At 35.5% G+C, this 72,089-nt stretch overlaps 2 protein-coding genes across 2 annotated transcripts; both read left to right on the forward strand.

The window, feature by feature from the left end:
* Positions 1 to 14,351: 14,351 nt before the first annotated feature.
* LOC142235703 (uncharacterized) lies at positions 14,352 to 17,858 on the forward strand. The gene has a single exon (XM_075306963.1). It carries the CDS (start codon positions 14,352 to 14,354, stop codon positions 17,856 to 17,858), a length of 3,507 nt encoding a protein of 1,168 aa, XP_075163078.1.
* Positions 17,859 to 17,946: 88 nt separating this feature from the next.
* On the forward strand, positions 17,947 to 19,606 carry LOC142235704 (uncharacterized). Its single transcript, XM_075306964.1, has 2 exons — positions 17,947 to 19,068; positions 19,130 to 19,606. The coding sequence occupies exons 1-2, from the start codon at positions 17,947 to 17,949 to the stop codon at positions 19,604 to 19,606; spliced, it is 1,599 nt and encodes a 532-aa protein (XP_075163079.1).
* Positions 19,607 to 72,089: the final 52,483 nt, after the last annotated feature.

Genomic DNA, 72,089 nt, shown 5'->3' on the forward strand with positions numbered 1-72,089 from the left:
ATATATAGTCCCAATATAAACCGATCCCCAGATTTGGCTTGCGGAGTCTAACAGAGAAGCAAATTTCATCCGATCCGCCTGAAATTTGGTACATGGTGTTGGTATATGGTCTCTAACAACCATGCAAAAATTGGTCCACATCGGTCCATAATTATATATAGCACCAATATAAACCGATCCCCAGATTTGGCTTGCGGAGCCTAAAAGAGAAGCAAATTTCATCCGATCCGCCTGAAATTTGGTACATGGTGTTGGTATATGGTCTCTAACAACCATGCAAAAATTGGTCCTTAATTATATATAGCCCCCATATAAACCGATCCCCAGATTTGGCTTGTGGAGCCTCTAAGAGAAGCATATTGCATCCGATCCGGCTGAAAAGATGTACATGGTGTTGGTATATGGTCTTTAACAATGATGCAGAAATTGGTCCACATCGGTCCATAATTATATATAGCCCCCATATAAACCGATCCCCAGATTTGGCTTTCGAAGCCTCAAAGAGAAGCAAATTGCATCCGATCCGGCTGAAATTTGGTACAGGGTATTAGTATATGGTATCTAACAACCGCGCAAAAATTGGTCTACATCGGTTCATAATTATATATAGCGCCCATATAAACCGATCCCCAAATTTGGGTTGCGGAGCCTCAAAGAGAAACAAATTTCATCCGATCCGCCTGAAATTTGGTACATGATGTTGGTATATGGTCTCTAACAACCATGCAAAAATTGGTCCACATCGGTCCATAATTATATATAGCCCCCATATAAACCGATCCCCAGATTTGGGTTGCGGAGCCTCAAAGAGAAACAAATTTCGTCCGATCCGCCTGAAATTTGGTACATGATGTTGGTATATGGTTTCTACCAACCATGCAAAAATTGGTCCACATCGGTTCATAATTATATATAGCCCCCATATAAACCGATCCCCAGATTTGGCTTGCAAAGTCTCCAAGAGGAGAAAATTTCATCCAATCTGGTTGTAATTTGGAACATGGTGTTAGTATATGATCTTAACCACCCGTGCCACAATTGGTCCATATCGGTCCATAATTATATATAGCCCCCATATAAAACGTTCTCCAGATTTGACCTCCGGAGCCTCTTGGAGGAGCAAAATTCATCCGATCCGGTTCAAATTAGGAACGTGGTGTTAGTATATGGTCGCTAACAACCATACCAAAATTGGTCCAATCACACAAGAATTGGTCCATATCTGTTCATAATCATGGTTGCCACTAGAGCCAAAAATAATCTACCAAAATTTTATTTCTATAGAAAATTTTGTCAAAATTTTATTTCTATAGAAAGTTTTGCCAAAATTTTATTTCTAGAGAAAATTTTGTTAAAATTTTTATCGGTTCATAATAAAATTTTCATCATTGTCAAAATTTTATTTCTACAGAAAATTTTGTCAAAATTTTATTTCTATAGAAAATTTTGTTCAAATTTTATTCGGTTCATAATCATGGTTGCCACTCGAGCCAAAAATAATCTACCAAAATTTTATTTCTATAGAAAATATTGTCAAAAGTTTATTTCTATAGAAAATTTTGTTAAAATTTTATTTCTGTAGAAATTTTTGTCAAAATTTGCCTTCTATAGAAAATTTTGTCAAAATTTTTATTTCAATAGAAAATTTTGTGAAAATTTTATTTCTATAGAAAATTTTGTTAAAATTTTATTTTTGTAGAAAATTTTGTCAAAATTGTATGTCTACTTTGTCAAACTGAATTATATACGTATTGGATCGATCTTTTTTGATTTAATATATACCACGTATGGACTTACATACAATTTAGAAGATGGTGTTAGGAGGTTTTAAGATACCTTGCCATCGGCAAGCGTTACCGCAACTTAAGTAATTCGATTGTGGATGGCAGTGTTTAGAAGAAGTTTCTACGCAATCCATGATGGAGGGTACATAAGCTTCGGCCTGGCCGAACTTACGGCCGTATATACTTGTTTTTTTTTTTTTTTTTTTTTTTGATGTAAAGTACTTTGAGAGCACATGATGAAAAAAAACTACACTCATAGAAAAATCATGCACGGCGATTCGTTCATGAAATGAATCAACACACATGTGGTGTCGAACTGTGAACAGGCGGTGTCAATCTGACAACGATAAAATGACACCATGCGTTATCAAAACAACAACCAGCGTTAATGATCTGAAAACGTTATGGGTACGACTTTATAAACAAAATTAAAAAAAGCGTGTTTCGAACCTGTGTTTTCTGCACCATACGCGTTAACATTCGCCTAAGCACACTGCACCACCGAGGGAGTTGCCATAATAACGCATGACAATTATTTTAATACTTTTCATGGCCAAAGAAAAACGAATGCCGTTCATGAAATCGTGAACGCCCGTGGACGAAATTGTAAACATTCCGTTTTGATTTTTTGTGAACATTTCCGTTTCATTTCGTCACCGTCCGTTCACGACTATGGAACTTATTTTTTCTATTAGTGTATAAAAACGAATAAATTAAAATTTGTTTCTTAGAATAAAGTACGCAAAACACAAATTGAAAGGAGAATTGTTGCTTAATGTTATCCTTACTTAAATTTTCCGCTTCGTTGTCTCGGAATCAATACCAACATCATTAGCATAAAGACAAACTCTTTGGAACCGGTCATGCTTTCTTTCAGTGTACCCGTATATTGTAAAATATTTTTGGATATGTTTTAGGAAACACTTCTCTCAGCCCAGCTTTCCAAAATATCTTCCACTTTTTTTATTATTTATGCCAAGTTAGACAGGCGCCTACCAATAACGAAAAACAATTTTCTTAGACGTAATTAAATTCCCTGTGGCAAACTGTAGCGTCCCCACAATAAATGGATCTAAAAATCTCACCGTTTCCTGTAATGCCATTTTTCGTGGCAGTGAAAAGCTGATGGAAAAATTCCCACCACAATGAATGTCATTTAATGAAATGTTTCATTTTATGTTTAAACTGTCCGTATCTAAAGCTTCCGTGTTTAATGGAGCTCTCTCTCTCTCTCTCGCTCTTCTGTGCCATTTCTCTCTGTATCTTTATATGGTCGAAGTGAAAGAATGCTTGGGGAGAGCTGAATCATGATTGTCATCATGAATATTACCATGATAAGTTATGACATGTTAATGAGTAAAACGATGCAAATACTACAAACGACTCATGACGCACAGGATAATGCTAATAATAACAAGGACTATGTTGATGGTGATGAGGATAATGCCATTCAGCATCATAATTTTGTTGCCGCAGTTGGCAAACACATTGGTTAAAACTCATGGCTAAATATTGCATGGAAATGTGTGGTCACAACACCTTCTGTTCAACAAGCAACGGCAATGATTATGCAAATTTGTTTTAAACTTGAAAAAAAAGAGGAAAATAACTCACCAGGTAAAATACCTGCTTAAAATGGCTTTTTGTTTCCTTTTATGCTTCATGTAAATGAGTTAACTGTCAATTTACCAACTAATCCAAATAATTAAAAAGTAATTATAAAATTGAAAAATTAACAAATTTATATGTATTAAAAAGTCCTGGATCCGATATGGCATAAACATAACACAGGAATGAGTACAAATATGCTGAACTTTATAATGAAACAACTAGCATTGAAAACGTGTTTTCGAATAAAGCATTGTAGGTGCTTCCGATTTCATAGCTCCAATCGAGTACAGTAGATTGCGGATATAAGAAAGTCAGAAAAAAACTACAACAGTTTTTTATAGGGAATTTTGCTTATAAGAAAAACATATGGATACTGTTTCTTATAGAAATGTATTAAATAAAAATTTGATTTGGTATAAAATTTGATATTTGATCACAATTTTAATAAATGTGATTTCGGAAATTCGAAGAAAAATTGTTCTTTACCAAATTTTTAACACTGGAATATATTAACATAAACCGCTCGTGAAGTTCTCAGAACTAATTTCTACTAAAGGTTGTCACCAACAATCGAATTACTTGGGTCGTGGTAACACTTGCCGCTGGGAAGATGTCTTAAAATTTAGTTAGTCCATATGGAGTCTACTTTGGACAAAACACGGCAGATTAAATACCTAAATTTGTTGGATTTTTTTTTTTTTTTGTAAACCGTTTAACATTTTTATATCCTAAACCACTAAGTGGTCAAGATATAATAACTTTGATTTGCCAAAAAATGTGACCACCAGAAATATTGATTTTAGACCCCATAAAATATATACCGATCGACTCAGAATCACCTCCTGAGTCGATCTACCGCTTGATGTCCGTCCGTCTGTCCATGTAGTTGTTGTTCACAGGATTCCGGTCGCAATTATTAACCGATTTGGATGAAATTTGGTACAGCGAGTTTTCTGGATACAAGGACGAACGCTATTGAATTGGGATTCGGATCACATTTAGATATAATTCCCATATATATGTATCGCCCAATTTCGACAAATGGGGTCACGTTGCGCTTTTTACAAACGGATCGTCACCAAAAAGTAATCTTCTTCATAACCATTCAAGTCTGCAAAATGTCATCCAAATCGGTTCAGATTTAGATATAGCTCTCATATATATGAATCGCCCGATTTTCAAAAATTTTGGTCATAAAATCCTTATTTACCAACCGATCTTACTCAAAGTTGGCTAACTATAATATTCTATAGTACTAACATTATTTGCAAAAAAGCGTCGAAATCGCTTCAAATTTAGCTATAGCTCCCCTACTCGTGGTTAAATTGTAAGGGCCGATGTTGAATGTGAACCACACCTAAACGCCAAGTTTTTTTATACCCTCCATCATAGAATGGAGGGTATATTACTTTGTCATTCCGTTTGTAACACATCGAAATATTGCTCTAAGACCCCATAAAGTATATATATTCTTGGTCGTGGTGGTCTGAGTCGATCTGAGCATGTCCGTCCGTCTGTTGAAATCACGCTAACTTCCGAACGAAAGAAGCTATCGACTTGAAACTTGGCGCAAGTAGTTGTTATTGCTGTAGGTCGGATGGTATTGAAAATGGGCCATATCGGTCCACCATATAAACGAACCCCCAAATTTGGCTTGCAGGCCCTCTAAGAGGAGCAAATTTCATCCGATCCAGCTGAAATTTGGTACAAGGTGTTAGTATATGATCTCTAACAACCATGCAAAAATTGGTCCACATCGGTCCATAATTATATATAGCCCCCATATAAACCGATCCCCAGATTTGGTTTGCGAAGCCTCTAAGAGAAGAAAATTTCATCCGATCCGGCTGAAATTTGGTACATGGTGTTAGTATATGGTCTCTAACAACTATGCAAAAATTGGTCCACATCGGTTCATAATTATATATAGCCCCCATATAAACCGATCCCCCGATTTGGCTTGCCGAGCCTCTAAGAGAAGCAAATTTCATCCGACCCGGCTGACATTTGGTACATGGTGTTGGTATATGGTCTCTAACAACCATGCAAAAATTGGTCCACATCGGTCCATAATTATATATAGCCCCCCTATAAACCGATCCCCCGATTTGGCTTGCGAAGCCTCTAAGAAGAAAATTTCATCCGATCCGGCTGAAATTTGGTACATGGTGTTAGTACATGATATTTAACAACCATGCCAAAAGTGGTCCATATCAGTCCATAATCATATATAGCCCCCATATAAACCGATCCCGTGCAAAAGTTCATATTGATTCGTAATTATTTGTAGACTTACCTATACATACCTGTTTATGCCAAATAAACACCAATCTTTTCCCCATTTTTCGTTAACGCCCTAACATTGAATTCCCTATTGGGATTTCTAAAATCTCTATTTACTTAAAAGATACAGCTAAAAATAAATCGATAACAATACAAAATGACAACTAAACTTAACGATACTGTCAAGCAATGTCGAAGAACAACTTCCGTAAAAATCATAAAATCATTCTTTCTGTTTGAAATCAACATCCATACTGGTAAGAAGTCCAATGAAAAGAAATAAATCCAATTTTGTACAACCCATCTAAAATCAAACCTTTTGTGTTTTCTTTCGTTCCACTGTACTAATATTGGATCGTTTCCTACCATCTGGAGTACAAAGTCAACTATTACTCCAAATAGATTTGACTTTATTTCGGCTCACGAGATTCCACTTCTAACAGGTTGATCTTACTCCCGCACACATACATTTTTTGGTCCACTTCGAAACGGATTCCATCAACTCTGTGGCAAGCGCTCTCTGAGAATTCAACTCCACGTATTGGTCTACTCATCATCATCGTCATCATTGAAAACAGGTTAGTTGACGTTTTCTGTTTTTCTATATTTCATTGTGCAAGTAGAACTCTGTGTGATAACAACATACGCGGAATAATCGAGTTATATTTGAATTAAAAAGGAAAAATAGAACAGAATTATATTCTTGAATTTCGGAAATATTGCTGATTGCGAAGCTAATTTAAATTTCTGCCAGTTTGCGCTAAAAAATTTTTTGGATTACGACATGAAAGCCAGGTGAAAATTGCTACAGATTTAATGAGTTGGAAGAAATAATTGCCGGGGAAAGAAATCGAATTTGGACGATTCGAGCCGGTTATCATCAAAGGCTGCCATTATTCGTAATATACGTGAAACTTTTCATATTCTTGGTTGCTTGGTGAGTCGCAAAATTTTCTGAAAGAAAAATAAAAATTCCCTATACCCTCCTGTCCACGTGCTTTCAGTCCTCTTTTGTATGACACATTATGTATGCCCATAACAGAGGCCTGCTTTAATGGTTAACATGGCTCTGTTATGAAGTCATGCTTATGTTATTTTTTCCCCTTTACAGCTCCATATATCCATAATACTCATAGTTATAACATTTCCATGCTCTCCATTTGCACTCTCCTTTATTCATTTTCCCCTTACCTCTAAACAAGAAACCCGTAAGCGCCTTTACCCCTCCTATTGCACTTGCAACAAAACATTTTTTTAAGCCGCGGTATTCAACGTTTCCCCTTCACATATCACGTTCCCTCCTATCTACCCCCAAATCCCCACTACAGTGCAACCTCATCCACTAATATAAATACTGATATTCTCCAAATCGTATTTTTTATACCCTTCACCACTACTGTGGTACAGGGTATAATAAGTTTGTGCATTTGTATGTAACGCCAAGAAGGAAAAGTCTGAGACCCATCGTTTAGTATACCGATCGTCTTAGAATTAAATTCTGAGTCGATTTAGCGATGTCTGTCTGTCTGTCTGTCTGTCTGTCTGTCTGTCTGTCTGTCTGTCTGTCTGTCTGTCTGTCTGTCTGTTGATGTATTTTTGTGTGCAAAGTACAGCTCGCAGTTTTAGTCCGATTGTCCTAAAATTTGGTATAGGGTCCTGCTTCGGCTCAAAGACGATCCCTATTGATTTTGGAAAAAATCGGTTCAGATTTAGATATAGCTGCCATATATATTTTTCACCGATCTGGTCATAATTGGCGTGTATATCAACCGATCTTCCTCAAATTCCGTACATCCGAATATTTTATGAGTCTTGAAAAACATGCAAAATATCAGCCAAATCGGTTCAGATTTAGATATAGCTCCCATATATAGCTTTCGCCCGATTTACACTCATTTGCCCACAGAGGCCAATTTTTTGCTCCGATTTAGTTGAAATTTTGCACAGGGAGTAGAATTATCATTGTAGCTATGCGTGTGAAATTTGGTTGAAATCGGTTCAGATTTAGATATAGCTCCCATATATAGCTTTCGCCCGATTTACACTCAAATGACCACAGAGGCCAATTTTTTGCTCCGATTTAGTTGAAATTTTGCACAGGGAGTATAATTAGCATTGTAGCTATGCGTGCGAAATTTGGTTGAAATCGGTTCAGATTTAGATATAGCTCCCATATATAGCTTTCGCCCGATTTACACTCATATGACCGTAGAAGCCAATTTTTAACTCCGATTTAATTGAAATTTGGCACAGGGAGTAGAATTAGCATTGTAGCTATGCGTGTCAAATTTGGTTGAAATCGGTTCAGATTTAGATATATCTCCCATATATAGCTTTCGCCCGATTTACACTCATATGACCGTAGAAGCCAATTTTTAACTCCGATTTAGTTGAAATTTGGCACAGGGAGTAGAATTAGCATTGTAGCTATGCGTGTCAAATTTGGTTGAAATCGGTTCAGATTTAGATATAGCTCCCATATATATGTTTTTCTGATTTCGACAAAAATGGTCAAAATACCAACATTTTCCTTGTAAAATCGCCACTGCTTAGTCGAAAAGTTGTAAAAATGACTCTAATTTTCCTAAACTTCTAGTGCATATATATGGCGCGATAAATCATAAATAAACTTTTGCGAAGTTTTCTTAAAATTGCTCCAGATTTAAATGTTTCCCATATTTATACCCTTCACCACTACTGTGGTACAGGGTATAATAAGTTTGTGCATTTGTATGTAACGCCAAGAAGGAGTGATCATAGACCAACCTTTTAGTATACGGATCGGCTTAGAATTAAATTCTGAGTCGATTTAGCGATGTCCGTCTGTCTGTCTGTCCGTCTGTCTGTCCGTCTGTCTGTCCGTCTGTCTGTCTGTCTGTCTGTCTGTCTGTTGATGTATTTTTGTGTGCAAAGTACAGCTCGCAGTTTTAGTCCGATTGTCCTAAAATTTGGTATAGGGTCCTGTTTCGGCTCAAAGACGATCCCTATTGATTTTGGAAAAAATCGGTTCAGATTTAGATATAGCCGCCATATATATTTTTCACCGATCTGGTCATAATTGGCGTGTATATCAACCGATCTTCCTCAAATTCCGTACATCCGAATATTTTATGAGACTCGAAAAACTTGCAAAATATCAGCAAAATCGGTTCAGATTTGGATATAGCTCCCATATATAGCTTTCGCCGATTTACACTCATTTGCCCACAGAGGCCAATTTTTATCTTCGATTTAGTTGAAATTTTGCACAGGGAGTAGAATTAGCATTGTAAATATGCGTGCCAAATTTGGTTGAAATCGGTTCAGATTTGGATATATCTCCCATATAAAGCTTTCGCCCGATTTACACTCATATGACCACAGAGGCCAATTTTTAACTCCGATTTAGTTGAAATTTTGCACAGGGAGTAGAATTAGCATTGTAGCTATGCGTGCCAAATTTGGTTGAAATCGGTTCAGATTTAGATATAGCTCCCATATATATGTTTTTCTGATTTCGACAAAAATGGTCAAAATACCAACATTTTCCTTGTAAAATCGCCACTGCTTAGTCGAAAAGTTGTAAAAATGACTCTAATTTTCCTAAACTTCTAATACATATATATCGAGCGATAAATCATATATAAACTTTTTCGAAGTTTCCTTAAAATTGCTTCAGATTTAAACGTTTCCCATATTTTTATACCCTTCACCACTACTGTGGTACAGGGTATAATAAGTTTGTGCATTTGTATGTAACGCCAAGAAGGAGTGATCATAGACCAACCTTTTAGTATACGGATCGGCTTAGAATTAAATTCTGAGTCGATTTAGCGATGTCCGTCTGTCTGTCTGTCCGTCTGTCTGTCCGTCTGTCTGTCTGTCTGTCTGTCTGTCTGTCTGTCTGTCTGTCTGTTGATGTATTTTTGTGTGCAAAGTACAGCTCGCAGTTTTAGTCCGATTGTCCTAAAATTTGGTATAGGGTCCTGTTTCGGCTCAAAGACGATCCCTATTGATTTTGGAAAAAATCGGTTCAGATTTAGATATAGCCGCCATATATATTTTTCACCGATCTGGTCATAATTGGCGTGTATATGAACCGATCTTCCTCAAATTCCGTACATCCGAATATTTTATGAGACTCGAAAAACTTGCAAAATATCAGCAAAATCGGTTCAGATTTGGATATAGCTCCCATATATAGCTTTCGCCGATTTACACTCATTTGCCCACAGAGGCCAATTTTTATCTTCGATTTAGTTGAAATTTTGCACAGGGAGTAGAATTAGCATTGTAAATATGCGTGCCAAATTTGGTTGAAATCGGTTCAGATTTGGATATATCTCCCATATAAAGCTTTCGCCCGATTTACACTCATATGACCACAGAGGCCAATTTTTAACTCCGATTTAGTTGAAATTTTGCACAGGGAGTAGAATTAGCATTGTAGCTATGCGTGCCAAATTTGGTTGAAATCGGTTCAGATTTAGATATAGCTCCCATATATATGTTTTTCTGATTTCGACAAAAATGGTCAAAATACCAACATTTTCCTTGTAAAATCGCCACTGCTTAGTCGAAAAGTTGTAAAAATGACTCTAATTTTCCTAAACTTCTAATACATATATATCGAGCGATAAATCATAAATAAACTTTTTCGAAGTTTCCTTAAAATTGCTTCAGATTTAAACGTTTCCCATATTTATACCCTTCACCACTACTGTGGTACAGGGTATAATAAGTTTGTGCATTTGTATGTAACGCCAAGAAGGAGTGATCATAGACCAACCTTTTAGTATACGGATCGGCTTAGAATTAAATTCTGAGTCGATTTAGCGATGTCCGTCTGTCTGTCTGTCCGTCTGTCTGTCCGTCTGTCTGTCTGTCTGTCTGTCTGTCTGTCTGTCTGTCTGTCTGTTGATGTATTTTTGTGTGCAAAGTACAGCTCGCAGTTTTAGTCCGATTGTCCTAAAATTTGGTATAGGGTCCTGTTTCGGCTCAAAGACGATCCCTATTGATTTTGGAAAAAATCGGTTCAGATTTAGATATAGCCGCCATATATATTTTTCACCGATCTGGTCATAATTGGCGTGTATATCAACCGATCTTCCTCAAATTCCGTACATCCGAATATTTTATGAGTCTCGAAAAACTTACAAAATATCAGCAAAATCGGTTCAGATTTGGATATAGCTCCCATATATAGCTTTCGCCGATTTACACTCATTTGCCCACAGAGGCCAATTTTTATCTTCGATTTAGTTGAAATTTTGCACAGGGAGTAGAATTAGCATTGTAAATATGCGTGCCAAATTTGGTTGAAATCGGTTCAGATTTGGATATATCTCCCATATAAAGCTTTCGCCCGATTTACACTCATATGACCACAGAGGCCAATTTTTAACTCCGATTTAGTTGAAATTTTGCACAGGGAGTAGAATTAGCATTGTAGCTATGCGTGCCAAATTTGGTTGAAATCGGTTCAGATTTAGATATAGCTCCCATATATATGTTTTTCTGATTTCGACAAAAATGGTCAAAATACCAACATTTTCCTTGTAAAATCGCCACTGCTTAGTCGAAAAGTTGTAAAAATGACTCTAATTTTCCTAAACTTCTAATACATATATATCGAGCGATAAATCATAAATAAACTTTTTCGAAGTTTCCTTAAAATTGCTTCAGATTTAAACGTTTCCCATATTTATACCCTTCACCACTACTGTGGTACAGGGTATAATAAGTTTGTGCATTTGTATGTAACGCCAAGAAGGAGTGATCATAGGCCAACCTTTTAGTATACGGATCGGCTTAGAATTAAATTCTGAGTCGATTTAGCGATGTCCGTCTGTCTGTCTGTCCGTCTGTCTGTCCGTCTGTCTGTCCGTCTGTCTGTCTGTTGATGTATTTTTGTGTGCAAAGTACAGCTCGCAGTTTTAGTCCGATTGTCCTAAAATTTGGTATAGGGTCCTGTTTCGGCTCAAAGACGATCCCTATTGATTTTGGAAAAAATCGGTTCAGATTTAGATATAGCCGCCATATATATTTTTCACCGATCTGGTCATAATTGGCGTGTATATCAACCGATCTTCCTCAAATTCCGTACATCCGAATATTTTATGAGTCTCGAAAAACTTGCAAAATATCAGCAAAATCGGTTCAGATTTGGATATAGCTCCCATATATAGCTTTCGCCGATTTACACTCATTTGCCCACAGAGGCCAATTTTTATCTTCGATTTAGTTGAAATTTTGCACAGGGAGTAGAATTAGCATTGTAAATATGCGTGCCAAATTTGGTTGAAATCTGTTCAGATTTGGATATATCTCCCATATAAAGCTTTCGCCCGATTTATACTCATATGACCACAGAGCCAATTTTTAACTCCGATTTAGTTGAAATTTTGCACAGGGAGTAGAATTAGCATTGTAGCTATGCGTGCCAAATTTGGTTGAAATCGGTTCAGATTTAGATATAGCTCCCATATATATGTTTTTCTGATTTCGACAAAAATGGTCAAAATACCAACATTTTCCTTGTAAAATCGCCACTGCTTAGTCGAAAAGTTGTAAAAATGACTCTAATTTTCCTAAACTTCTAATACATATATATCGAGCGATAAATCATAAATAAACTTTTTCGAAGTTTCCTTAAAATTGCTTCAGATTTAAACGTTTCCCATATTTATACCCTTCACCACTACTGTGGTACAGGGTATAATTTTTTACTAACATTGTGTTCCACCCTAGTGCATTAGCCACTTAAATTTTGAGTCTATAGATTTTGTAGAAGTCTATCAAATTCTTCCAGATCGAGTGATATTTAAATTTATGTATTTGGGACAAACCTTTATATATAGCCCCAACACATTTGACGGATGTGATATGGTATCGAAAATTTAGATCAACAAAGTGGTGCAGGGTATAATATAGTCGGCCCCGCCCGACTTTAGACTTTCCTTACTGGTTTTTTACTAACATTGTGTTCCACCCTAGTGCATTAGCCACTTAAATTTTGAGTCTATAGATTTTGTAGAAGTCTATCAAATTCTTCCAGATCGAGTGATATTTAAATTTATGTATTTGGGACAAACCTTATATATAGCCCCAACACATTTGACGGATGTGATATGGTATCGAAAATTTAGATCAACAAAGTGGTGCAGGGTATAATATAGTCGGCCCCGCCCGACTTTAGACTTTCCTTACTGGTTTTAGTATCAAGTTCTACAATTATTTTTATTATTATTTTTTTTTTTTGAAACTCTTTACTCTTATTCTGTAGAATTTATTTCATATTTAGTATTTTCCTTTTGTGAGACTTATTTGGTATTTTATATTTTTATTCTGTGGGATTTATTTGATATACATATGAGTTTTCATTCAGGGGAAATTAAATTCGAGTTATATTTTTCTGTGTTTTTTTTTTCGATGATTTCATGCTTTTGGATCGTTGAGGTGTGCATTTTTGGTGTTGCTGTAGGCAAAATTCTGAATGCATGCGTTTAGTACAATTTATTATTTTCTCTGCAAATGATTTTTAACATACACGTATTTGTAGAGATCGCTCAGTAGATCTTTGCAAAATTTGGAACCAGTTTTTTTTTTTGTTCGAACACACCTTCGCTAGCTCACGTTTGCTCTGGGATTCTCTCAAGCATTCAACTACATTTGCATATAGCTTCTCCAACACTCACTGAGTATTCTCCTTTGTCAGCAGAATACATTTTTTAATCTCCCGTTCTCTTACTCTCTCCATCACAGACACTCACACTATCACATAGTGTGGGCACAGAGAGACTCGTCTCTCTTCCATTCTCTTAGCATCCATTGTTTTTTTTTTCCTTCTTGTGGAACCCATTTTAGTTTTTTTTTTTGTTTTGATCACTTTGATATTCCATATTATTCAAGGTCGATGCCCTTTACTTTCACTCCGTTTTCTTTTACTTTCGAAACAGCTGATCTGAGGCAAAACTAGGTCGTTGGGTTTTCTATCTATTGAATGCTAAGTATCTTTTTGTTGAATGAAAGTCGATTAGGATTGTCGGAACGGATTTTTTTTTGTCTTTTGTCAAACGAGGGGACAGAATATTAATTCGATTTTTTGTTGTATTATGTCCCTTAGGACTACTCACTCCTGGAGAAAATACATCTGGGTTTCATTTCTTTATAGTGAGATCTCATTATAATTCTGGTTAATGCATTTAGATTTGCTTTTAATCCTACAGTTTTAATACCGCCCTGTTTCTGAACAAAAAGTTTGTTTTATACCCAATATACATCATTGCATACGGAAAAGTATTACCAAATATCTTTCAATTTAAATTTTGATTGGATTTCAGAAAGGGAATAGGAAGGTGCCAGTTTAATTGATCAACGCAGGTTTTTTATTGTGATACAAAGTCAATCCCGAGATTTAGTTGTGTCACTCAACTATTTAATTGTGTCGATTATTTTTTTTTAATTGACATTGGTGAGTGATACTATCATTTCTGTAATTGAGAAAATTTCAATTGAGAATTGGTTGGCTCGCCTCATTCCGTGACTGAAGACGCGAATTATTAATTTTCTGTATGATCATAGCTGTTTTCGTGTCGTTTAATTGAAGTTTCGTTCGATCTTGGGGATCAGGGTTTTATTAAACTGTGTTATACAAGTCTGTTCTCTCTTTTTCGTTATTTGATTTGCTTTACCATGTCCCTTAATCGATTTATCCGTATTTCGGACAGGTTGGTGGAATTTGAAGCCAACCTTAATGATAAGAATGCCCCTTTGTCGTCATCTCTCCTCCTCGAGGCACATCTGGAGGAATTGAAAGGATTGTGGGGAGAAGTCAAACTCTCCTACGATAAATGCCTCCAAGATATCGAGGCCGAAGGTGAGGAGGAGGATGAGGACAAAGATGGCGACAAAGGATTTCCGTCCGAATTGGAAACTGTTAAGGGTAAATTCCAAAGTGCCTATATATCGTATTGTCGGTGTAAAGTACGATTATGTGAGCTTTTATCCGATTTCTCTTCTCCAAGGGCGAATCCAAGCCAGCAGCCTATCTCGCCAAATGTGATTGAAAACATTCCGATACCAGGGGCTCCGTCCGGTTTTAAATTACCGCCATGTGAAATCCCAAATTTCAAGGGCGACTTTTCAACATGGCCCACGTTTAGGGATATATTCACAGCAGTTTGCTTGAATAATCCCAGGTTGAGCTCCGTTGAGAAATTGTTCCATCTCAACCAGCGGACACAAGGGGAGCCTCATGATATTGTTGGCAAATTCCCCCTTACTAATGGTAACCTTGAGATAGCATGGAAAAGTTTTTCTACGCGTTACGAAAACAAGCGGGTTCTTGTGAACATTCAACTTAAGAGATTGTTTGGTCTCCCAGCCATTGCAACAGAATCTGGCGCTGCCCTAAAACGACTCCAAAGGGATATGAATACCATTATCTCACTTCTGAAGCAGTATGACATACAGGTCGACACATGGGACCCTATCTTTACATTTATATGTTCAAACTGTCTTCCAGATTCTACTCTCACCTTGTGGGAGCAAACCCTTTCCGATAAGACGGTTATTCCTAAGTGGTCCGATTTGGATTCATTCCTGACAAATCGTCATAAGACTCTAGAGTCTGTGTTTGAAATCAGGAAACAGGATCCAAACTTCACAAACAAATCCAAGCATCCAACTGGGAAATCTGGTCCATCGAATGTCAAATCATTCCAAACCAACGTCTCGGAACCGAAGTGCATTCTGTGCCCGAAAGAGTTCCATATAATTAGGAAATGTCCAAGATTCTTGAACATGGATCATACCCAAAGATTTTCCGAAATTAAAAAGAGCAATATGTGCATAAATTGTTTCTCGAAAGTCCACACAGTCAGGACTTGTAATAGTAAATACTCCTGTCGTGTTTGTGGGAAAAAACACAACACACTGCTTCATAATCCACAAAGTACCAACAGTGCCAATACTAATTCGAATGTTACAACAATTCCTTCTACTTCTAAATCCATACAGTCCACGAATTCATCTAGAAGTGAGGTTGTGCATTCATGTTTTGCGGCCGGTTCTCAAGGGGTTCTGTTAGGTACCGCATTGGTAAAAGTTTGTCATCGTGGTTTGGTTTATATCGCCCGAGCTTTGGTTGACTCGGGTTCGGAGGGCACTTTTGTGTCCCAAAAGCTGTTCAATATCCTTCAGCTGCCTTTCAGGCGTACCAACGCGAAGATATCAGGGTTAAATAACACCATCTCCGCAGCTGTTCAAAAGGAGTGCTCGCTTGTACTTGGGTCTAATGTTGACGAAAATATCCAGTTGCCAGCGACGGCACTTGTTGTTCCACGGCTCTCAGGAAAACTTCCGTCCAGCACCATCAATAGTAATTTCATTTCGTCACTTCCCAATCTTCCATTCGCGGATCCTAAGTTTTATGAGAAGTCGACAATCGATATCCTCTTAGGAGGTGATATCCTCCCATCCATAATGCTTCCTGGACTTGAGCGCCAGATCTGTGGTTCCTTAATGGCACAGGAAACCGTATTTGGATGGATTTTAACCGGGCCTATTCCAGATACTTCCACAAATCCATCTCCAACTATAGTATCGCATTTCTGTGAAATCTCACTAGATAAGGAGATTTCACGTTTTTGGGAGATAGAAGATCTTCCTAGGAAGAAATTCTCTTCATCTTCGGACAATTTTTGCGAAGAATTGTTTGTTCGCACAACGAAAAGAAGTAGCGAAGGGAGATACATTGTGTCTCTCCCATTTAAGGAATCATATCCAAATGAGATCACCATGGGCCAATCACGAATGATTGCAATGGCCCAGTATTTTCGAAATGAGGCTCGGTTGATCCGTAATCCATCTTTTAAGGACGAATATGACGGCGTCCTGGAAGAGTATGTCACTCTTGATCATATGAATCGAGTTTCTCCTCCTCCGGATGCTAGTAGTTTCGTAAGTTATTATCTCCCACATCATGCCGTAATAAGGCCCGAAAGTTCTACTACCAAAGTCCGTGTAGTGTTTAATGCTTCGGCTCCTACATCCAATGGGGTAAGCTTAAACGATGTTCTTCATACAGGCCCAATCTTGCAGAATGAGCTCATAATACTCATTCTGAATTGGCGACTATTCCGATATGTATTCAACGGTGATATAACCAAAATGTATCGCCAAATCTTAGTAAATCCAAATCAAAGGTCCTTTCAGCGTGTCCTTTTTAGGAACAACCCGCAAAGTCCTTTGGAGGATTTTGAATTGAAAACAGTCACTTTTGGAGTAAATTGTGCGCCTTATTTGGCAATTCGCACCATGCTCCAATTGGCTGACGATGTCCAATCTAAATTTCCCAAGGCTAGTGAAATTCTTAGAAACTTCATGTATGTTGACGATGCTTTGGCAGGTTCTCATACTATCTCTGAAGCAATTGAGTCCAGAAATCAGCTTATCTCCGCCTTGAACTCCGCTGGTTTCGAAATGAGAAAGTGGACATCTAATTCCAAGTTAATTTTATGCGATATCCCACTATCCGATTTGTTAAATGCAGAATTCTTAGATTTCGACCACTCTAGTACTGCTAAGGCCTTAGGTATACGTTGGAATGCCTTATCTGATTCATTCTTCTTTGCGATCCAAAATTTTCCGACCTCGTCCACGTATACTAAAAGGGAAGTACTGTCACAGATTGCCAAATTGTTTGATCCAGCGGGGTGGTTGGCACCTTGCATAATTGTTGCTAAAATTATAATGCAGCAAATATGGATTGATGGTACAGGGTGGGACGAAAGGATAACGGCGGAGTCCTTAAGAAAATGGACATCTTTCCAAGCCAATTATCCTTTTGTTAACTCTATAAAAATTCCAAGATGGTTTAACTATTGTCCTGATAGTGAGGTGGGATTCCATGGTTTCTGTGATGCCTCGGAAAAGGCATACGCTGCTGCTTTGTATATCCGCATAAAAACTAAAAAGTCCATATCCACTCATTTAGTTGTTTCTAAGACTAAGGTTGCCCCAATAAAAACTCTGTCAATTCCAAGACTGGAGTTATGTGGCGCAACATTATTAGCGGAAATGATCGACCATATTATTCCACAGCTACGAATAAAGGACTTTACGATAAATTGCTGGACTGATTCCACAATTGTGCTCTCCTGGCTCTCCGTGCTTCTGGGCTACTTTTGCAGCCAATAGAGTATCAAAAATCACGCAAATTGTACCGCCACAGAGATGGCACCATGTAGTGTCTGAACTCAATCCATCTGACTTGGCAAGCCGCGGTATGCACCCGCAAGATTTGATAGACAATGAGCTTTGGTGGCAAGGGCCACCATTCCTTAAGAATCCTGTGGCTAATTGGCCAATTTTCGATTTTGCCAGCGAGGCAACTCTGGATTTGGAAAGAAGGCCAGTCAAAGTAAACTTTTCCTACTTCAATGATTTTGAGGACGTTTTGGACAGGTTCTCATCACTTCCAAGAGCAATCCGAGTGATAGCTTATATGTTTCGTTTCTTTTATCGAACTCATCCAAAATATAAATCCAATTTCTCCAGACCTGTCAAAGATATATCCACATTTGAAGTTCTTTCAGTCCATATTAGACTTCAAATCATATGTCAAAAGTCCCATTATCCTACAGAGTATCATTCACTTTCCTGTAAGAAACGAATTTCGTCTTCCAGTTCTCTATTAAGCTTGAATCCATTTGTGGATGATGAAGGAATAATGCGTATCTGTGGGCGTCTCTCAGCTTCGCCAGCTTTAAGATACAATGAGAGGCATCCTATTATCATCCCTTACAACTGTCAGTATGCACGGTTACTCGTTAGATTTATTCATGAAGTTTGCCTTCATGGTGGAAACCAGTTGGTCTTACGACTAATCCGAGCGCAATACTGGATACCGAAAGTAAAAAATCTTATAAAGACAACAATAAATAAGTGCAAGCCGTGCATACTTTACAAACATAAATGTCAGACTCAATTGATGTCTGCTTTACCTCCTCAAAGATCCGAATTTTCTCGTCCATTCACTCACACAGGTCTTGATTTCGCTGGCCCCTTTGACATCAAGTCCTATTCTGGTCGATCATGTCGTATTTCTAAGGGATACACTTGTGTCTTTGTTTGTTTTTCTACTAAGGCGATCCATTTGGAAGCCACATCCGAGCTATCCACATCTGCTTTTTTAGCAGCCTTTAGTAGATTCGTTTCACGTCGTGGCTGCCCATTGCATCTCAACTCCGACAATGGGACGAATTTTATTGGTGCATCTAGGACACTAGCAAAAGAGTTCTTACAAACATCCAATCAATTAATTGCTTCCAATTGTGCCCATCAAAATGTGACGTGGCACTTTATTCCTCCAGGTGCACCACATATGGGCGGTCTTTGGGAGGCAGGGGTGAAGAGTTTTAAGGCTCATTTTAAAAAGGTAGCAGCAAATTTTAAACACACGTTTGAAGAATTCCAAACGCTTCTTACGAGCATGCCTAAATTCGCGACCTCTTTCCCCTTGCTCCCAAGAACCATCCGACCTTTCCGCTCTCACTCCTGGGCACTTTTTAATAGGGTCTCCAATTCTGGTTCCCATTGATCCTTCGGTGCAAGAAAATCCCATTTCCATTGTCAACCGTTGGCAAAGACTTAAGGCAATCCACCAGCACTTTTGTAATCGTTGGAAGGAGGAATACCTTAAGGAATTACACAAGCGTCATAAATGGCAACGACCCACCGACAACTTGCAAGAAAATACTATGGTAGTTATTAAGGAGGAAAACTTGCCCCCAAACTGTTGGCGCCTTGGGAGAATCAAGAAAGTTCATGCTGGAGCTGACAATCGTGTTCGTGTTGCAGAGCTTATTACACAAAAGGGGACTATAACGAGACCGATTACGAAACTCGTCGTTCTCCCATTTGAAAATTCTGATAATTCAAAATAAAAAAATAAAAAAAAACGTTTTCAGACTTCCAATCAACCCTTCTTCTTTTGTAGTTCAAAAATGCGTGCCAACAATCGTCATCGTGGACAATCGACCAAACAGTCATATATTTGCCGGCTATGCAGAAAACCTCATCCTTTGCGGAAGTGTAAGCGATTCTTGAACTTAAACACCTTGAAACGGCAGGAGATTGTTCAAAAGTACGGCTACTGCCCTAACTGTCTGGCGCATGAGCATTCTGGAAACTCATGTTTCACGACAACCGGATGCCGATATTGCAAACAGCCCCATCACACATTGCTGCACGCTCATAGACGCCTGGATAAGAATGCCAGCAACAAAAAACGGAATTCTAGTAAATCTGCGAAATCACCTTCTTCATCTGCGAAACCACCATCTTCCACCAAGTCGAAATCCTCTTCCATCGCCGCAAGCGCTGCAACATCGTTTAATTCGCCGAACACGACACTTTCGGCTATACTGAAGCAAAATGCTGTCACTTTGCTGCCCACTGTTGTAGTCTCAGTTGCTACTAAACACGGAAACCGCACTTTAAGATGCCTCCTGGACTCCGGATCTAAATCCAGTTCTATCTCATCTACAGTCGCAGATAAGCTTGATCTGACCACGCTTACTTTAGAAGAGGAAACTATCTGTCCACTTACGTTAACGTCCACGCACAACGCCGATATTTATATCGAAACTGTTTTAAAGGTTAACAATCGGATATCCATTCATACTCCAAGCAAATCACTTCCGCGGTCATATGGCCAACATTTTTCCAATATGCTACTCGCCGATAAGGAATTTTACAAATCTGCTCCTATATGCATTATTTTAGGGGTTGACGTGTATTCACGAATAATAAGCGAAGGTTTCTTTAATAGAGCTGGCTTGCCAACAGCTCAAAACACAATCTTTGGTTGGTCTCTTTATGGCACTTGCTCTAATTCATGAACCTCTTATGTCGTATCAAAAATTCTTTCCTGAAATTTTATATCACACACAAAAACAAAGCACAGAAATATTGAAATGAAAACGTGAACTACCTAGGTTGATATATTTATCTATATATCCATTACCATTTAACTTTATTTCTTCTATGAATTGAAATTTCTTCTATTAATTCTAAATACTGAACTTAAAATATTAGAGATAGAAATAATGTAATGAACTAATACTGTACCTAAATAGGAAAATGGAATTCTTACTGCCTATGAATCGCTATTAAATATTAATTGAAATTTTTCCTAAGGACATTGTTTGACAGCTACAATTTTATTGACTCACTTTGTTGCAGGCGCACTGCAAGGGGGGCGCAAATGTTTATGCCAAATAAACACCAATCTTTTCCCCATTTTTCGTTAACGCCCTAACATTGAATTCCCTATTGGGATTTCTAAAATCTCTATTTACTTAAAAGATACAGCTAAAAATAAATCGATAACAATACAAAATGACAACTAAACTTAACGATACTGTCAAGCAATGTCGAAGAACAACTTCCGTAAAAATCATAAAATCATTCTTTCTGTTTGAAATCAACATCCATACTGGTAAGAAGTCCAATGAAAAGAAATAAATCCAATTTTGTACAACCCATCTAAAATCAAACCTTTTGTGTTTTCTTTCGTTCCACTGTACTAATATTGGATCGTTTCCTACCATCTGGAGTACAAAGTCAACTATTACTCCAAATAGATTTGACTTTATTTCGGCTCACGAGATTCCACTTCTAACAGGTTGATCTTACTCCCGCACACATACAATACCTTTTTTGTCTAATATATAACACGTATGGACTTACTCACAATTTAGAAAACGATGTTGAGAATTTTTAAGACACCACAACCCAATTAATTCGATTGTGGATGACAGTCTTTCGTAGAAGTTTCTACGCAATCAATGGTGGATGGTACATAAGATTCGGCCTGGCCGAACTTACGGCCGTATATACTTGTTATACCCTCCACCATAGGATGGGGGTATATTAACTTTGTCATTCCGTTTGTAACACATCGAAATATTGCTCTAAGACCCCATAAAGTATATACATACTGGGTCGTGGTGAAATTCTGAGTCGATCTGAGCATGTCCGTCCGTCCGGCTAGTGAAATCACGCTAACTTCCGAACGAAACAAGCTATCGACTTGAAACTTGGCACAAGTAGTTGTTATTGATGTAGGTCGGATGGTATTGCAAATGGGCTATATCGGTCCACTTTTACGTATAGCCCCCATATAAACGGACCCCCAAATTTGGCTTGCGTTTGCTCTAAGAGAAGCAAATTTCATCCGATCCGGCTGAAATTTGGTACATGGTGTTAGTATATGGTTTCTAACAACCATGCAAAAATTGGTCCACATCGGTCCACTTTTCCGTATAGCCCCCATATAAACGGACCCCCAAATTTGGCTTGCGATTGCTCATCCGATCAGGCTGAAATTTGGTACATGGTGTTAGTAAATGGTCTCTAACAACCGTGCAAAAATTGGTCCACATCGGTCCATAATTATATATAGCCCCCATATAAACCGATCCCCCGATTTGGCTTGTGGAGCCTCTAAGAGAAGCAAATTTCCTCCGATCCGGCGGAAATTTTGTACATGGTTTTGTAAATTGGTCCACATCGACCCATAATTACCCAGCAAAAACTCTCATTACCCGGTAATCTTGTGGGTAAGCCGTTTTAAAAAATAATAACCACTTATTAATTGGCATCGCTGCGGATTACATTTACATACGCATGTCCTAGGAGGAAAGTACTTCTCCCCAGGCATACTTTCGGCCATGAAATAAGTAGTGCTTTTAAAGCATATAATAACCTAATATGTAATCACTTATTCGTAGATACACCAAAGCTTGTAAAATATCCACTTATTGTCTCAGGCAATCAAATTCGAAAATATTGATTTCTATCGCCGATTACAATGTATCAAAATATGGCGTGTAATGCTGTAATAGGAGCACTACACCCACAAAAAAGTGCCTTCGAAACTAAAGGAAAAAATATTCATCAATTTAGATTAGCCATTTTATTTGCATTAAGTTAAATTACAATAGTTTACACTGAAAATGTACACTTGATGAGAGTCGACTTTTTTATGTATTTTGATCTGCTGAATTCGAAAAAAATGTTTAAAAATTTTCTATGGAACAGTTTTTGAGATATCCTGTTATTTTTATTTTTTCGCTTTTTTCTCTCTAAACAAATTATATCTCGAGTTAAAAATGTCCGATTATATCGTTGGTACTTAAATGAAAGGTATTAAGATGACGAATAATCGTGTATAATCGGATCTGTGATAAGTTAAGTGGTTCAAAAATTTTCGATGCGAAAAGCCAAATTTTCAAAAAATTTACGAAGGACCTTTTCCGCCAGAAAAGTATACACCATCGAAAAAACGTCTGGAAGAGAAGTTCATGATCGTATAGGTGATACTCTAACGTAAGTAATAAGATCAATTAGAAGAAAAACGACCGAAAAATGTCGTTCCATAAAAAAAATATTTTTTTTTCGAATTCAGCAGATCAAAATACATAAGAAAAGTTGCCTTTCATTAAGTGTACATTCATTATTTATTTTTTTGTAAACTAGTGTTATTGTGTGAAATAATAAAATTTACTTGCTTCAGTAAAAAAATCCTAAACTGAAAGCAGTTAGGAATAGTTCATTAACTAGAATAAGGCATGGCATTTTACTAATACTGTTTTCTTCGCGGGGTATACGAATTTACTACTGAACAAGAAAATTTTATTCACTGAACAAAACACACCGAACAAAAACTAAAACCAAATTTAGTAAAATTTCTTATAAAATGATAACTCTGACTTTCTTTATTATAGAAAGCTTATCATACATACGAATAACACTTAGCATAGCAAAAAATATTTCAGTTCATTCGTACTAAGAAGTATTCAATCCTTTCAATTCTATTTTATTAAGCCAACTGCCTAAAAAACTGAGAATAACAATTCGAAAATTATTAGGCATTATATTTATTTTTATCATTACAAGTTTGTCATTATAACTCACCGCAATGTAATGCAACGTGTAATGACAGCTTTACTCCTGGTAATGCCAATTGTAATGAGATGTGGTTACCTAGTTTTTGCTGGGTATATATAGCCCCCATATAAGCCGATCCCCAGATTTGACCTCCGGAGCCTCTTAGAGGAGCAAAATTCATCCGATCCGGTTGAAATTTGGTACGTGGTGTTAGTATATGGTCTCTAACAACCATGCGAGAATTTGTCCATATCGGTCCATAATTATATATAGCCCCCATATAAACCGATCCCCCGATTTGGCTTGCGGAGCCTCTAAGAGAAGCAAATTTCATCCGATCCGGCTGAAATTTGGTACATGGTGTTAGTATACGGTCTCTAACAACCATGCAAAAATTGGTCCACATCGGCCCATAATTATATATAGCCCCCCTTATAAACCGATCCCCAGATTTGACCTCCGGAGCCTCTTAGAGGAGCAAAAGTCATCAGATCCGATTGAAATTTGGTCCGTGGTGTTAGTATATTGTCCCTAATAACCACGCCAAAATTGGTCCATATCGGTCCATAATTATATATAGCCCCCATATAAATCGACCCCCAGATTTGTCCTCCGGAGTCTCTTGGAGGAGCAAAATTCATCCGATCCGGTTGAAATTTGCAACGTGGTGTTAGTATAAGGCCGCTAACAACCATGCCAAAATTTGTCCATATCGGTCTATAGTTATATATAGCCGATCCCCAATCACACAAAAATTTGTCCATACGGTTCATAATCATGGTTGCCACTCGAGCCAAAAATAATCTACCAAAATTTTATTTTTATAGAAAACATTGTCAAAATGTTATTTCTATAGAAAATTTTGTCAAAATTTTATTTCTATAGAAAATTTTGTCAAAATTTTATTTCTATAGAAAATTTTCACAAAATTTAATTTCTATAGAAAATTTTGACAAAATTTTATTTCTATAGAAAATTTTGTCAAAATTTTATTTCTATAGAAAAATTTTTCCAAATTTTATTTCTATAGAAAATTTTTTCCAAATTTTATTTCTATAGAAAATTTTGTCAAAATTTTACTTCTATAGAAAATGTTGTCAACATTTTATTTCTATAGAAACTTTAAACTTAATTATATACGTATTTAATCGGCATTTTTAAGTTTAATATATACCACGTATGGACTATGTGGCATATATTACGGTGTTAGGAAGTTGTAAGATACCTTGCCATCGGCTTCAGTAGAAGTTTCTACGCAATTCATGGTGGAGGGTACATAAGCTTCGGCCTGGCCGAACTTACGGCCGTATATACTTGTTTTTATTTGACATTTCTCTATTTCGGACTTACTCAATTTGAAGCGTGGAGAGATACTCAATCCAGCAACGTGTTGAAGTTATCCAGATTTATTATGAAAATGGGCGTTCAAATCAAAATGCATATTGTGCACTTCGTGATTTTTTTGGTCAATCTGATCGTCCAAATGTGCGTACAATCGCAAAAATCGTGGAAAAAATCGAGCAAACCGGGTCTGTAGAAGATGTGAGAACACCAGTGCATGCTCGTACAGCTCGTACTGCAGAAAATATTGCTGCTGTTCGCGATAGTGTGGCTGAAGAGCCGTCCACCTCAACTCGTCATCGTGCCCAACAATTGCACCTCTCACGCTCGTCGATGATGAACATTATGCATAAAGACTTGCATTTACACGCTTACAAGGTGCAATTGGCTCAAGAACTAAAGCCTCTTGACCATTCCAAACGTCGTGAATGGGCAGAATGGTTCCAAGAAATGGCAACAGTGGATGACCAATTTTCGAAGAATCTTCAGTGATGAGGCACATTTTCACCTCAGTGGATTCGTCGATAAACAGAATTGCCGCATTTGGGCGAATGAGAATCCAAGAGTGATTGTCGAAAAAACCAATGCACCCACGAAGAGTGACTGTTTGGTGCGGTTTATGGGCTGGCGGCATCATCGGGCCGTATTTTTTCCAAAATGAGGCCGGTCAGGCAGTTACTGTGAATGGTGTTCGCTATCGTGAGATGATAACGAACTTTTTATGGCCCGAATTGGAAGATATGGATGTGGACGATATGTGGTTTCAGCAGGACGCTGCCACTTACCACACAGTTAACGAAACAATGGCTCTTTTGCGCAACAAATTCAATGGCCGTGTTATCTCACGTAATGGCGATGTCAATTGGCCGCCAAGATCATGTGATTTGACACCGTTGGACTTTTTTCTTTGGGGTAATTTGAAAGAAAAGGTGTACGTCGATAAGCCAGCAACAATTCAAGAGCTAAAGGATGAGATAATTCGGCACATTAACGGCATATAACCTCCATTATGCCTCAGTGTCATAGAAAATTTGGACCATCGGATGGAGGTGTACCACCGTTTGTGTTTTATTCAAAAGCAACATCGGCCCTTGAAATTTAACCATTGAAATTTATGTACCAACCGATTTTTCTAAATTTGGCTATAAAACCCTTATTTATCAACCGATAGTACTCAAAGTTTACCAAATTTAATCTTCTATAGCACTAACCATATGTGCAAAATTTCATCGAAATCGGTTAAGATTTAGACATAGCTCCCAAATAGAGTGAGTGCAGCAAATGTGGTACAGGCTGGTAATGTGATAAAGTAGTTTTTTTCTCTATCTAACAACATACGAATAACTAAATCGAGCTGAATAGATTGTGGCTGCCAGAGAATGAACCAATCAAATATCAGTTTGATTTTTGCAACTCTTTCTTTGTGCCAGTTGAAAAAAATCACATTTACCTGTGCTCGAATGTTTTTTTTTTTTTTTTTTGCACTGAAAAAAATATTGTCGTGAGGTCAAAGATTTCATGTCTTTAAAATACGAATGCAAATTTTGCTTAGCATAGAAGACACATTTCTCTAGTATAAAGTTTTTTTCCTTGACCAAAGGTCGATAAACTTTTCAATGAAGTCGTATTGTCCTTATAATTAAGTGATTTGATTTAAAAATGGATATCATAACATGAAAGAAAAAATGTTTGGGCTAAGGTCAACTTGACTTTAATAATTTAGAAAAAATCTTCAAATTTAATGAAATTGTCTTTAAATTTGTTGTCTTTTTGCATCTTGACTACAAAGCAAAAAATCGTTCAAATATAGGACATGTTTTTCAAAAATTTATTTTAAAGACGTTTTGTACTTGAAACACAGCATAATTTCTACTAGAAGTCGAGTCTTAATTTGGAAAATAAAGTCGTCGTTAACTTGTTTTTAAAGGACTTTGGTAGCATATGAAGAAAAAAAAGCTAAAAAAGCGAAAAATTAAAATTTGCTTCCTAGAACCAAGTACACAAAACCCGATTTTAAAAGAGAATCGTGTCTTAAAAATATCCTTACTCGTATTCTCCGCTTCTTTGGCTCGGAATCAATACCAAATTTTTTAAAGTAAAGACAAAATCTTTGGAACCGGGTATGTTTTTTTTTTCAGTGTGGTTATTAATCATTTCGTTTGGTGTGAAGGTATATTTTCAATTTATTAATTTTGGGATGTAAATAACTGACCAGTACTAAATAAGCATAAAATATATGCAATTGTGATATGTTGAAGTTATTTTTTTTTACAAAAAATCTACATTGTGCTTAATTTGTTTTTTAATAAATTCGCAAATATATCCGAAATTATGGGTTTCGTATTTTTCGCTCATAGTTGCGTGGATGGCTAACACTAGTAAAATGAATGTGGTAAAATCTTAGCCTCGTCGGAGAAAAAAATGGCTATCGAATTATTTATTAACCGATCTTACTCAAAGTTGGGTAGATCCAGTCCTCTATAGTACTAACGGTATGTGCAAAATTTCATCGAAATCGGTTCAGATGTAGATATAGCTCCCATATATATGTATCGCCCGATTTTGAACAATTTGCCCCTAATTACCTTATGTTTGACCATAGAGGCCTCATTTCTTAACTGATCTTACTCAAATATTGCAAAAGCTAACCTTCCGTGGTATCAATCAAACACGTAAAATATTATGCAAATAGATATAGCTTCCATGATTGAAATCCATGTGCATGCACGACCATGTGTATGCAAGGCGGGCATGCTAACCATTGCACCACGGTGGCTCCCGTTTATCACAAAAATTATATACTTTTCTCCCAAAAAGAAATGGGAAACGACATTAGTTTGTCTACAATTTCGGTTGGGAGGAAAGAATAATTATTATTAATTCTTAGAATTAATAAAATGGTAAAAATTCTTCAAATTTTGTCGGAAAAAATGCTAAATCCATTCTAGCCAGTTAGAAACTTAACTGATGAACGTTTTTCAGATAATTTTAACCGCACTGACAAAAGTATTGCCGTGAGGTCAAAGATTTGATGTCTTTTAAACACGAATGCATAGCATAGAAGACGCACTTCTCTAATATAAAGTTTTTTTCCTTGTCCAAAAGTCGATAAACTTTTCAATGAAGTCGTATTGTCCTTATAATAAAGTGATTTCACTTAAAAATGGGTATCATAACATAAAAGAAAAAATGTTTGGGCTAAGGTCAACTTGACTTTAATAATTCAGAAATTTTTTTTTTAATTTAATGAAATTGTCTTTAAATTTGTTGTCTTTTTGCATCTTGACTACAAAGCAAAAAATCGTTCAAATTTAGGACATGTTTTTCAACACTTTATTTTAAAGACGTTTTTTACTTGAAACATAGCATAATTTCTACTCGAAGTCGAGTCTTAATTTGGAAAATAAAGTTGTCGTTAACTCGTTTCCTAAAGGACTTTAATAGCACATGAAGAAAAAAAAGCTGAAAAGGCGAAAATTAAAATTTTCTTCCAAAAATCATGTACAAAACCGGAATTTAAAAGAGAATTGTGTCTTAAAAGTATCCTTACTTGTATGGTCCGCTTCTTTGGCTCGGAATCAATACCAAAATGTTTAAAGTAAAGACAAAATCTTTGGAACCGGGCATGTTTTTTTTTTTCAATGCGGAGATAAGATATTACGAATTTACTTTCTGTTAACTGGCAGTTAAAACCTTACGGACACTGAAAAAACAGTGAACCCTTTTCCATTGCAAAATGAACTAAACTGTAGTAATATTGACCATGGTTTAGCCCTTAAGATTTTTTCAACTTGTCTAGTTTATAATTCTCTTAAATTTTAGTTCATCTATAACATTGTATTTTAGTTCATTTTTACAACACCATAAGATTTATATACGCCTACCAAGTTAAAAAGTCAGTATTATTTTGCTTTACGTGCTTATTTTGTGGGAAACTCGATAATAAAAATTGGTCAACAGTCTCTTTAAAATGTCGACGAGTAAACTATTTTTAAATCAATCATTCCACAGTACATAGAAATTAAATAATTAAAGGAACAACAAACCGTTTTAGTATTATGACAATGTTCATACATTAAAATTAAACTTTCTTTAAGCAAAAGTACTTTATTATAAAAACTTATGATGAAAGTTCTTAATACAATGTTTTTTGTGAATAAAAATTATGACCACGTGGAACAGAGAGTAGTTCATTTGAACTCGCTGTTTGGACATTTTGACTTATCCTTTTTTATTCATCGTAGGTAATTTTTCACATATCTTGCTGGAAAAAAATGGAAGCAATAATGAAAATGGTTAAAAATTAACACCATGTAATGAAATATAATATTTTAATTCTTCATTTTAGCTTGTAACTTACCATATTTAGAGGCATTTTATCAAATGGTATAGGGAATTCAACTTTTCTTTGGAAAACGTATCTCATAAAATTTGTACCTGAAACAATTAGAGAAATAATGAAGTATTCTATATACACTCATAAAAGTGTGTTGTTATCGATGTGAAGGATATAATAAAATAAATATTCTAGTTGATAGAAAGCCAACATTTTAATATAAAACTTACCAATTCTCTATTAAATTATACGCTGAGGGAAAATATAAAAAGCTGTCCAAATTTATTTGAGTTACTCTGAAATTAAATATTTAGTTTTTACATTAAATAAAATTATTAAATAGGTTTTCAAAAAATCTAATGAAAAAAATAATAATATGCATAAAAACCAAATATTCTTGATAACCCTAGACAGTCATCATTCCTCAAAATGACGACACGTAATTTCATTTTCGATTTAAAATGCATTTTAGTCTATTGGGAAATGGTAAATTTAAGTTATACTAATTCGACCGTTTTATGAATTTTTGTTTTATACTACTTAAAACCAAATTGAATAAGAAAATAAATTCAAGTTTGGTTCACTTTTTCGCTCACGATGAAAATTATAGCGTCTTGAAATCAGCCGTCGTCAAAATGACGAAGGGTGACTTTAATGTACAAAAAATAAGGATAACTGTCCAGGGTTAAAAGAAAGTTAAAGAATCCTTACCAATTCACTATTAAATTACAGGCAAAGGAGTACTAAAAATGTATCCAAATTTTAAGGGGGTATTGTGAAATTAAATACTAGTTTTTACATTAAAAATATTACATTGGTTTCCAAAAAAATTGATTAAAGAAATACTAAAATAAGGTATTAAAAACCTGTAATTTTGATGCTAAAAAGGTCAGAAAAACGTAAATATTCCAGTTGAAATAAAGCCAATTTTTAAAAGAAAACTTACCAATTCTCTATTTTTTAAATTTGTTCGAATCCATCCGGAGTTGCTCTGAAATTAAATATTGTTTTTACAACAAAGAAAAACATTAAACTGGTTTCCAAAAAAATTAATTAACAAATAATAGTATACATAAAAAGTATTCTCTTTAAAAGAAAGTCATATTAAAAGAATACTTACCAATTTATGAATAAACTATACGCTGAGATATAACAAAAATTTTCCAAATTCATCTGGAATTGAATATTAATTTTTTACATAGAATAATAAAAATTTCAATACACTTTCAATTTCAACATATTTTCCTAAATATTCTTAATAACTTTTTTCTAAACTACCGATAAAATATTAATAACTTTCATTTAAAAGGTTTAATAAACAAACACCAATATATGTCTCAAAAATCCAAAATATTCCATGCCTTTATATTCCCTTGTTGCATACCTACTTAAAAGATGCAACAGCCCACGCCAACGCCAACTATACAACTGAAGCATGCCAAACAAAACCAAGCAAAGCCAAAACATTCCTACAACAACAAAAACACATGTGCCTTTATTGAAAACAACACCTCATCCAGCAACAACAACGCACACACAAACCATTAAATGAACAAAAATGAAAACAATCCCACGCTCATGTATACACAACAAAACTCAAGTAACATCATCTCTGCATTAATCACATTTCACTATGCCGATAAAGATCTCTGTACTATGCATTAGTTCATCGCATCTGCTGACAATTTACTCTAAGAATAATATTCGTAAAGACACACCAATTTATGAACGATAAAACGTTTAACTTAAAATTTGCAAATTTTTCATGAAATGTTATCTACCATTTTTGACGAAAATGTCTATAAATTTAATTACATGTGAACTAAAAATATTTCATTGGGTAATTTTCTACCAACAATTATTAACTATAGGAATTGTCAGTAAGAAATTGCTATCCACTTTCAAGTTCATTTTTCGTAAAAAAATATTTTCTCATACAAAAAAATCTTATAGTAAATTGCACTTATTATTTAGAAAGTACTTTACATTTCACAAGTAGTTTTATACCATGACAAACGAATTTTTAACTAGCAGTTAAGAAATTTTTTAAGGAAATTTCCATCGTATTTTGTAGGCCATGAACTAAACGATTGCTACTTAGAATTTGTAAAATTTCCTTTCGAGAAGTTAATTTTCGTTGAAGATACGAAAAATGAACTAAAATTCTGGAAAATTCTTGTAATAAATTATTGTAAAAATCTTCTTAAATTTACGAGGCACTTTTTTTCTGTGTGGAGCTATGTGAAAATGGCCGTAAAATAATAATGGCTTTAATAACTCTGAAACATTTTTCGAAATTAATAAAATCGTCCTTAAACTTCTTGACTTTTTGTGTGGGTCAAAACTTAAAAGAGAATTTGGTTTTAAATGTATCCTTAATTCAACAATCTGTGGCTCAGTATCAATACCAAAATCATTAGTGTAAAGATAAAATCTTTGGACCAAGCCCAGCTCTTTTTTATACCCACCACCATAGAATGGGGACGGGGGTATACTAAGTTTGTCATTCCGTTTGTAACACATCGAAATATCGATTTCCGACTATATAAAGTATATATATTCTTGATCAGGGAGAAATTCTAAAACGATATAACGATGTCCGTCTGTCTGTTGTAATCACGCTACAGTCTTCAATAATGAAGCAATCGTGCTGAAATTTTGCACAAACTCGTCTTTTGTCTGCAGACAGGTCAAGTTCGAAGATGGGCTATATCGGTCCAGGTTTTGATAAACCGTCCTCCCGATTTGGGGAATTGGGCTTATATAAATCGTAGTTTTTATCCAATTTGCCTGAAATTTTAAATCTAGAGGTATTTTATGACCATAAAGAGGTGTGCCAAAAATGGTGAGTATCGGTCCATGTTTTGGTATAGCCCCCATATAGACCGATATCCCGATTTTACTTCTTGGGCTTATAGAAACCGCAGTTTTTATCCAATTTACTTGAAATTGGAAATCAAGAGGTACTGTATGAAATTGGAAATCTAGAAGTATTTTAGGACCGTAAAGAGGTGTACCGAAAATGGTGAGTATCGACCCATGTTTTGGAATAGACCCCATATAGACCGATTTCACGATTTTACTTCTTGGGCTTCTAGAATCCAGTTTGCCTGAAATTGGAAATCTAGAGGTATTTTCGGGCCATAAAGAGGTGTGCCGAAAACGGTGAGTATCGGTCCATATTTTAGTATAGCCCCCATAAGAACGATCTCCCGATTTAACTCCTTGGGTTTCTAGAAACCGTAGTTTTTATCCGATTTGCCTGAAATTCTAAATATTCTGGTATTCTAGGCTCACAAAAACGTGTATCGGATTAAGTTTTTATCGGTCCATTTGGTAATGCCTCCATATAGACCGACTTCACTTCTTGAGGGTTTAGAAGGCGCACTGATCATGAAAATTGCTTGAAACTCAATGTAAAATTTCCAGATTTTACTTCTCGGGTGAAAATCTACAGATTTAAGATTTCAAATCAAGACGTTATTATACCCACCACCATAGAATGGTGATGGGGGTATAATAAGTTTGTCATTCCGTTTGTAACACATCGAAATATCGATTTCCGACTATATAAAGTATATATATTCTTGATCAGGGAGAAATTCTAAGACGATATAACGATGTCCGTCTGTCCGTCTGTCTGTCTGTCTGTCTGTTGTAATCACGCTACAGTCTTCAATAATGAAGCAATCGTGCTGAAATTTTGCACAAACTCGTCTTTTGTCTGCAGGCAGGTCAAGTTCGAAGATGGGCTATATCGGTCCATGTTTTGGTATGGTCCCCATATAAAACGACCTCCCGATTTGGGGTCTTGGGCTTATAGAAATCGTAGTTTTTATCCAATTTGTCTGAAATTTGAAATCTAGAGGTATTTTATGACCATAAAGAGGTGTGCTAAAAATTGTGAGTATCTGTCCATATTTTGGTATAGCCCCCATATAGACCTATCTCCCGATTTTACTTCTTTGGCTTATAGAAACCGCAGTTTTTATTCAATTTACCTGAAATTGGAAATCTAGAGGTATTGTAGGACCGCAAATACGTGTGCCAAAAATTGTGAGTATCGGTCCATGTTTTGGTATAGCCCCCATATAAAATGACCTCCCGATTTTGGGTCTTGGGCTTATAGAAACCGTAGTTTCTATCCAATTTGTCTGAAATTGGATATCTAGAGGTATTTTAGGACCATAAAGAGGTGTGCCGAAAATGGTGAGTATCGGTCCATATTTTGGTATAGCCCCCATGTAGACCGATTTCCCGATTTTACTTCTTGGGCTTCTAGAATCCGAAGTTTTTATCCTATTTGCCTGAAATTGGAAATCTAGAGGTATTTTCGGGTCATAAAGAGGTGTGCCGAAAACGGTGAGTATCGGTCCATATTTTAGTATAGCCCCCATAAGAACGATCTCCCGATTTATCTCCTTGGGTTTCTAGAAACCGTAGTTGTTATTTGATTTGCCTGAATTTGTAAATATACTGATATTTTAGGCTCACAAAAACGTCTATCGGATTAAGTTTTTATGGGTCCATTTGATAATGCCTCCATATAGACCGACTTCACTTCTTGACGGTGTAGAAGGCGCACTGATCATGAAAATTGCTTGAAACTCAATGTAAAATTTTCAGATTTTACTTCCACAGATTTAAGATTTCAAATTAAGACGTTATTTTATAATTTTCTTGCACATTTACAAGAGATGTTAATGATTCCTCTAAAACTCAAACAAAAATGGTTCTTATAAATCCAGAATCTGATATAGTCGTCATAGTGAAATCTTTAAATTTATCTTCGGGAAGTGTCCTCAAGTCCTCAAGCCCTCCTGAAATTTCAAAGGAAACCCTAATATTTGGTTCATGGTGGTGGGTATTTAAAATTCGGCCCGGCCGAACTTAGTGTTGTATATACTTGTTTTATAATTTTCTTGCACACTTACAAGAGATGTTAATGATTCATCTAAAACTCAAACAAAAATAGTTCTTATAAATCCAGAATCTGATATAGTCCTCATAGGTGAAATCTCTAAATATATCTTCGGGAAGTGTCCTCAAGTCCTCAAAGCCATCCTGAAATTTCAAAAGAAACCTTAATATTTGGTTCATGGTGGTGGGTATTTGAGATTCGGCCCGGCCGAACTTACTGCTATATATACTTGTTCAGTGCAGCATTTGTTTATTGGCTTTGTTACTATTTTATTTTAAATTCGAAAGTAACAGTTGAAATTCCGTTGTTGATATATTGTCTCTCCCATTACACTAAACATGGTTTTGCACTTTTAAGAGACTGTGTTGTTTTCTTTTTTGGCTTTCATTCTAATAAAAACATTTCTTTGGTTCATCAGACTAAAATAATAGGAAGAGGATTTTGGCATTAATGTAAAAGCTTTTTGTATAAATGACGTTTAGTAAACGATGACAGGTTGATTGGATGAAAATCTCTTTTTTACTCACATTTATATTCTTCTTCATAAGCAGAAACTTTTACTTTATGACAGGGTATTACAAGTTAGTACATATATTTGCAACACCCAGAAGTAGACGAGATTGATGCAATAATACACAGGGCCGGTTCTTGAGTCGATTTAGCGTTGTCCGTCTGACCGTCTATCTGAGAACACATTCTTTTATACCCTCCACCATAGGATGGGGGGTATATTAACTTTGTCATTCCGTTTGTAACACATCGAAATATTGGTCTACGATCCCAAAAATTATATATAGTCTGGGTCGTTGTTAAATTCTGAGTCGATCTAGCTATGTCCGTCCTTTCGTCTGTCCGTCCGTCTGTGGAAACCACGATAACTTCTCAACGAGCCACCGTGGTGCAATGGTTAGCATGCCCGCCTTGCATACACAAGGTCGTGGGTTCGATTCCTGCTTCGACCGAACACCAAAAATTTTTCAGCGGTGGATTATCCCACCTCAGTAATGCTGGTGACATTTCTGAGGGTTTCAAAGCTTCTCTAAGTGGTTTCACTGCAATGTGGAACGCCGTTCGGACTCGGCTATAAAAAGGAGGTCCCTTGTCATTGAGCTTAACATGGAATCGGGCAGCACTCAGTGATAAGAGAGAAGTTCCCAATGTGGTATCACAACGGACTGAATAGTCTAAGTGAGTCTGATACATCGGGCTGCCACCTAACCTAACCTAACCTTCCCAACGAAAGAAGCTATCGACTTGAAACTAGAGGTGTGCACGTGACACGAAATTGTCGTGACTCACGAAAATTTTCGTGACTCACGCGTGAGTCGTGAGTCACGCTCATGGCAACGGCGTGAGTGTGCGTGAGCGTGATTAACAAACCAAAATGTCGTGCGTGAGCGTGAGTCACGTAAATATTATTTTCGTGAGTGTGCGTGAGTAAAGATTTACGCTCACGAAAATATTGCCGCTCACCAACATAAAACGCTTAAGAGTTAAATTCATTTACAATTTTAGTGACACCTGGGATGTTAAGAGTGTAATAACGCTCTCGATTTTAATAGTGTTCATGTTTTCAGACACGTCGCTAAGGTAAATTACTCAAAAAGTTTTTCGTGAGTCACGACATTTTTCGTGAGTCACGATATTTTTCGTGAGTCACGGTATTTTTCGTGAGTCACGACATTTTTGTGCGTGAGTGTGCGTGAGTACAAATTTTCTTTTCGTGAGTGTGCGTGAGTCCTACCAAACAATATCGTGCGTGAGTGTGCGTGAGTAAGATTTTTCCGTCGTGAGTGTGCGTGAGCGTGAGTAAAATATTACTCACGTGCACACCTCTACTTGAAACTTGGCACAAGTAGTTGTTATTGATGTAAGTCAGATGGTATTGCAAATGGGCCAAATCGGTTGAAATTTAGTACGTGGTGTTAGTATATGGTCTCTAAAAACCATGTAAAAATTGGTCCATATCGGTCCATAAATATATATAGCTTCCACACTGATAAAAATATTGTCGTGAGGTCAAAGATTTCATGTCTTTAAAATACGAATTCAAATTTTGCTTAGTATAGAAGACGCATTTCTCTAATATAAAGTTTTTTTTTTTCCTTTTCCAAAAGTCGATAAACTTTTCAATGAAGTCGTATTATCCTTATCATTAATTTCACTTAAAAATTGGTACCATAACATGAAAGAAAAAATGTTTGTGCTAAGCTCAACTTGACTTTAATAATTCAGAAAAATTCTGTAAATTTAATAAAATTGTTTTTAATTTTTTTGTCTTTTTGCATCTTGACTACAAAGCAAAAAATCGTTCACAAATAGGATATGTTTTTCAACACTTTATTTTAAAGACTTTTTTACATAACATAACATAGCATAATTTCTACTGGAAGTCGAGTCTGAATTTGGAAAATAAAATTGTCGTTAACTCCTTTTTAAAGGACTTTGATGGCATATGAAGAAAAAAAGCTTAAAAAGCGATAAATTAAAATTTGCTTCCTAGAAGCATGTACACAAAACCTAAATTTAAAAGAGAATTGTGTTTTAAAAATATCCTTACTTGTATTCTCCGCTTCTTTGGCTCGGAATCAATACCAAAATTTTTAAAGTAAAGACAAAATCTTTGGAAGCAGGCATCCTTTTTTTCAGTGCATATAAACCGATCCCCAGATTTGACCTCCGGAGCCTCTTGAAGGAGCACATTGCATCCGATCCGGTTGAAATTTGCTACATGGTATTAGTATATGGTCCATAAATATATATAGCACCCATATAAACCGATCCCCAGATTTGACCTCCGGAGCCTCTTGAAAGAGCAAATTGCATCCGATCCGATTGAAATTTTCTACATGGTGTTAGTATATGGTCTCTAATAACCATGCAAAAATTAGTCCATATCGGTTCATAAATATAAAGAGCCCCCATATAAACCGATCGCGATATCGGTTCATTATTGTATATAGCCATATTAAATTCTGGCTCTCTAATTACCACGCAAAAGTTCATATCGTATAATTATTTGTAGACCTCCCTAGGCAAGAATTGAATTATATACGTATTTAATCTGTTTTTTTTTTTTGTCTAATATATAACACGTATTAACTAACATACAATTTAGAAGGCGATGTTAAAATATTTGAAGATTCCCTGCTATCGACAAGTATTACCACAATCGAAGTAATTCGATTGTGAATGACAGTCTGTAGTAGAAGAAAATAATCATCAAAAAATCATACGTTTCCGTTATGTTACGGCTACGTTACATTTTTAGATGTATAACCAGGTCTTTAGTCTGCTTAGCGACTAATAATATTATTGATTTGTTAAGAAAAAAATCAATAAATTTAAATCCGAAATGTATTGAATTAAAAATTTACTTCGAAATACACTCAAAAAAAAGTGAACTCTCTATTTCACTAAAGCCAATTTAACTTTCGTTTAGTTCATGGAATTATTATGTTTGGAGAAGGTTTCCTCTACTCTAATATTTTTATACCCACCACCATAGAATGGTGATAGGGGTATAATAAGTTTGTCATTCCGTTTGTAACACATCGAAATATCGATTTCCGACTATATAAAGTATATATATTCTTGATCAGGGAGAAATTCTAAGACGATATAACGATGTCCGTCTGTCCGTCTGTCTGTCTGTCTGTCTGTCTGTTGTAATCACGCTACAGTCTTCAATAATAAAGCAATCGTGCTGAAATTTTGCACAACCTCGTCTTTTGTCTGCAGGCAGGTCAAGTTCGAAGATGGGTTATATCGGTCCAGGTTTTGATATAGTCCCCATATAAACCGACCTCCCGATTTGGGGTCTTGGGCTTATAGAAATCGTAGTTTTTATCCAATTTGCCTGAAATTTGAAATCTGGAGGTATTTTATGACCATAAAGAGGTGTGCCAAAAAATGGTGAGTATCGGTCCATGTTTTGGTATAGCCCCCATATAGACCGATCTCCCGATTTTACTTCTTGGGCTTATAGAAACCGCAGTTTTTATTCAATTTACCTGAAATTGGAAATCGAGAGGTATTGTAGGACCACAAATACGTGTGCCAAAAATTGTAAGTATCGGTCCATATTTTGGTATAGCCCCCATATAGACCGATATCCCGATTTTACTTCTTGGGCTTATAGAAACCGCAGTTTTTATTCAATTTACCTGAAATTGGAAATCTAGAGGTATTGTAGGACCACAAATACGTGTGCCAAAGTTGTGAGTATCGGTCCATGTTTTGGTATGGTCCCCATATAAAACGACCTCCCGATTTGGGATCTTGGGCTTATAGAAAGCGTAGTTTTTATCCAATTTGTCTGAAATTGGAAATCTAGGGGTATTTTCGGACCATACAGAGGTGTGCTGAAAATGGTGAGTATCGGTCCATATTTTGGTATAGCCCCCATATAGACCGATTTCCCGATTTTACTTCTTGGGCTTCTAGAATCCGAAGTTTTTATCCTATTTGCCTGAAATTGGGAATCTAGAGGTATTTTCGGGTCATAAGAGGTGTGCCGGAAACGGTGAGTATCGGTCCATGTTTTAGTATAGCCCCCATAAGAACGATCTCCCGATTTAACTCCTTGGGTTTCTAAAAACCGTAATTTTTATCTGATTTGCCTGAAATTGTAAATATTCTGGTATTTTAGGCTCGGTCCATTTGGTAATACCACCATATAGACCGACTTCACTTGAATTGCGTGAAACTCAATGTAAAATTTCCAGATTTTACTTCTACAGATTTAAGATTTCAAATCAAGACGTTATTTTATAATTTTCTTGCACACTTACAAGAGATGTTAATGATTCCTCTAAAACTCAAACAAAAATGGTTCTTATAAATCCAGAATCTGAATAGGTGAAATCTTTAAATTTATCTTCGGGAAGTGTCCTCAAGCCCTCCTAAAATTTCAAAGGAAACCCTAATATTTGGTTCATGGTGGTGGGTATTTAAGGTTCGGCCCGGCCGAACTTAGTGCTGTATATACTTGTTTTGTGTACGTTAGTTAAACTAACTACAACCGAGGAAAAAAATATACAGAAATGAAGGATAAAGATTAACTAAATTCGTGTCTTCCACAAAATAGTTCAATATTTCTTTAAATTTGTAAATTTTACTACAAATGCGTTCATCATAAACTTCGTATGTCACTAAAGACATTCTTGCAATTTTGAACTCCAATTTTTTCCTTCAAACTACAAAATTTTCTTTAACAACTGAAAAAACTTAATTATGTCTAATAAATTTTCTTGAATTTGTCGAAAAATATTTACTTATTTTTATGACATCGGCGTGATGCCAGCGTTGGTTATACTGTTTAGTTAAAATTTTCTAAAAATATTCCAAATTTTCTAAAATTAATCGAAATTTTTCTTCCTGGTGGGTTCACTGTTTTTTCAGTGTAAATGCGATATTTTCTAACAAATATTCTTCCAGCTAAAAAATCAGGAGAACGCAATGAAACGGACGGGGAGTTCGGCTAGTAAGACACAAAATATAATTTTTGTTATTTTTAATTTAAACATAAAATTGTCTTCATTAGAATATGTTCACATATTCCATAGAAACATAAGCGTATTGTGTCATTAATGCAGTTTGGTTGTCCATCTTGTTATATTTGAATTTGTATCATTGTGTATGAATGGTGTTTGGTTACGAACATTTTTACCAAATATACCAGCTAGGAATCAAGGATATTCTGTGGTCTATGCTCCAGTGTGATATATAACAGGAGGTGTCTATTATTTTTTGTCGTTTTTATTTTGCACTTTTTTGCAATAACCAGACAATGGACATGGAATCACTTTTGCATACCACAAATACGAGTGCTGATGGATGAAAAAAACAAACATGGTTAGAAAAAAAGAACAATTCAAAAGCACTGTATAACTACAGGTTTGTTCGGTGACAAAAAACAAACTTGAAACAAACTTTGAAATACAAGCTAAAAAATATCATAGGTCTGCTGCAGTAGGACATAAAATGTGAAATGAACTAAATACCATGTTTGAAGGTAAGGCAAGCATCTCATGTCACCCTACAAGAGGCTTGCACGTGCACGTAGACAACCAACATTACCAAAATGTCAATATGATCTTCACAAAAAAAAAAAAAAACAAGTATATACGGCCGTAAGTTCGGCCAGGCCGAAACTTATGTACCCTCCATCATGGATTGCGTAGAAACTTCTTCTAAACACTGCCATCCACAATCGAATTACTTAAGTTGCGGTAACGCTTGCCGATGGCAAGGTATCTTAAAACCTCCTAACACCATCTTCTAAATTGTATGTAAGTCCATACGTGGTATATATTAAATCAAAAAAGATCGATCCAATACGTATATAATTCAGTTTGACAAAGTAGACATAAAATTTTGACAAAATTTTCTACAGAAATAAAATTTTAATAAAATTGTCTATAGAAATAAAATTTTCACAAAATTTTCTATAGAAATAAAAATTTTCCCAAAATTTTCTATAGAAAGAAAATGTTCACAAAATTTCTACAAAAATAAAATTTTGACAAAAATTTCAATAGAAATAAACTTTTGACAAAATTTTCTATAGAAATAAAATCTTGGTAGATTATTTTTGGCTTGAGTAGCAACCATGATTATGAACCGAATAAAATTTGAAAAAAAATTCTATAGAAATAAAATTTTGACATAATTTTCTATAGAAATAAAATTTTGACAATGATGAAAATTTTATTATGAACCGAATAAAATTTTAACAAAATTTTCTCTAGAAATCAAATTTTGACAAAATTTTCTATAGAAATAAAATTTTGGTAGATTATTTTTGGCTCTAGTGGCAACCATGATTATGAACCGATATGGACCATTTTGTGTGTGATTGGACCTATTTTGGTATGGTTGTTAGTGACCATATACTTACACCACGTTCCTAATTTGAACCGGATCGAATGAATTTTGCTCCTCCAAGAGGCTCCGGAGGTCAAATCTGGAGAACGTTTTATATGGGGGCTATATATAATTATAGACCGATATGGACCAATTCTGGCACGGTTGTTAAATATCATATACTAACACCATGTTCCAAATTACAACCGGATTGGATGAAATTTGCTTCTCTTGGAGACTTCGCAAGCCAAATCTGGGGATCGGTTTATATGGGGGCTATATATAATTATGAACCGATGTGGACAAATTTTGCATGGTTGTTAGAGACCATATACCAACATCATGTACCAAATTTCAGCCTGATCGGATGAAATTTGCTTCTCTTTGAGGCTCCGCAAGCCAAATCTGGGGATCGGTTTATATGGGGGCTATATATAATTATAGACCGATGTGGACCAATTTTTGCATGATTGTTAGAGACCATATACCAACACCATGTACCAAATTTCAGCCTGATCGGATGAAATTTGCTTCTCTTTGAGGCTCCGCAAGCCAAATCTGGGGATCGGTTTATATGGGGGCTATATATAATTATAGACCGATGTGGACCAATTTTTGCATGATTGTTAGAGACCATATACCAACACCATGTACCAAATTTCAGCCGGATTGGATGAAATATGCTTCTCTTAGAGGCTCCACAAGCCAAATCTGGGGATCGGTTTATATGGGGGCTATATATAATTAAGGACCGATATGGACCAATTTTTGCATGGTTGTTGGAGACCATATACCAACACCATGTACCAAATTTCAGCCGGATCGGATGAAATTTACTTCACTTTTAGGCTTCGCAAGCCAAATCTGGGGATCGGTTTATATGGGGGCTATATATAATTACGAACCGATGTAGACCAATTTTTGCATGGTTGTTAGAGACCATATACCAACACCATATACCAAATTTCAATCGGATCGGATGAAATATGCTCCCGTTAGAGGCTCCACAAGCCAAATCTGGGGATCGGTTTATATGGGGGCTATATATAATTAAGGACCGATATGAACCAATTTTTGCATGGTTGTTGGAGACCATATACCAACACCATGTACCAAATTTCAGCCGGATCGGATGAAATTTACTTCTCTTTTAGGCTTCGCAAGCCAAATCTGGGGATCGGTTTATATGGGGGCTATATATAATTACGGACCGATGTGGACCAATTTTTGCACGGTTGTTAGAGACCATATACCAACACCATATACCAAATTTCAGCCGGATTGGATGAAATATGCTTCTGTTAGAGGCTCCACAAGCCAAATCTGAGGGTCCCTTTATATGGGGGCTATACGTAAAAGTGGACCGATATGGCCCATTTGCAATACCATCCGACCTACATCGATAACAACTACTTGTGCCAAGCTTCAAGTCGATAGCTTGTTTCGTTCGGAAGTTAGCGTGATTTCAACAGACGGACGGACGGACGGACGGACGGACATGCTTAGATCGACTCAGAATTTCACCACGACCCAGAATATATATACTTTATGGGGTCTTAGAGCAATATTTCGATGTGTTACAAACGGAATGACAAAGTTAATATACCCCCATCCTATGATGGAGGGTATAAAAACAAGTATATACGGCCGTAAGTTCGGCCAGGCCGAATCTTATGTACCCTCCACCATGGATTGCGTAGAAACTTCTACGAAAGGCTGTCATCCACAATCGAAATACTTGGGTTGTGGTATCTTAAAACTTCTTAACATCGTTTTCTAAATTGTGAGTTAGTCCACACGTGGTATATATTAGACAAAAAAGTTATATATAGTCAAGTCTACAAATAATTACGTATCGATATGGACTTTTTGCACGGTACGTAGAGAGCCAGAATTGAAATATGGGGTCGCTTATATGTGGGCTATATACAATTATGAACTTGATATGGACCAATTTTTGTGTGATTGGAAATCGATTTATCTGAGGGATATATAACTATAGACCGATATGGACCTAGCTAGGCATGGTTGTTAACGACCATATACTAGCACAATGTACCAAATTTCAACTCACTCGGATGAAATTTGCTCCTCCAAGAGGCTCCAAAACCAAATCTCGGGATCGGTTTATATGGGGCTATATATGATTATGGACTGATATGGACCACTTTTGGCATGGTTGTTAAATATCATATACGATCACCACATACTAAATTTCAAGCAGATCGGATGAATTTTGCTTCTCCAAAAGGCACCGGAGGTCAAATCTGGGGATCGGTTTATATGGCAACTATATATAATTATGGGCTGATAGGAACCAGTTCCTGCATGGTTGTTGGATACCATATACTAACATCACGTACCAAATTTCAACCGAATGGGAAGAATTTTGCTCTTCCAAGGGGCTCTGGAGGTCAAATCTGGGTATCGGTTTATATGGGGCCTATATATAATTATGGACCGATTTCGACCAATTTTTGCATGGGAGTTTGAGGCCAGATGAATTTTGGTCTTCCAAGAGGCTCCGGAGGTCAAATCTGGTGATCGGTTTATATGGGAGCTATATATAATTATGGACCGATGTGGAGCAATTTTTGCATGTTTGTTAGAGACCATATACTAACACCATGTACCAAATTTCAGCCGGATCGGATGAAATTTGCTTCTCTTAGAGGCCTCGCAAGCCAAATCGTGGGATCGGTTTATATGGGGGCTATATATAATTATGACCCGATGTGGACCAATTTTTGCATGGTTGTTAGAGACCATATGTTAACACCATGTACCAAATTTCAGCCGGATCGGATGAAATTTGCTTCTCTTAGAGGCCTCGCAATCCAAATCGGGGAATCGGTTTATATGGGGGCTATATATAATTATGGACCGATGTGGACCAATTTTTGGATGGTTGTTAGAGACCATATACTAACACCATGTACCAAATTTCAGCCGGATCGGATGTAACTTGCTTCTCTTAGAGGCCTCGCAAGCCAAATCGGGGATCGGTTTATATGGGGGCTATACGTAAAAGTGGACCGTTATGGCCCATTTGCAATACCGTCCGACCTACATCAATAACAACTACTTGTGCCAAGTTTCAAGTCGATAGCTTGTTTCGTTCGGAAGTTAGCGTGATTTCAACAGACGGACGGACGGACATGCTCAGATCGACTCAGAATTTCAACACGATCCAGAATATATATACTTTATGGGGTCTTAGAGCAATATTTCGATGTGTTACAAACGGAATGACAAAGTTAATATACCCCCCATCCTATGGTGGAGGGTATAAAAAAAATCTGATTCAATAACAAAATCAATTGATCCAATTAATTTTTTAATTGAAATGACTTCAATCACGAAAATAATAGTATCATTCACAGTTTCAATTGAGCATCAACAAAATACTTGATTACAAAGTTAATTGGTTTTATTAGTAATTGAAACTTAATTTTTTAATTGATGTTGATTGCAATATTTAATTATTTTTTAATTAAAAACTAAACTATTTTTAATCAGTATAGTGATTGTATTTCAATCACTTTATAAAACTATCTTTAAACCTTTTTAGTTTGATTCAAAAATTGACAGTTTCAAAAAAATTTTAATTGAGAATTTAAGAAAATATATCCATAATTTTTTAACTGTCTTACTCTTGCGAGTTTGTTTAAAAAGTTAATTGTATCAATTAATTTTTTAATTGAAATTTTAAAAAATTCAATCATTGACTTAATTAATTTAATGTTTCTAGTTTGATTAAAAGGTTAATAGTAACAACTATTTATCCTTCACCACTACTCCAGTACAGGGTAAGTTTGTGCATCTGTATGCAACGCCAAGAAATACCAATCTAAGACCTATCGTTTAGTATACGGATCATCTTAGAATTCAATTCTGAGTCGACTTAGCGATGTCCGTCTGTCTGTCTGTTCATGTATTTTTGTGTGCAAAGTACAGCTCGCATTTTAAATCCGATTGTTCTTAAATTTGGCATAGGGTATTATTTCCGCTCAAAGACGATTCCTATTGAAAAATCGGTTCAGATTTAGATATAGTTGCCATATATAGTTCGAATATGATTGTGACAATCATATTTCTTCTCTGCGTGCAGTCTTCAGTGGAAGTTTCTACGTAATCTATGGTGGAGGGTACATAAGCTTCGGCCCAGCCGAACTTACTTCTGTATTTACTTGTTATACCCACCACCATAGAATGGTGACGGGGGTATAAGTTTGTCATTCCGTTTGTAACACATCGAAATATCGATTTCCGACTATATAAAGTATATATATTCTTGATCAGGGAGAAATTCTAAGACGATATAACGATGTCCGTCTGTCCGTCTGTCTGTCTGTCTGTCTGTCTGTTGTAATCACGGTACAGTCTTCAATAATGAAGCAATCGTGCTGAAATTTTGCACAAGCTCGTCTTTTGTCTGCAGGCAGGTCAAGTTCGAAGATGGGCTATATCGGTCCAGGTTTTGATATAGTCCCCATATAAACCGACCTCCCGATTTGGGGTCTTGGGCTTATAGAAATCGTAGTTTTTATCCAATTTGCCTGAAATTTGAAATCTAGAGGTATTTTAGGACCATAAAGAGGTGTGCCGAAAATGGTGAGTATCGGTCCATATTTTGGTATAGCCCCCATATAGACCGATTTCCCAATTTTACTTCTTGGGCTTCTAGAATCCGAAGTTTTTATCCTATTTGCCTGAAATTGGAAATCTAGAGGTATTTTCGGGTCACAAAGAGGTGTGCCGAAAATGGTGAGTATCGGTCCATATTTTAGTATGGCCCCCATAAGAACGATCTCCCGATTTAACTCCTTGGGTTTCTAGAAACCGTAGTTTTTATCTAATATGCCTGAAATTGTAAATATTCTGGTATTTTAGGCTCACAAAAACGTGTATCGGATTAAGTTTTTATCGGTCCATTTGGTAATGCCTCCATATAGACCGACTTCACTTCTTGAGGGTGTAGAAGGCGCACTGATTATGAAAATTGCTTGAAACTCAATGCAAAATTTCCAGATTTTACTTCTACAGATTTAAAATTTCAAATCAAGACGTTATTTTATAATTTTCTTGCACACTTACAAGAGATGTTAATGATTCCTCTAAAACTCAAACAAAAATGGTTCTAATAAATCCAAAATCTGATATAGTCTTCATAGGTGAAATCTTTAAATTTATCTTCGGGAAGTGTCCTCAAGTCCTCAAGCCCTCCTGAAATTTCAAAGGAAACCCTAATATTTGGTTCCTGGTGGTGGGTATTTAAGATTCGGCCCGGCCGAACTTACTGCTGTATATACTTGTTTTTACTAATATTGTGCTCTGTCCCAGGAAAATAGCCGATTTAAAATTTGAGTCTAGAGATTTCGTACAAGTCTAAAAATATTTTCTGCAATCGCTTCAGATTTAAATATATGTATATGAGACCATAAACCTTTGTATATAGCACCCAAGAAATTTCAAGAATTTGAGATGGTATCAAAAATGTACATCTACAAACTGGTGCAGGGGATACTTTACACTTTCCTTACTAGTTGAGAAATACCAAAAATGCCGATTTTCTCAAGACGGCAACAGCGTATAATATACACCCTCAAAAAAATCGCTTCTGTCATATATATTAGGGCATACACTGGTAGTAAAATTTTTTAATGAAATTTTCTTTGTGTGGATATATTTTTAAGGCGCCAATTGGTTACTTCCATTATTTTACTTGCAGCATACTCTCTAGGTCTCTCTTTCTAAACACCTAAATGTTTATAGGCTATTTCCAAATTAATATATATTTGCATCTAAGCATATTATATTTACAAACATTTTATGTCCCAAACATAATATGTTCTAGCATATTAACATATGTGTCCCAAACATATTATGCTAGTTTATGAACATTATATGCTTGCGCTTAAAAATATTGTGTTAAAAAATTTTAGTTTCAAACATATAATTTTAATACCCAAACATATGAAAAACAGTCTTTTTCGGCCGTGTAAGACTTTACTTTGTTACATTATATATCAGCCTCCCTGTATGTACTGGAAGCGATATTTTAGAGCACGATACGCACAAGCAACCAAACAATTTGAAACGGCAAAAGTTTTCGGACCGTGTGATAAACGTTCACTCTTTTACAGGATGTGAAAACAATTCAATAAAGACTAACTCAAAAATTGTTTTAATTTTCCTCGCTAGTTGCGTCTTCTCTCATATCTATCTCACTTCCACATGCTTCATTTAGCTCTCGGCACTTTTCTCTATAATGCGCTTTACAGACTATCAGTTATTCCGGACGACAGTGCTCGTGTCGAACATATCCCATATATTGTGCACATTATCAGTTAAGTCCGAAGGCATAATCGATACTGCTGCATGTTTATGGGATCGATAACACATTTACCGATTATTTAGTCATCGCCGACAAGTCGTATCGATTCGACACACTGTAAGATTCTTTACAAACACCGACATTCCGTCCGGAATAACTGATAGTCTGTAAAGCGCATCATACTAACAATGTAGACTAAATTATTCAATCTTATATTTATATCTATCAACGCATACCGTTCAGCAGTTCTATTTACAGACCACGTACATACAAGCCGATATAATGAAACTTTATTTGATGAAAACGAACAACTTAGTCGTTCCCTTTCATACAAACGATGTACCAAATTCATCTTTTGGAAATGGAAATAATGTAAGATTTGGAAAGATGTCCGTCATTAAGGCCGCTACTATGATCGAATTATCGCGCTATAACATTCATTTTTCACGGTTACTTTTCGTAAATAATTCATTTCAAAGGAAATAGACTTTTTCAATTGATGCTTTGGATCATTCCCCGCCAATTTACAATAAAATGTGTCAAAAAAGTTATGATTTTATTCTGCTTTTATAGATGAGCGACCAGCTTCAGATACTACCATACTATCATATTTGCGTGCATTGTTATATCAGGGTATTTCAAATTTAATTCATACATCAAAGTCGTACATACGTAGCATAGATAATTTTTCTTGGATACTAAACTAAGACTTCAGTTTACTCAGAGTCGCAACCAAAGTTGATGAACAATTTTGGAGTCAGAGTCGAATTTTACTCTACACCACTTTCACTTCGTTCGAGTATTTGAAAATCGAACATGTTATTTCCTTTATTGTTAGGTTAGGTTAGGTTATGTGGCAGCCCGATGTATCAGGCTCACTTAGACTATTCAGTCCATTGTGATACCACAGTGGTGAACTTCTCTCTTATCACTGAGTGCTGCCCGATTCCATGTTAAGCTCAATGACAAGGGACCTCCTTTTTATAGCCCAGTCCGAACGGCGTTCCACATTCCAGTGAAACCACTTAGAGAAGCTTTGAAACCCTCAGAAATGTCACCAGCATTACTGAGGTGGGATAATCCACCGCTGAAAAACTTTTTTTGGTGTTCGGTCGTAGCAGGAATCGAACCCACGACCTTGTAAGGCGGGCATGCTAACCATTGCACCACGGTGGCTCCCTCCCAATACGTAGAAAAACATTAAGAGACCTCACAACTAAAAGGTACTTCAATTTCCTATAGAAATAAAATTTTGGCAAAATTTTCTATTGAAATAAAATTTTAACAAAATTTTCTGCCGAATTTAAATTTTGACGAAATTTTCTATAGAAATTAAAATTTGACAAAATTTTCTATAGAAATAAAATTCTCACAAAATGTTCTATAGAAATAAAATTTTGACAAAAATTTATACAGGAATAAAATTAAGACAACATTTTCTATAGAAATAAAATTTTGACAAAATTTTCTATAGAAATGAAATTTTGACAACATTTTCTACAGAAATTAAATTTTGACAAAATTTTCTATAGAAATAAAATTTTGACAACATTTTCTATAAAATAAAATTTTGACAAAATTTTCTGCCGAATTTAAATTTTGACAAAATTTTCTATAGGAATAAAAATTTGACAAATTTTTCTATAGAAATAAAATTTTGACAAAATCTTCTATAGAACTAAAATTTTGACAATAATTTATATAGAAATAAGATTTGGAAAAAATTTTCTGTGGAAATAAAGTTTGGACAAAATTTTCTATAGAAATAAAATTTATTGTTGAATGTTCTTCATAGAAACTACAATGACTGCCGTTTTCTTGTAGTGTTGTGGTATCAGAAAAAAGCACAAAATAGGCAGACAATACCATAAAGCAAACAATGCCGCAACAACAGAAATGTTGACAACAACGAAAAAATGCCACGAAAAAATGAAAAAACATTGCAAATCCCTTAAATCCTGTGTAAATATTGGCTGTATGAATTTAATTGATAAACCAAAAGACAATGCTTCCTAGACCCTGAATACAGGCCGTTATGGACAAATGAATATGTGTTCGGTAAGGCTATCAATTTTAAATCGACAAGATAGATTAAAATACAAATTCATAAAATAAATTGAATAAATATTTTAAAATATTAATAAATAAATAGAATTTATTTCTGTTGCATTGCACATTAGTATTCGCCATAACAACGCCACAGATAAATTGTCCTAAATATTGTTTCTTCATCCACCGTGTTCTTCTGATTACGACCGTTGCCAATTTTTATACCCGCCAACCCCTCAAAAAAAATCGCTCTTGTAACATATACGCCCAAACTAAGGGGTTTTCCCGGCATCCCGTTCCCGGGTATATAAGATTCGGCTTGGCTGAACTTAAGTCAGTAAATGCCTGTTTTACTTGCAGCATACTCTCTTGGTCTCTCTTTCAAAATACACATGTTTATAGGCAATTTCTAAAAAACAAACAACTATATACGGCCGTAAGTTCGGCCAGGCCGAATCTTACGATCCTCCACCATGGATTGCGTAGAAACTTCTACGAAAGACTGTCATCCACAATCGAATTAATTGGGTTGTGGTATCTTAAAACTTCTTAATATCGTTTTCTAAATTGTGAGTTAATCCATACGTGGTATATATTAGACAAAAACGGTATGTATAGGTAAGTCTACAAATAATTACGAATCGATATGGACTTTTGCACGGTACGTAGAGAGCCAGAATTGAAATATGGGGTCGCTTATATGTGGGCTATATACAATTATGAACTTGATATAGACCAATTTTTGTGTAATTGGGGATCTATTTATCTGAGGGCTATATATAACTATAGACCGATATGGACCTAGTTAGGCATGGTTGTTAACGGCCATACACTAGCACAATGTACCAAATTTCAACTGACTCGGATGAAATTTGCTACTCCAAGTGGCTCCAAAACCAAATCTCGGGATCGGTTTATATGGGGGCTATAAAGGGTGATACGGTAAAAATTTGGTCAAGGGAAAACGCGTGTAAATCGGTGAAATCGTTTATTTAAAAAAATCAAATTAAATTTCTTTTTCAAGTTCAATTAGTATAAAATTCAGGAAACATATTCAGTTAGGCTTTCGCTTTTCCAAATCCGAATTGCCGGGCCTCACGCTTGACACCTGCCATCAGATTTTGTACAGCCACCTTGTCCACCTTCTTCGCCGCAGAAAGCCAGTTTGCCTTGAACTGCTGCTCGTCCTTAGCAGTTTTTTTTGTCTTCTTTAGGTTCCGCTTGACAATAGCCCAGTATTTCTCAATTGGACGGAGCTCTGGCGTGTTGGGAGGGTTCTTGTCCTTGGGAACCACCTGCACGTTGTTGGCGGCGTACCACTCCTTAATGGGAAGATGCCAAATCCGGCCAAAACAGTACGGAACAACCGTGTTTCTTCAGGAAAGGCAGCAGACGTTTATTCAAACACTCTTTCACGTAAATTTCTTGGTTGACAGTCCCGGAAGCTATGAAAATGCTGCTTTTCAAGCCACAGGTACAGATGGCTTGCCAAACCAGATATTTCTTTGCGAACGTTGACAGTTTTATGTGCTTGAAAATATCTGCTACCCGGAAGCTGCTTGTAGTCGGCTTTGACGTAGGTTTCGTCGTCCATTACCACGCAGTCAAACTTCGTCAGCATCGTCGTGTACAGCCTCCGGGATCGCGCTTTGGCCGTCGTATTTTGTTTATCATCGCGATTTGGAGTCACTACCTCCTTGTAAGTCGATAGTCCGGCTCGTTTTTTGGCTCGATGTACGGTTGTAGACGATACACCCCGCTTATTTGCGACATCTCGGAGAGAGAGGTTACGGTTTCGCTTGAAACTACCGGCAAATCTCTTTGTCGTCTCAGCGGCTTCCGGTTTTCGATTTCCCCCCAATCCAGACTTCCTGGCTGTCGACAAACGTTCCCCAAACACTTTAATTACATTTGTAACGGTTGATTTGGCAACTTTTAGCGATTTTGCCAGCCTTGCGTGCGAGCAGCTCGGATTTTCGCGATGCGTGAACAAAATTTTGATACGCTGCTCTTCATGCTTGAACGGCATTTTGACAACTGAAGAGTGATTTCCAAAATCAAAATAGGAGCAACATTCTACACATTCTGCGGAGGTTTTAAGATGCCAAGGTATCTTAAAACCTCCTAACACCACCTTCTAAATTGTATGTAAGTCCATAAGTGGTATATATTAAATCAAAAAAGATCGATCCAATACGTATAAAATTCAGTTTGACAAAGTAGACATAACATTTTGACAAAATTTTCTACAGAAATAAAATTTTAACAAAATTTTCTATAGAAATAAATTTTTCACAAAATTTTCTACAGAAATAAAAATTTTGACAAAATTTTCTATAAAAATAAACTTTTGAAAAAAAATATTGTATAGAAATAAAATCTTGGTAGATTATGTTTGGCTCGAGTGGCAACCATGATTATGAACCGATATGGACCAATTTTTGTGTGATTGGACCAATTTTGGTATGGTTATTAGCGACCATATACTAACACCACGTTCCTAATTTGAACCGGATCGGATGAATTTTGCTCCTCCAAGAGGCTCCGGAGGTCAAATCTGGAGAACGTTTTATATGGGGGCTATATATAATTATGGACCGATATGGACCAATTCTGGCACGGTTGTTAAAGATCATATACTAACACCATGTTCAAAATTACAACCGGATTGGATGAAATTTGCTTCTCTTGGAGACTTCGCAAGCCAAATCTGGGGATCGGCTTATATGGGGGCTATATATAATTATGAACCGATGTGGACCAATTTTTGCATGGTTGTTAGAGACCATATAACAATATCATGTACCAAATTTCAGGCGGATCGGAGGCAATTTGCTTCTCTTTGAAGCTCCGCAACCCAAATCTGGGGATCGGTTTATATGGGCGCTATATATAATTATGGACCGATGTGGACCAATTTTTGCATGATTGTTAGAGACCACATACCAACACCATGTACCAAATTTCAGCCGGATCGGATGAAATATGCTTCTCTTAGAGGCTCCACAAGCCAAATCTGGGGATCGGTTTATATGGGGGCTATATATAATTATGGACCGATGTGGACCAATTTTTGAATGATTGTTAGAGACCATATACCAACACCATGTACCAAATTTCAGCCGGATCGGATGAAATATGCTTCTCTTAGAGGCTCCACAAGCCAAATCTGGGGATCGGTTTATATGGGGGCTATATATAATTAAGAACCGATATGGACCAATTTTTGCATGGTTGTTAGAGACCATATACCAACATCATGTACCAAATTTCAGCCGGATCGGATGAAATTTGCTTCTCTTTGAGGCTCCACAAGCCAATTCTGGGGATCGGTTTATATGGGGGCTATATATAATTATGGACCGATGTGGACCAATTTTGCATGATTGTTGGAGACCACATACCAACACCATGTACCAAATTTCAGCCGGATCGGATGAAATATGCTTCTCTTAGAGGCTCCACAAGCCAAATCTGGGGATCGGTTTATATGGGGGCTATATATAATTATGGACCGATGTGGACCAATTTTTGCATGATTGTTAGAGACCATATACCAACACCATATACCAAATTTCAGCCGGATCGGATGAAATATGGTTCTGTAAGAGGCTCCACAAAACCAAATCTGAGGGTCCCTTTATATGGGGGCTATACGTAAAAGTGGACCGATATGGCCCATTTTCAATACCATCCGACCTACATCGATAACAACTACTTGTGCCAAGTTTCAAGTCGATAGCTTGTTTCGTTCGGAAGTTAGCGTGATTTCAACAGACGGACGGACGGACGGACGGACATGCTTAGATCGACTCAGAATTTCACCACGACCCAGAATATATACTTTATGGGGTCTTAGAGCAATATTTCGATGTGTTACAAACGGAATGACAAAGTTAATATACCCCCATCCTATGATGGAGGGTATAAAAAACATTATCATTGCGTTTTTTACTACGTTTTTTTGATGGTCTTCTTTTTTCAGTCTTAAAGTATAAATTGTTTAGCCATGTCATTTGTTTCCTTCATGTAAACAGTACTTATACCCCTACCATCAATGATCTATATATGTATTCGAATCTGGATCAAAATTTCATTAAAAATTCAAAAGATTCATTTGATTTGAAATGAAAAAGGTTTCACTTTATTTGTAATATGTTTCATTTGATTTTAAAAAAGGTTTCATTTGATTTGAAAAAGGATTCATTTGCTTTGAAAAATGTTTCAATTGATTTAAAAAAGAGTTTATTTGGTTTGCAAAAGGTTTCATTTGAAATGTAAAAGGTTTCATTTGAAGTGAAAATGCTATATATCAATCAATATTTCTTTTCTAACATTGTGGTCCGTCCCGGCCATCAACCAATTTAAATTTTGAGTCTAGATATTTTGTGAAAGTTTAAAAAATTTTGTCCAAATCGGTTCATATTTAAATATTTGTATATGGGAATATAAACCTTTATATAATTCCTAATAAATTTGAAGGTGTTAAGATGGTATCAAAAATATTGATATACATAGTGGTGAAGGGTATAATATAGTCGGGCCCGCCCGACTTAAGACTTTCCTTGCTACTTGTTTTTTATACACTCCACCATAGGATGGTCCGTCCGTCCGTCTGTTTAAACTTAAGTAATTCGATTGTGGATGACAGTGTTTAGAAGAAGTTTCTACGCAATCCATGATGGAGGGTACATAAGCTTCGGCCTGGCCGAACTTACGGCCGTATATACTTGTTTTATATTTCAGTTTTTTAGATTTCATTTAAAAAAACAAATAAGGAAAATCATAAAAAATATTACCGTCTTCTACACTGACGAAAAAGACTGTTTTTCATTTGTTTGGGTATAAACATTATATGTTTGGAACTCAAATTTGTAAACACAATATTTTTGAGTGCAAACATATAATGTTCATAAACTAGCATAATATGTTTGGGACATATATGTTAATATGTTAGAACATATTATGTTTGGGACATAAAATGTTTGTAAATATAATATGCTTGGATGCAAACATATATTAATTTAGAAATAGCCCATAAACATATATTTGTTTATAAAGAGAGACAAAGTGTATGCTGGAAGTAAAATAATGAAAGTAACCAATTGGCGCATTACAAATATATATACACAAAGAAAATTTCATTAAATATTGGAAAAATACTACGTGTGAATATAAGCGAGTATAAATTTACATATTATGAGTAAACATATATATGTTGTGATATAAGACTTCGCCAAAAATTGTATATGCTTAAGTAAAATATTAAAATGAGTATTCGGAGAGAAAATTCATTCGGAACCAAGATAAAATATATTTGAAAAAAAAGAGCATGAGTTTTGCTTATCATTTTCGCATTACGGGCACAATTTTTTTGTTTCGTCAAAACAAATCGGAACGTAGGACGAGTAAGTCAAAATATTCAAACAAAAGTAATTAAAGGGATCTTCATAAAAACTAACGAAAGGGCATTATACACTGAACAAAAAGCATGTCCGGTTCCAAAGATTGTGTCTCCACTTTAACAATTTTGATATTGATTCCGAACCAAAGAAGCGGAGAATACAAGTAAGGATGCTTTTAAGACACAATTCTCTTTTAAATGGGGTTTTGTGTACTTGTCTCTACGAAGCACATTTCAATTTTTCGCTTTTTCAGCTTTTTTTCATATGCTATAAAATGTCCGTTAAAAACAAGACTTCCAGTAAAAATTATGCTATGTTTCAAGTAAAAAATGTCTTTTAAATAAAGTATTGAAAAACATATCCTATTTTTGAATGATTTTTTCCTTGTAGTCAAGATGCAAAAATGCAACAAATTTAAAGACAGTTTCATTAATTTTAAAGAATTTTTCTGAATTATTAAAGTCATGTTGACCTTAGTCCAAAATTTGTTCTTTCATGTAATGATACCCATTTTTAAGTCAAGTCACTTAATTATAACGACAACACGACTTCATTGAAAGTATCGACCTTTGAAGATCTATAAAAACAAAGATTAGTTCCTCTTTGTTAATGAGTAGTCCAAGAGGAGTTGATTTTTTCGAAAATAAAAGTGGGCATTGAATTCGAGTTTTGCCGCTAAAATTATTTCTCATTTTAGCGGCAAAACCAGAATAACATTACAACTTTTTCCGGTAAATTATATTATAACATGGTGGGGAAAGATCCAAAGCAACAATTGTATAAGTTTATTTTCTTTAAAAGAAATTATTAAAGAAAAGTAAAAGGGTAAACATGGCCATTTTAACGTGATAATGCCAATTTATACCGGCCTTAAGAATTAAATTAAGTACAAAATTATTGGTTAAAAATTCATATTTATTTGTATTTCTAAATTAATGGTGTTACATGCTAGCAAACAATTGTTCACACCAAAATAAATTTATGTGCTGTTTTAAAATTACTGTTCAGAATTTAAATATAATGTGCTTTTGAATGGTTATCGTTAACCTTAGGATTCGATGGAAAAATAGTTATATATACTCGACTTCACGTTCTTCTTTTGTAAGAGTTATTGAATTTCTTCGAAAATTTTAAACTTGTATACAAAAACCTTTATTTGTTACACAATTTTTATTGTTGCAATAAAAAAATAATATTTGATTTGAACTCAGTCCATTTCGTTTATATCAAGCACTTTTCTTTTCTGACTTTAAGTCTTTTATAAAACACACTTTACAATTTCGTAGTAAAAATTTAATATAATAGTAATGCTGAACACCTTTTCGGGAACTTCCGAACGTATCTGGAATATATGTTAAAAATATATAAAAAAAAAACAAGTATATACGGCCGTAAGTTCGGCCAGGCCGAAGCTTATGTACACGCAAAGAAAAAAAAACGTTTGGAAAACGTGTACCGAAAACGTTTTTCTTTTGTTAGAGTTTTTTGAATTGCTTCGAAAATTTTAAACTTTTATCACCAAAAAAATTCGTTTGTTACAAAATTTTTATTTTTTCAATAAAAAAAGTTATTTTTGAAATAACAACACAGTCCATTTCGTTTATATCAAACACTGTTCTTTTCTGACTTTAGGTCTTTAATAAGACACATTTTACAGTTCAAAATTTAATATACTATAATATAATATTGAACATTTTTTCGGAATCTTCCGAACATATCTGGAATATATGTAAAAAAAAAAATAAAACAAAAAAAAATTTTGGCCGAAGCAGGGATCGAACCCACGACCCTTGGCATGAGAGTCGGACGTAGCTACCACTGCTCCACGGTGCCAAACTAACTGTTTGTTTCTGTTAAATAAACTTTGTTTATTCGGTTCGTGGGCGCCGCAAGCTATGCTATATAAATATAACTTATATGGATATTTATCTATTGATGACCATAACAGGTACATAGCTCAGTGGTTAGTGTGTTGGCTTACAATGTGCATGGTCCGCGGTTCGATTCTCCGTCCAGGCGAAAGGTAAAAAAATTTTAAAAATTTATAAAATCGTATAATTTCTTCTACATTGTTGGTATTACACGAAAAGGTGTTAAGAACTAAAAATCCTCGTGGTTGTGAGAAAGATGTGAGGGACAATGCAATTAGCAAGAAAATAATGTTTTTTTTTTTTTTGAGCTAGCCTTTATGAAATTGTTTTTACATCCTGGAAAAGAATAAACGTTTATCACAAAAAGTATATACTTTTCTTCCAAATACACTTCCTTACAGCGAAAAGCAAATGAGAAACGAACTTTGTTTGTCTAAAATTTCGTTTGGGAGGAAAGAATTATTTTTTTGCGTGTACCCTCCATCATGGATTGCGTAGAAACTTCTTCTAAACACTGCCATCCACAATCGAATTACTTAAGTTGCGGTAACGCTTGCCGATGGCAAGGTATCTTAAAACCTCCTAACACCATCTTCTAAATTGTATGTAAGTCCATACGTGGTATATTTTAAATCAAAAAAGATCGATGCAATACGTATATAATTCAGTTTGACAAAGTAGACATAAAATCTTGACAAAATTTTCTACAGAAATAAAATTTTAACAAAATTTTCTACAGAAATAAAATTTTCACAAAATTTTCTATAGAAATAAAAATTTTGACAAAATATTCTATAGAAAGAAAATTTTGCCAAAAAATTCTACAGAAATAAAATTTTAACAAAATTTTCTATAGAAATAAACTTTTGATTAAATTTTCTATAGAAATAAAATCTTGGTAGATTATTTGTGGCTCGAGTGGCAACCATGATTATGAACCGAATAAAAGTTGAACAAAATTTTCTCTAGAAATAACATTTTGACAAAACTTTTGCTCCTCCAAGAGGCTCCGGAGGTCAAATCTGGAGAATGTTTTATATGGGGGCTATATATAATTATGGACCGATATGGACCAATTCTGGCATGGTTGTTAAAGATCATATACTAACACCATGTTCCAAATTACAACCGGCTTGGATGAAATTTGCTTCTCTTGGAAACTTCGCAAGCCAAATCTGGGGATCGGTTTATATGGGGGCTATATATAATTATGAACCGATGTGGACCAATTTTTGCATGGTTGTTAGAGACCATATACCAACATCATGTACCAAATTTCAGCCGGATCGGATGAAATTTGCTTCTCTTTGAGGCTCCGCAAGCCAAATCTGGGGATCGGTTATATATAATTATGGACCGATGTGGACCAATTTTTGCGTGATTGTTAGAAACCATATACCAACACCATGTACCAAATTTCAGCCGGATCTGATGAAATATGCTTCTCTTAGAGGCTCCGCAAGCCAAATCTGGGGATCGGTTTATATGGGGGCTATATATAATTATGGACCGATATGGATCAATTTTTGCATGGTTGTTAGAGACCATATACCAACACCATGTACCAAATTTCAGCCGGATCGGATGAAATTTGCTTCTGTTAGAGGCTCCACAAGCCAAATCTGAGGGTCCCTTTATATGGGGGCTATATATAATTATGGACCGATGTGGACCAATTTCGGCATTGTTGTTAGAGGCCATATACCAACACCGTGTACCAAATTTCAGCCTGATCGGATGAAATATGCTTCTGTTAGAGGCTCCACAAGCCAAATCTGAGGGTCCCTTTATATGGGGGCTATACGTAAAAGTGGACCGATATGGTCCATTTGCAATACCATCCAACCTACATCGATAACAACTACTTGTGCCAAGTTTCAAGTCGATAGCTTGTTTCGTTCGGAAGTTAGCGTGATTTCAACAGACGGACGGACGGACGGACATGCTTAGATCGACTCAGAATTTCACCACGACCCAGAATATATACTTTATGGGGTCTTAGAGCAATATTTCGATGTGTTACAAACGGAATGACAAAGTTAATATACCCCCATCCTATGATGGAGGGTATAAAAAATGTTGTTGGTCGAAGCAGGAATCGAACCCAGGTCCCCTGTCACGCAAGGCGGACGACCAACCACTGCTCCACGCTGCCAACAAATGTATGTTTAACAATGTTATGTTTGCATCGGCTCGTGGGCGCCGCAAGCTATGCTATATAAATAGAACTTATAACGATAATTATCTCTTGATGACCATAACAGCTACGTAGGCCAGTGGTTAGTGTGCTGGCTTACAAACTGTGTGGTCCGCTGTTCGAATCCCCGTCCGGCAAAAGGTAAAATTAAAAAAAATTATAAAATATAATAATTTCTTCTAAAAGGTTTGTATTACAGAAAAAGTGAGAAAAATGTGAGGGAATATATAATTAGGCAGAAAAAAAATTTGAGCACAATCTTCTTTGGGAGAAAATTCTTCTAAGCATATAATATTTTTGGGTTCAAAATGTTTCCAAACATATTATATGTTCACATAAGAACATATAGTTTTTTGGAATTATTTGGAATTATTGAATTTGGATGGAAAAATACAAAATGTTTGGAACTTAGACTACCCAAACATATTATATTGTTTAGACCAATATGCTTTTAAACATATTATACATTGGAAGAAATCAAACATATAAATGTTTGGGCAATACCCAAAAATTTATATGCTTGAAGCAAAATATTTTTGGGAGTATATGTTAGAGAAGCGATTTTTTTGAGGGTGTAATTGTATCTTTACGTAAAGGAATTTTAGATAAATAAATATTTTTTTTTTTAATATTTTTTGGAAATTTCCATTATATTTGTTGTCCTTTTATATATGCTGAAATTCAGAAAAAAACAAGTAAGTAAAGTAGAAAGTCGGGCGGGGCCGACTATATCATACCCTAAACCACCCTTACTGAATTAGTAATCATAAGTATTTGTGGGGTAACATATAGGTCTGGGAGATAAACCGCAGTTGCATATTTAAGAAAATTAAGGAGTACATGTCTATGGGTGCTTTGTGTCAATCTGACTATAGCTCATAGTCAATGTTGCCAGGGAAAATGTTCGGTTTACCCTACAAGGACAAAAAAAGTTCCCTACTTTCCCAAACAATTTTCCCTACAATATTTTCGTTAAATTTAAACAAATTTTTTTTGGTTCTTAGTACTTCATTATCTTAAAACATGAAAATGCAACGTATATAACCTAGAAAATAAATGTGTATTACCACCAAGTTTGCCACAGTTGATAGAATTCTACCAAAAAAATAATGATTTTTTGTTAAATCTCTGTAGAAATAAAATTTTGGAAAAAGTTTCTATAAACAAATTTTTTTGATAAATTTTTCTATAGAAATAAAAGTTTGATAATAAATTCTATAGAAATACAATTTTGAGAAAAAATTTCAAAGAAATAACATTTTGAGAAAACTTTTTATAGAAAAAATATTTTGAAATAATTTCTATAGAAATACAATTTTCACAAAATTTTCTATAGAAATAAAATCTTGACAAAATTTACTACAGGAATAAAGTTTTGACAAAAATTTTTATAGAAATATTTGTTTGGAAGATTTGTGGTAATCTTCAAATATTGTTAGATTTTCTTGGCACGAGTGGTAACTGTTGTTACCACACATTGTTAAAGATCAAGCCTTGCCGGCTTCTAATTTCCTCCTCTAGAGCCACCAAAATGTAGGTTAGGTTAAAGTGGCAGCCCGATTAAGATTCAGGCTCACTTAGACTATTCAGTCCATTGTGAATTCCCCTACTTCTAGTAACACTGGCTGTAATTGATATTGCACCTACGGAGTTAGTATGCCACTAATATTGAGTCCATTATTAAACAAGTAAGGAAAGTCTAAAGTCGGGCGGAGCCGACTATATCATACCCTGCACCACTTTATAGATCTAAATTTTCGATACCATATCACATCCGTCAAATGTGTTGGGGGCTATATATAAAGGTTTGTCCCAAATACATACATTTAAATATCACTCGATCTGGACAGAATTTCATAGACTTCTACAAAATCTATAGACTCATAATTTAAGTCGGCTAATGCACTAGGGTGGAACACAATGTTAGTAAAAAATTGGGGAAACATTTAAATCTGAAGCAATTTTAAGGAAACTTCGCAAAGGTTATTTATGTGATATATATGTATTAGAAGTTTAGGAAAATTAGAGTTATTTTTACAACTTTTCGACCAAGCAGTGGCGATTTTACAAGGAAAATGTTGATATTTTTACAATTTTTGTCGAAATCAGAAAAACATATATATGGGAGCTATATCTAAATCTGAACCGATTTCAACAAATTTGGCACGCATAGCTACAATGCTAATTCTACTCCCTGTGCAAAATTTCAATTCAATCGGAGTAAAAGATTAGCTACTGTGGTCCTATGAGTGTAAATCGGGCGAACGATATATATGGGAGCTATATCTAAATCTGAACCGATTTCAATAAAATTTGACACGATTGACTACACTACTAATTGTACTCCTAGTGCAAAATGTCAACCAAATTGGGGTAAAACTCTGGCTTCTGGGACCGTATTAGTCCATATCAGGCGAAAGATATATATGGGAGCTATATCTAAATCTGAACCGATTTCTTCCAAAATCAATAGGGTTCTATTCTGAGTCAAAAAACATATTTGTGCCAAATTTGAAGTCGATTGGACTAAAACTGCGACCTAGACTTTGATTACAAAAATGTGTTCACGGACAGACGGACGGACATGGTTATATCGACTCAGGAGCCCACCCTGAGCATTTTTGCCAAATACACCATGTGTCTATCTCGTCTCCTTCTGGGTGTCGCAAACATATGCACTAACTTATAATACCCTGTTCCACAGTGTGGCGCAGGGTATAAAAAGAGAAAATCGCTCAATTAGTGTGGGTAATAAATCCAAATTTGTAAAAATCGATCTATATTCTTATGTAAGCGCTACAAGCACGCATAAATACGATCGGCTAGGACATCAAAATTTGAAATTTTAGTAACATTGGTTAATAAATACAAGTACTATGACCAAATTTGGGAAAATCGAGCGATGAATATATATATATGTATATATATATATATATATATATATATATATATATATATATATATATATATATATATATATATAAATATATATATATATATATATATATATATATATATATATATATATATATATATATATATATATATATATATATATATATATATATATATATATATATATATATATATATATATATATATATATATATATATATATATATATATATATATATATATATATATATATATATATATATATATATATATGGAAGCTATATCTAAATCTGAACCAATTTGCATAATAGTTTGCGGGTTTTATTAATACCACAAAAGGTTACCTTGTGCAAAATTTGAGTAAGATAAGTTAAGAAATGAGGCCTGTATACAAACATAAGGTTATTAGGGGCGAATTTTTAAAAATCGGGCGATACATATATGGGAGCTATATCTACATCTGAACCGATTTCGATGAAATCTCGAATGAATGAAATTTCGATGCACATATAGTTAGTACTATAGAGGACTGGTTCTAGCCAACTTTGAGTAAGATCGGTTAATAAATAAGAGTTCTATGGCCAAATTTGGGAAAATCGGGCTATACATATATATGGGAGCTGTATCTAAATCTGAATCGATTTCGATGATTTTTTGCACATATAGTTAGTGCTATAGAAGATTACATTTAGCCAACTTTGAGTAAGATCGGTTGATAAATAAGGGTTTTATGGCCAAATTTAGAAAAATCGGGCGGTACATATACATGGGAGCTATAGCTAAATCTGAACCGATTTCGATGATTTTTTGCACATATAGTTAGTGCTATAGAAGATTACATTTAGCCAACTTTGAGTAAGATCGCTTGATAAATAAGGGTTTTGTGGCCAAATTTGGGAAAATCGGGCGGTACATATATATGATAGCTATATCTAAATCTGAACAGATTTGGATGAAATTTTGCAGACTTAAAGGGCGATGGAAAAGATTACCTTTTGCCAAATTTGGTGACGATCCGTTTGAAAAAACGCGCAACGTGACCCCATTTGTCGAAATCGGGCGATACATATATATGGGAGCTATATCTAAATTTGATCCGATTTCTTCCAAATTCAACAGCGTTCGTCCCTGTGCCCAAAGAACTCCCTGTACGGAATTTCATCAAAATCGGTTAATAATTGCGACCGGAATCCTGTGAACAATAAATACATGGACAGACGGACGGACACCAAGCGCTAGATCGACTCAGGAGGTGATTCCGAGTCGATCGGTATATATTTTATGGGTCTAAAATCAATATTTCTGGAAGACACATTTTTTGGCAGATCAAACTTATTATACCCTGACCACTATGTGGTTTAGGGTATAAAACATAGTAAAACAAAGAATTTTTATGTATTGTAATGTGAAAATTTGGTCCATTTCTAGAAAAGCATTTTTGGGTGTACATTACGGGTAATGACTTAGGAAGAACTTCCGAATTTTTGCTGGGATATGAAAAATTTCAAAAAAAAAGTTCGGATTTGGATATAAGTTCCGTATACAAAAAAAAAAAAAAAAAAACATTTTGACTTATAATGTCACCAAACCCTTAGTTTACAACTGACTTCAAAGAAATTTATTCTATTTTTTTAAACTTCGTATGAAAAATTACAATAGTTAGTATAACTCATTATGGATGAAATTCCCCATGAGAATATTAGACATCGATTAGAAATAATGGCTTTAATTTAATTAAAAATCCTAATAAATTTTTGAATAACGTTTACCATACCTATATTCAATTAAAAACGAGCTTATATTTAAGAGGGCGTGCTATCCTAAATTAAGACTTGGATAATCAATCATTTTAGCATTAGTGGAATGTACAGATAAGAAAGTAACACATAATTCATCAACGAAATAATTCTTCAAAAAATTGTATTTTTGCTTTTAGCAATACAACAATTCCTTTGAACATAATTTTGCGGGCCAATTAAAAATTCAATCATTAAAAAAGAATTACTTCAAATAAATTTGGCATGTATAGTAAACATGTTATTTCCAATTTCCTGTGCACAATTTTAAGTAAATCGGAGGAAAATTTTGATCTACGGCGGTCATATCTGTAAGTCGGACGACAGATATATATGGGAGCTATATCTAAATCTGAACCGATTTCAACCAAATGTTAGATCTACTCCTTGTGCAAAAATGTACGTAACTCGGGTTAAAACTTTGGCCTCTGGGACCAAAGGAGTTTAAATCGGGCGAAAGCTATATATGGGAGCTATATCTAAATCTGAACCGATTTCAACCAAATTCAGTGTGCTTATTTATAATGTTAATTCTACAATCTGTACAAAATTTCAAGTAACTCGAAGTAAACCTTTGGCCTCTGGGGACATAGGAGTGTAAATCGGGCGAAAACTATATATGGTAGCTATACCTAAATCTGAGCCGATTTAAACCAAATTCGGTACGCATATTTACAATGTTAATTCTACTCCCTATGCAAAATTTCACGTCAATCGGAACAAAAGATTGGCCTCTGAGGCCATAGGAGTGTAAATCGGACGAATGCTATATATGATACCTATATCTGAATATGAACCAATTTGACTAATATTTTTCAAAATTTACGAGATTCACAAAATATTCGATTATATTAAATTGAAAGAAGATCGGTTACTAAATACGTCATTTATGACCAGATCGGTTATAAATATATATGGCAGCTATATCTAAATCTGAACCGGGATCGTCTTTGAGCCAAAAAAGGACCATATGCCAAATTTGAGGACGATCAGACTTAAACTGCGAATTGGACTTTGCACACAAAAATACATCAGATACAGACAGATAAATCGACACATTCTAAGCCGATCGGTATACTAAAAGGTGGGTCTATGACTACTCCTTCTTGGCGTTACATACAAATGCTCAAACTTATTATACCCTGTACCACAGTAGTGGTGTATGTCCAAACATAATATGTTCTAACACATTAAAATATATACTAGTTTATGAACATTATATGCTTGCACATAAAAATAATCTGCAAAAAATGTGTGTTCCAAACATATAACTTTTACACCGAAACATATGAAAATAAGTAAGGAAAGTCTAAAATCGGGCGGGGCCGACTATATTATACCCTGCACCACTTTGTAGATCCACATTTTCGATACCACATCAAATCCGTCCAATGTGTTGGGTGCTATATATAAAGGTTTATGTTCCCATATACATACAGATCTGGACAAAGTTTACAATATTTATAGACTCTAAATTTAAGTCGGTTAATGACCCAGGGTGGAACACAAAATATGGGAAACATTTCAATCTGAACCAATTATGAGGCAACTTCGCAAAAGTGTATTTATGATTTATCGGTCGATAGATATGTATTAAAAAATAAGAAAAATTTGAGTCACTTTTACAAGTTTTCGACTTAGCAGTGGTGATTATATAATGAAAATGTAGGTATTTTGGCCACTTTTGCCCAAAACGGAAAGACATACATATGGAAGCTGTATCGAAATCTAAACCGATTTCAACCAAATTGAACATGTATTCTTAGTATTTTAATTCTACTCTCTGTGCAAAATTTCACAACTTTGACCTCTGTGGTCATATGACGGAAAATCGGGTGAAAGATATATATGGAAGCTATATGTGGTCATATGACGGAAAATCGGGCGAATGATATATATGGGAGCTATATCTAAATCAGAAACAATTTCAATAAAATTAAGCACACTTGACTAATTGTTCTCCTTGTGCAAAATTTCAACAACTTAGGATAAAACTCTTGCTTCTCGGGGCATACAAGTCAATATCGGGCGAAAGTTATATATCGGAGCTATATCTAAATCTGAACCGATTTCAATAAAATTTTGCACACTTGACTATAGTACTAAGTATACTCCTAGTGCAAAATTGGGCCAAAACTCTGGTTTTTGGGGGAAGTGCAAATCGGACGAAAGATATATATGTGAGCTATATCTAAGCAAATCAGGGCAAGCCTCTGGCTTTTCGGGCCATATAAGTGCAAATCGGACGAAAGATATATATGGGAGCTATATCGAAATCTGAACCGATTTGGCCGATATTTTGCATATTTTGCGCCAGTCCAAAACACTTGGCTGTGCGAAATTTTAAGAATATACATTGATAAATACGTCAATTATGACCAGATCGGCGATAAATAAAGCGTGATTCTTTTGAGGTTAGGATTTTCATGCATTAGTATTTGACAGATCACGTGGGATTTCAGACATGGTGTCAAAGAGAAAGATGCTCAGTATGCTTTGACATTTCATCATGAATAGACTTACTAACGAGCAACGCTTGCAAATCATTGAATTTTATTACCAAAATCAGTGGCAGAAAATCCGCTTTTTTATCGACAAATTTTGTTCAGCGATGAGGCTCATTTCTGGTTGAATGGCTACGTAAATAAGCAAAATTGCCGCATTTGGAGTGAAGAGCAACCAGAAGCCGTTCAAGAACTGCCCATGCATCCCGAAAAATGCACTGTTTGGTGTGATTTGTACGCTGGTGGAATCATTGGACCGTATTTTTTCAAAGATGCTGTTGGACGCAACGTTACGGTGAATGGCGGTCGCTATCGTTCGATGCTAACAAACTTTTTGTTGCCAAAAATGGAAGAACTGAACTTGGTTGACATGTAATTTCAACAAGATGGCGCTACATGCCACACAGCTCGCGATTCTATGGCCATTTTGAGGGAAAACTTCGGAGAACAATTCATCTCAAGAAATGGACCGCTAAGTTGGCCACCAAGATCATGCGATTTGACGCCTTTAGACTATTTTTTGTGGGGCTACGTCAAGTCTAAAGTCTACAGAAATAAGCCAGCAACTATTCCAGCTTTGGAAGACAACATTTCCGAAGAAATTCGGGCTATTCCGGCCGAAATGCTCGAAAAAGTTGCCCAAAATTGGACTTTCCGAATGGACCACCTAAGACGCAGCCGCGGTCAACATTTAAATGAAATTATCTTCAAAAAGTAAATGTCATGGACCAATCTAACGTTTCAAATAAAGAACCGATGAGATTTTGCAAATTTTATGCGTTTTTTTTTAAAAAGAAGTTATCAAGCTCTTAACAAATCACCCTTTATATATGGCAACTATAACTAAATCTGAACCGATTTTCAATAGCGATTGTCTTTGAGCCAAAGTGAAACTCTGTGCCAAATTTGAAGACGATTGGGCTTAAACTGCGAGCTGTACTTTCTACACAAAATTACATATACAGACAGACCGACAGACGGACTTCGCTAATTCGACTCAGAATTTAATTCTAAACCCATCGGTATATTAAAGGATGGGTCTATGACTACTATTTCTTGGCGTTACATACAAATGCACAAACTTATTATACCCTGTACCGCGGTAGTGGTGAAGGGCATAAATAATATTTTTCGCCGGTGCACCATAAGATGAGCTTTTAATAGGTAAGTTTGGCACTCTGTCTATAACACATCGAAATATCGATTTACGACTACAAAAACATATTCTTCAGGTTTCTCAGAAATTCAAAGACGATACAACCATGCTCGTCGGTCGGTCTGTCTGGCTGTCTTCAATAATGAAGCTATTGTGCTGAAAAGTTTCATAAATTCGTCTTTGTCCGCAGACCGGTCACTTTCGAAGATGGGCTATATCGGTTCAGATTTTGATATAGTCCCCATACAAACCGCCTCCCTGATTTTGGGTCTTGAGCGTCTAGACAACCCAACTTTTATACGATGTGCCTGGATTTCATAATCTACTTTTAGATTTGGTGCATAAATAAGTGTGCCGAATATGGTGCGGTTCTTCAGGTTTCTCAGAAATTCTAAGACGATACAACCATGCTCGTCGGCCAGTCTGTCTGGCTGTCTTCAATAATGAAGCTATTGTGCTGAAAAGTTTCATAAATTCGTCTTTGTCTGCAGACGATTCACTTTCGAAGATGGGCTATATCGGTTCAGATATTGATATAGCCCCCATACAAACCGCCTCCCTGATTTTGGGACTTGAGCGTCTAGACAACCCAACTTTTATACGATGTGCCTGGATTTCAAAATCTACTTCTAGATTTGGTGCATAAATAAGTGTGCCGAATATGGTGCGGTTCGGTCCACATTTTCATATAGCCCTCACACAGCTCGTTCTCCTGATTTGACTGCTTGGACTAGAAACCGTTGTCAATTATTCGATTGCCTAAAATAAGAAGGTCAAGTTCCAAGATGACCGATATTGGTGCAGGTTTTGATATAGCCCCCCATAGATTTTAACCGATTTTCCTGATATTGGAAATCTAGAGGTATTTCACGAACACAAATAGTTGTGCAGTATGTATCGTTTCATTTTTTGGTGTAGCCTCCATATAGACCGATTGACTTCTTGGAATTCTAGAAAGCGTAAATTCATAGAAAAAACATATTTGGTGGACATGTTTACCACACCTATTTGTCTGGAGCATGTAATTGTCGCGAAAACCAAGTATTTTGTCTTTGTATAAAAGAAAATTCTAGCCGAGAAAAATGTATGCTGGCAATAAGCATTTAAAACGTTCTCAAATAACAGGTTGGCTGATAAGTCCCTGGTCTAACAAAGAAAAACACATTTTTTTTGTCAAAATTCGTTTTTATTATTCAACATACTTCCTTCAAGAGCGATACAACGATTATAACAACCTTCTAATTTCTTGATACCATTTTGGTAGTACTCCTTCGGTTTTGCCTCAAAATAGGCCTCAGTTTCGCCGATCACCTCTTCATTGCAGCCAAATTTTTTCTCTGCGAGCATCCTTTTGAGGTCTGAGAACAAGAAAAAGTCGCGGGGGGCCAGATCTGGAGAATACGGTGGGTGGGGAAGCAATTCGAAGCCCAATTCATGAATTTTTGCCATCGTTCTCAATGACTTGTGGCACGGTGCGTTGTCTTGGTGGAACAACACTTTTTATACCCACCACCATAGAATGGTGACGGGTGTATAATACGTTTGTCATTCCGTTTGTAACACATCGAAATATCGATTTCCGACTATATAAAGTATATATATTCTTGATCAGGGAGAAATTCTAAGACGATATAACGATGTCCGTCTGTCCGTCTGTCTGTCTGTTGTAATCACGTTACAGTCTTCAATAATGAAGCAATCGTGCTGAAATTTTGCACAAACTCGTCTTTTGTCTACAGGCAAGTCAAGTTCGAAGATGGGCTATATCGGTCCAGGTTTTGATATAGTCCCCATATAAACCGACCTCCCGATTTGGGGTCTTGGGCTTATAGAAATAGTAGTTTTTATCCAATTTGCCTGGAATTTCAAATCTAGAGGTATTTTATGACCATAAAGAGGTGTGCCAAAAATGGTGAGTATCGGTGCATGTTTTGGTATAGCCCCCATATAGTCCGATCTCCCGATTTTATTTCTTGGGCTTATAGAAACCGCAGTTTTTATTCAATTTCCCTGAAATTGGAAATCGAGAGGTACTTTAGAACCGTAAAGAGGTGTGTCAAAAATGGTGACCATTGGTCCATGTTTTGGTATGGTCCCCATATAAACCGACCTCCCGATTTGGGGTCTTGGACTTATAGAAACCGTATTTTTTATCCAATTTGCTTGAAATTGGAAATCTAGAGGTATTTTATGACCATAAAGAGGTGTGCCGAAAATGGTGAGTATTGGTCCATATTTTAGTATAGCCCCCATATAGACCGATTTCCCGATTTTACTTCTTGGGCTTCTAGAATCCGAAGTTGTTATCCAATTTGCCTGAAATTGGAAATCTAGAGGTATTTTCGGGCCATAAAGAGGTGTGCCGAAAACGGTGAGTACGGGTCCATATTTTAGTATAGCCCCCATAAGAACGACCTCCCGATTTAACTCCTTGGGTTTCTAGAAACCGTAGTTTTTACCTGATTTGCCTGAAATTGTAAATATTCTGGTATTTTAGGCTCACAAAAACGTGTATCGGATTAAGTTTTTATCGGTCCATTTGGTAATGCCTCCATATAGGCCGACTTCACTTCTTGAGGGTGTAGAAGGCGCACTGATCATGAAAATTGCTTGAAATTCAATGTAAAATTTCCAGATTTTACTTCTACAGATTTAAGATTTCAAATCAAGACGTTATTTTATAATTTCATGCACACTTACAAGAGATCAAGGCCGTATTCAGGGGGGGGGGGGGGGTGAGGGGGATCAAACCCCCACCGAAATGAATGAATACTTTTATATAAATAAATATATATTTTTAGCTGCATAGATAGAAATCTTAGCGAAGATGTTGAAGAAAAGCTGGAGGTTTTATTTTGAAAAACGCTTACCTATAAAACTTGCACAAATCATAGAATACTAGTTGAAAAGCCCGTCAAACGACGGTCGGAAAAAAACAAATTATTTTTGTTCTCGCACCACAAATTTCATTTTTGGAAAATGTTTTTCTGCTTTTTATTTGTGTTTGTTGTTCTTTTTGTGAACATGACTCGCTTTGTTTGGCCATAGCAACAACAACGAAACAGCCAAACACACATGTGTAAATGAAATGGCGCAAAACCTGCGAAAAGAACCTGCCTAATTCAGCGATGGAAGCACTTGGAGAGTGCAATAAAGAGATATTTCCAAACGTGCATATTCTTTTAAAAATTTTGGTCACTTTGCCAGTTATTCAGGGATGGAAAATACAATTTTTAAGAGAGTACAAAAAACGTATTTTTTGAGCGGAAAGGTACTTTATACTAAATTTCAACAAAAATTTCACTGGAAAATTATTGCCAAGAGACTAAATTTTAAAGAAAATAAAATTTTGACAAAATTTTCTACACTGTTAGAAAAATATGTTTTTCATATGTTCCGATATAAACAAAATGTGTTTCGGGCACAATTTTTAAACACAATATATTTAAGTGCCAACATGTAATGTTCCTAAACTAACACTAAATGTTTGGGACACATATGTTAATATGTTAAAATATATTATGTTTGGGGTATGAATGTTTCATAAAAATAATATGTGTGAATGTAAACATATATAAATTTACAAATTTCGAGCAAACATATATATGTTTACAATTTCTGTGAAACGGTTGTATGTTGTTTCGGAAAACTGCTTTATGATAAGGCCAAAAATTTTATATGCTTAAGTCTAAATATTATTTAATTTGAATATTAGAATGAGTATTCGGAGTAAAGAGAATAGACATTCGGAACCAAAAGCATAGAGATTTGAAAAAAAACAGCATGTGTTTTCGCCTTGAGAGGAGAATTTTATGTATGTGGGAACTGTAAATTTTTAATAACCCACATTTCGAAGTTTCATTATAAAAATTTAATATAGTATAAATGTCTAAATTGCAAAAAAAAATTTGGTTCGGTCGGAGCAAGAATTGAACCCACGACCCTTTGCATGCAAGGCAGACATTTCTAACCACTGCTCCACGTGGCCAACAAATGTATGTTTCTTTTAAATAATGTTATGTTTGCATGGGCTCGTGGGCGCTGCAAAGTATGCTATATAAATGTAACTTGTAACGGTAATTGTCTACTGGTGACTATAACTACTACGTAGCCCAAAATTAAAATTAAAAAAAAAAAATATAAAATTGAATAATTTCTTCAACATTATTTGTATTACAGAAAAAGGTGCCAAGAACTAAAAATTTCGTGGAAGTGAAAATTATGTGAGGGAATGATCACAATCTTCTTTGGGGAAAATTCTTCCAAGCATATAATATTTTTGGGCTCAAAATGCTTCCAAACATATAATATGTTCACATAAAACAAACATATTAATATTTCGGCAGTATCCAATAATATATGTGCTTCCTGCAAAATATGTTTGGAACATATGTTAAAGAAGCGATTTTTTTTGAGGGTGTATATAAATAAAATTTTGCAAAAATTTTCTATAGAAATAAAATTTTGCAAAAAAAATCTGTAGAAAAAAAATGTTGCAAAATTTTTTCTATAGAAATAACATTTTGCAAAAATTTTCTATAGAAATAAAATTTGTACAAAATTTTCAAGTGAAATAAATTTTTGACAAAATTTTCTATAAAAATAAAATTTTGCAAAAATTCTATATAGAAATAAAATTTTGATTACATTTTCTACCGAAATAAAAAATCGATAATATAGAATCACATTCTTTTTTCGACTAAAACATTCTTGAAGTTCACTAAAATCCGGTTTTTGACTATGTCTTTTACAAAATCGAGATTTTCTTCCCACCTACACATGTTTGTTTTGTCATATTT

This window comes from Haematobia irritans, chromosome 4 (genome assembly GCF_050003625.1).
Source record: "Haematobia irritans isolate KBUSLIRL chromosome 4, ASM5000362v1, whole genome shotgun sequence".
In the NCBI taxonomy this organism is placed as follows: Eukaryota; Metazoa; Arthropoda; class Insecta; order Diptera; family Muscidae; genus Haematobia; species Haematobia irritans.

Bases quoted from the DNA above. Each gene is read 5' to 3' on its own strand.
- LOC142235703 (XM_075306963.1), top strand. From the start codon at position 14,352: ATGTCCCTTAATCGATTTATCCGTATTTCGGACAGGTTGGTGGAATTT.
- LOC142235704 (XM_075306964.1), top strand. From the start codon at position 17,947: ATGCACCCGCAAGATTTGATAGACAATGAGCTTTGGTGGCAAGGGCCA. The intron at 19,069-19,129 runs GTGAAGAGTTTT...ACACGTTTGAAG, and splicing joins GCGGTCTTTGGGAGGCAGGG to AATTCCAAACGCTTCTTACG.